This window comes from Zonotrichia leucophrys, chromosome 18 (assembly GCF_028769735.1).
Source record: "Zonotrichia leucophrys gambelii isolate GWCS_2022_RI chromosome 18, RI_Zleu_2.0, whole genome shotgun sequence".
Lineage (NCBI taxonomy): Eukaryota > Metazoa > Chordata > Aves > Passeriformes > Passerellidae > Zonotrichia > Zonotrichia leucophrys.
Window position 1 is genome coordinate 677,761 of NC_088187.1, and position 60,948 is coordinate 738,708.

Below are 60,948 nucleotides of genomic sequence, written 5' to 3' on the forward strand. Positions count from 1 at the left end.
CTGAACCTGCTGGAATCAGGTGATGGGTTTGGGACAAAGGGCTGGTCCTGGAAACCTGCACAGAGCCAACATTTGATGTGCAGGGGACAAGGAGAGAGCCTGCCCAGGCTGTGTGCCCCGTGAGCTTGGGCACACACCAAGGACTGGGTTTCACTGATCCCAGCCAGCTGGGCATGGCTGAAGTGTTCCTTACCCCGAGCTGTGACTGTCACTGGAGTTTTCCTTTCTGGTGGCTGCGGGTTTGGTTGAAGGTTGTTATATTTGGTTTTGGTTGTTATTTTTGGTTTTGGCTGGGTCTGTGCCAGCTCCAGGGTGGCACAGGGGGAGCTCTGCAGGGCAGAGCAGCCCCAGGGCTCCCCAAGGTTCCTCTGTGGAGCCTGGCTGCAGAGCAGGAGGCACTGTGGGTGTGAGATGTGCAGGAGATGCCCTACAAATAAACCTGGCACTGCCTAGAGGAGAAGCAGCCAACAACAAAGGCAGAGCAGAACACAGAACACGATGTGTGAAACCTGAAACGCTGCAGGGAAGGGGCTGCATGGGAAGGAAAGCAAAGATAAAGAAAGCTTCATACCCTTGGGAAGGGAGCTGTTTACACTGCTAAGACATTTATGGGAAGAGAAAACTTTATTTTAAGTCAAGGCAGGAATAATTGCTGGTCCATCCACTGCTGCCGGGGCGCTCTGGCTGTAGCTCAGGACCAGCAGCGGATGCTGAGTGTTTTTCTTGTCAAGGTACAAATTTATTCCTTTGCACACATTCCAGCCCAGTGCGGGGTTAAAGGGAGGGTTGGTGGCACTGGGGGACACAGTGGCCTTTCCACAGGGATAACAGGCATTAGTTCAGAGCTTGGCCTCTCCAGGGGCCATGGAAAGGACTGCCAGAGAGCTTCTCCCACGCCTGCCCAGGAGCTGAGACAGAGATCTCTCTAAAAGGTGCTGTGCCTGGGGCTCCCAAACCATCCCAGGGAGCCCTGCAGGTGAGCCAGGAGGCTGCCCAGGGCTCAGCAGCCAGGCCTGGCGCTCACAGCCATAAATACCCACAGCCAGCTCCAGTAAATCTCTCAGCAGCCCCTGCAGTCGCCGCTCAGTCTAAGAGCCGAGACTAAACAGAAAAACCCGGAGGAGCTCAGCCCAAAGTGCTCCCAAAAGGATCCATTTGCTGCCTCTGCAGGGGCAGGGCTGAGCCAGGGCTGGGCTGAGCCGGGGCTGAGCCAGAGCAGGACTGAGCTGAGCCAGGGCTGGGCCGGGGCTGGGCTGAGCCGGGGCTGAGCCGGGGCTGAGCTGGGGCTGAGCCGGGGCTGGGCTGAGCCAGGGCTGAGCCAGAGCAGGACTGAGCTGAGCTGGGGCTGGGCCGGGGCTGAGCTGGGGCTGGGCCGGGGCTGGGCTGAGCCAGGGCTGAGCCAGGGCTGAGCCGGGGCTGAGCTGGGGCTGAGCTGGGGCTGGGCTGGGGCTGAGCCGGGGCTGAGCCAGGGCTGAGCCGGGGCTGAGCTGGGGCTGAGCTGGGGCTGAGCCGGGGCTGGGCTGGGGCTGAGCCGGGGCTGGGCTGAGCCAGGGCTGGGCCGGGGCTGGGCTGAGCCGGGGCTGAGCTGGGGCTGAGCTGAGCCAGGGCTGGGCTGGGGCTGAGCCGGGGCTGGGCCGGGGCTGGGCTGAGCCAGGGCTGAGCTGGGGCTGAGCTGAGCCAGGGCTGGGCTGGGGCTGAGCCGGGGCTGAGCTGAGCCAGGGCTGGGCCGGGGCTGGGCTGAGCTGGGGCTGAGCTGAGCCAGGGCTGGGCGGGGGCTGAGCCGGGGCTGAGCCGGAGCTGAGCTGAGCCAGGGCTGAGCCGGGGCTGAGCCGGGGCTGGGCTGAGCCAGGGCTGAGCTGGGGCTGGGCTCTGCAGTGGTGTGGGCTGAGCTGGGTTTAGCAAAGCCGTGACAGGAGACACCGGTCAGCCAGTCCCTGGCTGCGGGGACATCCCTGCACATGGGACCAGAGCAGGGGTGAATACCCAGCCATGACGTGCAGCTGCTCCCCAGCCCCACGCAGGTGTTTGTTTCCACCCGGAGTCCTGATGAGGGGGTGCCCGCTGTCTGCAGGGAATGTTGGCAGCTGGCGGGGGAATTCAGGTGTTCCCCTTCTGCCCTGGCAATCAGCAGATCAAACATTTAATCCCAGCCTAGAGAGGGAACAATCCCCCAGAACACCTGGGAGAGGGGAGCTCCAGCTGTGGCTCTGTGTGCAGAGGGCACCTGGCCGCTCTGGGGACACTGACCACACCTGGGGTTACTCTGCTCCCTCCAGCACATCCCCTTCTCTTTCAGGACCTGCCTCAAGCTTCAACTCAGCTTTCAAGGCATTTTAACCCACCCTAAACTGAGCACTGCTGTGGAGACCAGTCACAAAACACAGGTCTGATGTGGGAATAAAGCCCCTCTGTCCCCCCCCAGGGACCCAATACAGTGGCTCAAGGATTCCTGTCCCCAAGAAATGTGCATCAGAAATGTGTGAAGGACTCCCTGTGCCTCGTGTCCCCTCTCATAGCCCATGAATGCAAAGCACTTTCCTTGTCCTTTGCAATTAGCTTGATTTTGAACAGGCTGAGTATGAAAGAAAACCAGACATTTCCAGTACTTTTAAGCCCCATTTAGTCTGATTAAAGAAGTCTTTAAAAAACGAGAAAGGAGGGAGAAAGCAATAACTTTTTAAAACTTGTCCTGAATGCAAAGGAAAATGAAGTGCAGTGTATGAGTAATTCAGGATTAATTGTGGAATTACGTTATTCATGCAATGCTAGTTGAGGGAAAGAACAAGCCCTTCTGAAGTCATTAAAGGAAATCCCAGTAAAATATGACTTAGCTGCTGTGTGCAGGGTCCTGGAGGGAATGTGTGCAGCAGAAATGTCCAATTTATAGCTCTGAGCTGGGGGAACACAGAGGCCACAGCCCCCTCTCTTTGTAGGTGCAGGAGGGGGAAATGTTTATCTGTAGGATATTGTGGCTGACCTAAGACAGGGAAACACGGCTACTCAGGAAAGTATGGGGCACGTCATTAATTCAGAGCCATTGGGACTGAACCCAGGCTTCAGGCCACAAGCAGTTCCTTTCTTCTGCAGGGATGGTTTATGTGCCTGCCTGACGTGTGAGTTCAGGCCCAGCTCTTTGCACAACAGTGATGTAAAGGTGTCTGGGTGTCAGAGTGAGCTCAGAGTGAGAGCAGCATCCCTACACTGCCACAGCTCCCTCCTGCACCTTCTGCCTGTGAGAACCGAGGGCTTTCCTCAGCCAGCTCACACTTGGCAGGGTGGGGAAGGGGGCTCTGACCTGAGGGAAACTGGGAAACCTTTGGCTGTGCCCAGGGTGCGTTTCAGCACAGGCAGGAAGAGCCTGGGCAGGGGGATGCAGGGAGGGAGGGAGGGAGATGCTCCTGGTGGGATCAGAGAGGGCAGAGCTGGACTCAGGGATCAGCAGCTGGGAGATGTGGGGCACGTGGGAAACTTCTGGTGCTTCCCAGTGGGGATCAGCCCATGCCCAGCTTCCATGGGGACTTGGCTCCTGCAGGCAGTTTAACAAACATGGGCATTTCTGCCAGGGTACAGACACAGATGTGAGAGCATCCAGAGAGGGAGCACAGGAACTGTGCCCAGCAGAGATGGGTACAGGGATGGGCAGAGCTGTCCTGGGTTTGGACAGGGAGGCTGGAGCAAGGCACAGAACTGAGCAGGGTTTGGAGATGGAGGCTGGAGCACCAGGCACAGAACTGAGCAGGGTTTGGAGAGGGAGGCTGGAGCACCAGGCACAGAACTGAGCAGGGTTTTCGGAGTGGGAGTGCTGCCTCCAGGCCTGCAGGGTGCTGAGTGGTTTCATCACCTGCTAAGCCCTTCCCAAAGCCTGTCCCGAGTATTTTAAGGAGCGTTCCAGTTGTGGTGCAGAAACGTCTGTAGAGCACTGGCAGCTGCCCAGGAAGGGAGTGCCTGGAACCCCCTGGCTGTGGGATAATCACTGGGATCATCACCTGCATCATCACCTGGATATCTCACCTGGATCGTCACCTGGCTATCTCACCTGCATCACTCACCTGGATCGTCACCTGGATATCTCACCAGCATCACTCACCTGGATCATCACCTGGCTATCTCACCAGCACCATCACCTGCATCACTCACCTGCATCATCACCTGGATCACTCACCTGGATCTTCACCTGCATCATCACCTGCATCACTCACCTGGACACCTCTGACTGCTCCACCGGTGTCATTCAAGGACAATTCACTCAATCACTCCCAGCAAACTCCATTAACTTCTCACAGGAGCCAAGAGGGTTCTGGAGCTCCCGGATGCCCCATGAGCCTCTCCATGACACCAGCTAATTATCTCCTCATTAACAACAACATTAGCATTCCATTTGACATATACAAGATAATTTGTTAATTGCACTTTAATTACAAAGTTATTAAGAGCTCAGAGGCATTCAACAGAATACTGCAATTACCACAAGCTGCAAAATCGCTCCCAGCAATTTGGAGATGTTATCAGAAACTGATTCCCCGAGTTCAGCTGAAGATGGAGAAGAGACAGGAGATTTATGGGCTGACAGCACAAATTCCTTCTGCTGCCCCTGAAGATGCCTTCAGTTGTGCCCTGGGAGCAGCAGGAAGGAGCTGCCATGCTGGGGCAGTGCAGACATCTCTGATTTCTGGGATTCCTGTTCCCCAGGCTCCAGCCCCGATGCAGGAGGGAGGGATGGGGGCACAGGGGGGACGCCCGGGGCTAAATGGGCTCAGGAGCTCCCAGGATGGGTTCAGATATTGGGGAGGAATTGTGCCCTGGCAGGGTGGGCAGGCCTGGCACAGGTGCCCAGAGCAGCCCCTGGATCCCTGCCCCGGGCTGGGGATGCCCCAGGGCCCCAGCCCTGTAAGGGACACGGGATGGGCTCAGGTGTGTGCCTGGGCACAGGATGGGCTCAGGTGTGCTGATGGGGCACAGAATGGGCTCAGGTGTGTGTCGGGGCTTGGGATGGGCTCAGGTGTGTGCCAGGGCACAGGATGAGCAGGGAGCAGCCCAGGCCCAGCTGATCCCGGGGCTGAAGGAGCTCTGGAGGAACTCAGGGAGCCAAGGACCTGTCAGGCTCTGTCCCAGGGCAGGTTTGCCAGGAGCTCCATGAACACCTCCTTGTCTCTCAGTGTGGCTGAGCACACCCCCCTTGCTGGGGATGTGAGGAGCAATCTCCCTTCTGCCCAGGGCTGGCAGCCCCTGGCCTTTCTCAAACAATAACCGACTAAATGGAAAGAGACAGAAGCCCTTACTGGGCTCTGTAACCAATGCCAAGGAAAATGAATAATTAAGAGCATATTACTTGCAATAAATTCCGATAGATGCTTTTAAGTTAGGACCCACTGAGATCATATTTGAAATTCATCATTTCCCCTTCATCTTTTGTACAGAGTTCATACTCCAGCCTAATATGTTAGAGCAGCTACTGTTTATATCTGATTTTAAAAGAAGGCAGGCCTTGGGTTTCTGTTGGGAGACAGAGATGAGCCTGGGTTAGAGGAATGAGGCAGTTTTTGTGTTCTGCTACCTGCAGCAGCCCAGAGGCACTGGGGATCTCCAGTGCCAGAAATGTGTGCTAGGAGGGAAAGGCTGGGAGCTCCCCTGGAAAAGTTCCTTACCCTGACACTGCTCTGCCGTGTGAAAGAGAACAGCAGACAGACTCCCCTGCAATCCCGCACTGCACTGAGCATCTTTGCTCTTCCCACCCCACAAACACCCGGCACTGCTGTGCCCAGGGAGGATGAGCACACCGGCACAGAAAGCCGAGCTCAGCAGGCAGAAGTAACCCTCTCCTCCCCAGAGACTGTGGATCCGTGGATCCTGTCCCTCCCAGGCCAGCAGGGATCCAGGGAGCTCAAACCCTTCCCTGCTCAGAGCCCCAAACCTGAGCACAGCTGGGGTTAAACCACCCTGCTCAACCCAACTGCTGCAGATGACTGTGCCTTCCTTTCCACCCCAAAGCAGCCTCATAATGAGGTTTTAAAGTGGAAAGCTCCTCAGAGGCAGGAGTTTCCAGGGGCACAGGGAGCAGCTCCAGGGCTCCATCCCAGAGGCGTCAGGCACACGCCCTGCACCAGGGCAATTTCACATTTCTGTTTGAATATCCCTGCAAGTGCCACTCCTTAGCTGATTTAACACCAGGGCTGTGGTGTCTAACAGCTCTCCAGTGATTAATAACAGCCATTTGTTCAAAGCTAACAGCCCCAGTGTGACAGTAACAGATAAATTAGCAACATTAAAAATATGCTAAAGAAAACATTTATGTACTCGCTGAGTGTAGTGTGGGATGGGAGCACACATCAGTTGTGCCAATAACAAGCTATTAACGAGGAGGGCTGGATGTCTGAGCCATTTTTGCCCTGTTCTCCCATAATCATCCTGACATGGTTCATATTTAGCCTGATGAGCTGGGCCAGTTCCTGTGGACACGAATGTTTTCATGTGCTCGGGCAGGAATATTGCAAGCAGATGGTGGGAGGAGCAAGGGGAAGGTGGAACATTGTTCCCCTCAGCTCCCTTTGTCACGGAGCAGCCAATGTGCCAAGTAATATCTGGGCATCAATTACAGGGCTGTTTCCCAAATTACATCCCCAGCTCGGATGTCATGCAAAACATTTTAATAATGCCAATTAAAATTCTTCTGCTCAACAGGTCCCGGGATGCTCGTCCTGCCCCCCAGGAGCCTCAGCAACCGTTCCTGTGCCCAGGAGGGGAGCTGAGCCCTGCTCTGGGTCCCAGCCCTGCCCCAGCACAGAGGAAAGCTGCTGGACTGGAGCTTCGGGGGAAGCTGGAGCTGAGTCACATCCCCAGAGCAATCGGACACATCTCCCCTTGTTCCATGTGGGAATCATCCCAGGGCATCACTGCGCCTCTGACAGAAAACTGCAAACCAAAGTGCAGCCCTTTGTCACAGCCAAACCCCAGACTGAGGAGTTCTGTTCAGCTGTTGGGGTGGGAAGGTCCTTTTGATGAAATTCCACGTTGCAGTACCAAGCCCCCCGAAACCTGCCTGTTCCTATGGATTGGCTTCTATTCCTTTGTTCCCAGCCCTGATATTCAGGAGCAGGCCGTGGGGCAGGGCCATGAACAACTTCATTGTACAAATGAGCCCCAGCAGGTGAGAGATGCTGGGCCTGCTGCAAGCAGGAATCCTGCAACGCTCTCAGCAAATCCTGCAAGGCAAGCGGAAAACTCCAAATTCAGGACTCGGCAGTGGAAACACTTGAACAGAGTCCAGCCCCTGTTCCCAGCTCTGCTCCAGCCCCTGTTCCCAGCTCTGCACAAACAGCCCCGGGCACTGCTGGGGGAGGCTGAGGGAAAATCCCCCCAAGCTGAGCTGCTGGGGGGCTCTGGAGAGGGGCTGGGGGCTCTGGGGATGGGGCTGGGGGCTCTGGGGGTGGGTCTGGGGGCTCTGGAGAGGGGCTGGGGGCTCTGGAGGGGCTCTGGAGAGGGGTTGGGGACTCTGGAGAGGCTCTGGGGGGCTCTGGAAAGGGGCTGGGGGCTCTGCAGAGGGGCTCTGGGGCAGACCCGCTGTCAGCCCAGCCCAGCCCGTGCAGATGGGAGGGCAGCCCCCGTGACAGATTCGGAGCTCCCTGAGCTCCCCTGACAGGGATGCTCAGCAGCTCCTCATCTCTCCTGTCAGGAGTAATGGACCAGCGTGATTGGAGCTGTTTCATTGCCCCTAAACGCCACTCCCAAGTTGTGTCTTGCTCTGAAGTGTTTGTTTAAACACTCCCGTGTTCCATTTGGAAATGTTCTTTGAAAAAACCCAAATGGTTTTCAGCCATAAGCTTCCCATTTTGCTGATAATTACTTCCTTAGTTAAAAAAAAATTAAAAGTACTACTTTAGGGGGAAATTTCCCCCTCCCCTTTCCCTGGGTGTTGTCCTCCCTGGGTCTCTGGTGGTTTTTCAAGGTGGGGGGGGGCTCAGAGCCACCTGCTCCCTCCCCTTCCCTGGGTGAGCTCATGGGCCAGGCATCCCCCAGCATGAGCTCACAGCTCAACACCCCTGGCTCCAGCCTGTGGGAAAATGTGAGCCTTTCCTTCTGCTCCTGGCTCCAAAAGCCACAGCTCTGTCCTGCCCAGGAGCCAAAACCACCATGGGACTGGCCCAGGGAGCAGTGAGGGCTGGTGGGCAGGGGATGAAGGCTCTCACCTGCCCGTGCTGGGTTTGCTCTCACTGCCCGTGCTGGGTTTGCTCTCACTGCCCGTGCTGGGTTTGCTCTCACCTGGCTCTGCTGGGTTTGCTCTCACCTGCCTGTGCTGGGTTTGCTCTCACCTGCCCCTGCTGGGGTTACAGGGAGCCCCTAACCCAGCCCTCATTCCTGTCTCTACAGAGGCTTCACCACCCAGACCTTGCAGCCTTGCCCTGCATTACACCCGAGGTGTGAGTGGTTTCAGGGCCCGACAGGGGTGTGACACGGGATTTGTCACCTGAGCGCAGTGCTGAGCTCCTGCTGCCCCACAGCACCAGCCCTGGGCAGCAATGCCAGGGAGGGGCACTGCCCACAGCCCTCTGGACACCCACACAGGAGAGTCAGGGATTAAAGGCTCTGATGTGAGGCAGGAAAAGGCCAGGACATGTAACTCCCTGAGGAGAGAGGGCAGAAGTGTCATTCCATGAGGAGAGAGGGCAGGAGCAGTGACCCCAGCCCGAGTGCCTGAGCTGTGGGGCTGAGCAGCACCAGCCCCAGCACAGCTGGGCAGTTTTCCTTCCTGGTTACAGGATCCCATTCTCTCTGAAGCCAGGGTTCTGAGCCTGCTTTCCACCTGAGGCTGCTGCCCAGCCCAGCCCTGCAGCGTGCCAGGCTTTGCCATCCTACACCAGCCCTGCCCGTGCCAGGGTGATTCAGCAGCTCTGCCCTCTGCTCCCACATTTCCCCCCAGCCCTTTGCCTGCAGGAGAAACGTGTGAAGGCTTTTGGTTGAAGGAGAAACGTGTGAAGGGTTTTGGTTGAAAGCTCCCCTGGCAGAGCAACCCTGCAGCCCGGAGCTGCTCTGACCCAGCTCCCCAAAACCTTCCATGGACTAACCAGGCAGCCAGTGTGGGATGAGGCCGTTTGTGTGCCCTGCAGATTCCTGGGAAGGGCAGCTGTGATCAGAGGGATTTGCAGGGGGTGCAGCAGACAGAGAGCCCTCTCCAGGCTGGGTGGGCAGGAGGAGCTGTGCTGAGCTTGGCTCTGTTTGGAGGCAGGAGCTGTGCTGAGCTTGGCACCCTGGCTCTGTTTGGAGGAGCTGTGCTGAACTTGGCTCTGTTTGGAGGCAGGAGCTGTGCTTGCTGCCACACAGGCAGGGCAGATGCAGCTCTGGATGCAGATGGTGCATCAATAACCCACTGCTGCTGCTGGCCACTGTTGGGAAGGAGCGAAGTTGGGGCTGGCTGTGCTGCTGCTCAAAAGAGAATTCCAGATTTCATTCCTTCAAGCCAAATCTCAACCTGGCCAAGAGAGCAGGAGCAAAGCAGATCAGACCCATCAATGGCTTGGGTTGGCTTTGACATTTCCTACAGGCAGCAAAGCCTTAATAAATATCAACTGCAGGAGCTTCCTGGCATTGCTGGAGAAGCTTTCCAGGTTTCTGGAGGAGCAGAAGTTAACTGGATCCCAGTGCAGATGCTGGAGGAATGGAGAGGGCCACGGGGACCTGAGCCACAGCCAAGTGAGCACAAACCACCCAGAGACTTGGGGTGTGCAGGAAGGACACCAAAGGGAAGAACTAAAAAGGCTGGAAAAAGCAGACCAGGGAATTGCTTGGTAGCATTGGAGGACAATAAACCCCAAACTGTGCTGTTCAGACCCAAATTAACTCCTCATTGCATAGGAGATGGAGACAAAATTCCCCTGCCTGTTCTGGAACCCAGAGCCCACCAGAGTAAGTCCCTGTGCACAGCCCATTCCAGCCCCTCTGGAACCCGAGCTCAGGCTCACAGCACATCCCTGTGCATGGGGTTAGGCTGGGCTTAGGCCAGACAGCTCAGGCTGAGGCACATTGGCCAAGACACAAGGGACCTGTGAGGGCTTGCAGAGCCAAGGACACACCTGGACAAGGCTGTGCCCCCAGAGCTGGGCTGGAGGAGCTCTGCTGCAGCATTCCCCCTCTCCTGCTCCTGCAGGAGCTGTGCTGCAGCTCTGCCCTTGTCCTGCTCCTCTCCACAGGCAGGGGTTGGACACGGCTGAGCAGCAAGTGCCCAGGTATTTCCTGGAGCATTTCTAGCAGGAAATCTGCCTCTTGAGCAGGGCTGCTCATGTTGCAGACCTTTGCCCCCACGGTGTGAGCGCTGCAGCTCCCCCTTTCCCCAGCTCCAGCCCCGTGTTCAAGGTGCTTATTCTGGCTTCTTTCAGACCACGACTCATTTGCAAGAGCCCAACAGTCATCACATTTATTTTTCTTCCTCCTGCTTCCCCTGGCCTGGGCAGGGCTGGCATTGGGGCCCCTGGGAGCCCAGATGTGCCCTGGGATGATGCAGCAGCATCAACATTTTTCCTGGGAAGGGATTTGTGTTTGTGCCATGGCCAGCTCCTCTCAGTTCAGGGTGTTCAGGGGCTTGGGGAGAAGGAGAGCCCTGATGGGAACACAGGAGGGAAGGAATGCTTGGGTGCAGTGGCCAGGGGGAGATGGGTTTGGCAGGGCTGACAGGGATGCAGAAATGGAGCTGGTGGGAACTGGCTGCCCTGGATCGCTGCTGATAAATCTCTGGGAGCACCTCGGGAGCAGATCCAGCCCAGGCACATTCCCTGAGCTGCTGCACAGGCACTGCTCCCACAGCCCTGCAGGGATGGGCTGACCCTGCCCACTCAGGGCCCTGCTGGGCTGGGAGCCCCTCACTGTCGCTGCAGGACACCAAACAACACGAGCACACACCACTGCTCTCAAGGTGAAAAAGGGAAGTTTATTATCTGACTTCAACATTTACAGTTCTCCAAAAGTGGCAGTGGGTCGGAGGGTGACAGTGCCACCTCTCCAATGACACTGCACAAACCAGCAGTCCATCACATTTCTCCTCCTCCAGAAGAGATTGTGAAACGATGAGTTATTTACAGACAGTGTGTGAGAAAGTTCATTACAAGAATGTCAACATCAGAAGGCTTAGAAAATCTTAAAAAATCAGGGTGACACCTGACCACCCCACAGGCTCTCAGGTCTGAGGCAGAGGGGACACCTTAGAGGGAGGCTCGGGGGACCTTTGGAATGCAGGCAGCCCAGTAACCACAAGCTTTACCAAGAAGGTGATTGCCTGTGCCAGGATTGGTGGATTGGCCAGAAAAAGGCAGAGAAATCCAGGCCTGGGGAGCCGCCGGGGTCACAGGCACAGCACTGCCTGGTTTGAGGTGGCAGCAGCTGGAGCAGCCTGGCACAGCTGTGCTCCTCCTGTGAGGGCACACCAGCACCCATCCTGCCATCCAGAGAGAGTCACAGGATCCTGGAATGGGCTGGGATCACTTAAAGATCACCTCATCCAAACCCCAGGCTGCCCAGAGGCACTCTTGCCTCATTTCCCCTTTGGAAAGTGGGAGCAGCAATGCCCTGCACTAGTTTCCAGCCGGTCCCACCATCACATGGGTGATGTTCCTGTGTTTTTGTGCTTGGTGCAGTGTTGTCATCTGCTGGTCCCAGCTGCAGGAAAGCAACTTTGCTGTGATTATTAAATTTGAGCAAGCTCTGAGATCAGGAGCAGCTTTGCTAGAGCTGTGTAACATGTGTGTGCTCTGGAGAAAGGAATTACACACATCTGTAACGTGTGTGTGCTCTGGAGAAAGGAATTACATCGGTAAGTTGTGTGTTCTCTGGAGAGAGGAGTTGGTGTCCATGTAACCCAGCCCTCTGGGGCTGTAAGAGGAGCTCCCCTCATTCCCAGCGCTGTCTCAACACCACAGCTCACCCACAGGAGCCCATAACACAAGATTTTAATAAACAATTTATGTTTTCTCCACCACATCATTTTGCTTAAGTCCAGCTTAACCTTCTGGACCAAAGAAATGGCAATAGAAAAACCAGAGTTTCCCCTTTGAGTGACTCATGCCTGATTCACCAAAAATGTATTGAAATCCAGGAATTTTCATCATGAAACTGCAGGGAGGGAAGTGGGAAGGACTTGGGCCCGGAGCTCCTCAAGCATTTTAACCCAGAACTTCATCTCAGTTCCATGAGAATAAAGTAAACTACTGACCATTAGAGACTCCCCTTTATAATCAATTCAGAGCTGGGCTTTGAATATTCATTTGTTGGTTCTGCTGTGCACATTTCTGTGCCTGAGTGGAAGTGCACAGAGAGGATTTCTGTGCTGGTTGGCAGAACCTTCCCCAGGCACCTCCTGGAGCCTTTCAGACAGGAGGCAGCCTGTGACGGTGCTCACAGGGGTTTGAGGATGAGGGAAGAGACGTAGGTCTGACTCCATGTTACAGAAAGCTTGATTTATTATTCTATGATATATATTACATTAAAGCTACACTAAAAGAATAGAAGACAAAGTTCTTAGAAGGTTAGCTAAGCTAAGAATAGAAAAGAAAGAATGATAACAAAGGAAGCTGTCTCAGACTCTCTGTCTGAGCCAGTTGACTCTGATTGGCCATTGATTAGAAACAACCACATGAGACCAATCACAGATGCCCCTGTTGCATTCCACAGCAGCAGATAATCATTGTTTACATTTTGTTCCTGAGGCCTCTCAGCTTCTCAGGAGGAAAAATCCTAAGGAAAGGATTTTTAATGAAAAGATGTCTGCGACAGCAGCCCTGGATGGAAATCCCTGCCCCAGGCTGCTGCCCCTGTCCCAGCCCAGGACTGACCCAGTAAAGCCCATTCCTGACCAAGGAGAATAAAACCCCAGTGCAGAGGCTTTGATCCCAGCTGCTCCTCCAAACACCTCCTTCCACAGGCTGGAACACATCCCAGCAGTTTCTTTTTTGTGTGGCAAGGAAAAAACATCGATTTTTAACTCATGCAAATGAGGAACAAGATCCTTGTATAAAACAAACAGACAACCCATTTTTCACCTGTAATTGTTTCTTTGCCACATTAATAAGAATATGGTGTGTATTATGGTTAATGAATATGTAAATGAGATATGATTAATAACTCATTTGGAGAGAAATGGGAAGATTCATTTGCCTTCTGTAATTTCTCTGTGCCTTCTATCTTCTGTTGGATGCCTGTGAGGTGAGAGGTGCCCAGAGGGGCTGGGGCTCCTCTGGGCCATCCTTGCACCCTCTCACCCTCACGGACCCTCACAGACATCCCCTCATTGCTGGGGGAGCCCAGACAGGCAGAAACTCAGCGGCAGAGCTGGCTGTGCACTCCCCTTCCAAATGGAAATTTGGCTGCAGACGTGTCACTGGAAATTACAATTTTTGCAGGGGAAAAAAAAACCCAACAAAACTATGATCAATCATTTGTTCCAATTTTCATTAAAAGCAAGAATTTTCATTAAAGTAAATGTTGGTTACAGAAAAGCAGCTGTTAGTTTTGTTTTCTGTAACCAAAACCAGAAGGTTACCCTTTAAAACATTTTTGAAAAGCAACTGCTTCGGTCAGCAAAGCAAAAACAAAGGGAAACTGTCGCAACGACTAAAATAAATGTTTTCCTCAGAACTTCCAAGAACATAAAGGGAAGACACGACTCGCTTGTGCTGCCCTGGCTCTGCTGCAGATGCTGAGTGTTTGCAGCCCTTTCCTGCTCTGGGAGCACTCAGCAGGATGGACAGTGACTCTGCAGGAACAAACCCTGCCTGTGGCTCTGCAGGAACAGAACCCCGTCTGTGGTCCTTCAGGAGCAAACCTTGCCCATGGCTCTCCTGGAGAAAACCCTGCCCGTGGTTATCCCAGAGCAAACCCTGCCCGTGGCCTCACAGCCCTTTCCTGCTCTGGGAGTGCTCAGCAGGATGGACAGCAGCCCTGCAGGAGCAGAACCCTGTCTGTGGTCCTTCAGGAGCAAACCCTGCCTCTGGCTCTCCCAGAGCAAACCCTGCCCGTGGCTCTCCAGGATCAAGCCCACACCAGGACAGTGCCTGGACAGAGCAGGGATCCATCTGGAGGTGCCTCCCAGCCCTCCCTGGAACTGCTGCTGGGCAGGAGGGAGCCGTGGGCACAGCCAGGGCAGATCCTGGCTCTGGAGCAGGGCTCTCATCTCCCCTCCCAGCACAGCTCTGCCGGCCCCAGCGTCCATCCAAGGCTGAGGGCTTGGTCAGGTCACCCTGAGAGACGCCTGGCTGTGGCTTGCTTGGGGCATTGCAGGCACTAAGAAAAGGAAAGAACAAAGAGGAAAGAGGAATGGGGATGGGAGAAAGGCAAAGGAAAAAAATGGAAAGGAAATGGAAAAAGGAGAGGAGAGGAGAGGAGAGGAGAGGAGAGGAGAGGAGAGGAGAGGAGAGGAGAGGAGAGGAGAGGAGAGGAGAGGAGAGGAGAGGAGAGGAGAGGAGAGGAGAGGAGAGGAGAGGAGAGGAGAGGAGAGGAGAGGAGAGGAGAGGAGAGGAGAGGAGAGGAGAGGAGAGGAGAGGAGAGGAGAGGAGAGGAGAGGAGAGGATCGAGATGTCTCTGTGGTTCTCAGGTTATTCATTGATTTTTCAATTTGGACAAACAAAGTGTCATTCAAAACCCAAACTCTTCCTCCTTAATGCGCCTTCACTGAATCAAGTTCTACAGCACTCAATTAACACATCAATAATTAAAACACTTCCAATGAAAAGTTCTGTCCACAAGAAGACCTCAGTGTGTGAAGTGCAGGGCATTAATTCATACCCAGCCTTCTTAACGGAGCTCGACCTTCGGCCTCGTGTCTGGCACAATGAAGTGGGAATTAATCCAGTGTATTTCATGGGCTGTCAACTCATCCCAGCCCCCTGGAGCACAGTCCCCCAGAGGTCACCTGCATCTGTGGGGACAGCAGCTGTGCATGGTGTCAGCTTTGGGAAGGGTTGGGCTCCACTGCATGGGGTGGCCCAAGGCTGCAGGGGCACCAGGCTGAGCCTGGGACCACCTTCCCTGCAGTTGGGGCTTCACCAGCTCAGCTTTGGGCACAGCTTTGGGTTTGGGATGCCCTTGCAGGGGAAGGCTGCAGGGGAAGGTTTCCAGCAGCCTCCCAGTGCTGAGGCAGGAGCTGTCCTGATGGTCCAGCCATGGGGTGCAGCCAGGCCAGCCCCAGCCACACCCCATAGGGCTGGGAGGGCAGCAGGGACCCCTCTGCTCTCCACCCAGGCCCTGGCTCCATGGCCAGGCAGGAGCAGAGCCCCTGAGCCTTCAGCCCCTCATCCCCAGCGTGCAGGACCCCGGGGCTGTGCTCCTCTCCAGGCAGCAGCTCCACCCAGCAAAGGCAAAATGCAAATTCTATCACCCGTCCCTCAAGGCCTGCTCCATTAAAAATCAGATTTGGGCTTGGAACATGTCTGTGCTCCAGCACTTTGAGATGAGCTTTAATTAAGAGGTAAAATTATTAAAGCTGCAAGTTATTATAGCCTGAGGACCCCAGCCCAGTGATATGAAGCAGATGGTCCCGGGGCAAGCAAAAGCCCTTTAATAAAGAAGCGTTTGCAATTCATGAGCATTAATTATGTCCACTTCTCTCATTTTAAAATGTTCTGCTTGTCAGCCCAGGTATTGTGTGCGGAGCAAGCAGGATGAATTAGGCAAACCCCTTCTGGTTCAAGACATGTTCTTTGTGTGGCGAAAATGAAAAGTATTATCTCCCAGAAGATGGGGTGATTGGGATATTTAAGCACTTGGGGACCCCCAGCCCTGCTCCCCAGTGCCCCAGTTCCCTGGGCAGGTGTGGAGGGCACTGCTGGGCTGCAGCCAGGGGAAGCATCACTCCGGCCCCTATGGGGGGATGCAGCAGGCAGAGGGGTCCTGCTGCCCTGGGGCTGCTGCTCTGCCTGAATTCTGCCTGGATGCACCACGGTGCTGGTCCCAGTTGGACTGGGAGGGCTCAGCCTGCCTGGTGGGATGAGGGGGCTTGGGCAGAGCAGCAGGGTGCTCATCCAGGGCACTGCCCACCCTGTGAAGCTCAAAGCCAAGGCACAAGTGGCCGGTGACCCTGGCACACCAGGAAATCCTGCAAACCCCTGGGAAGGTGCCAGTCACATTTATTCTTGTCATTTGCTTCTTCTCCTCGTGTCTCTTTGCTCTGAGCACTTGAAGAATTTGCTTCAAACCACCAATAATTCCTCCCACCAACCCCAGCAAAGGGAAATTCCTTTTGCTGCTGTGATTCACAGTTGAAAGGTCTCTCCTTTCATTCCCTAGGTACAAATCCATGTTTTCCCTGCAGGGGAGTCTCACACCATGCCTGATGATCCAAGATACCCCCATGTGACCTGGAGCCAGAGTCACCTGCCCGAAATCCCTTCACCCCCTGCACACCTTGGCTGGGGACATCCTTTGCTTTCACAGAGATTTCTTGGCTCTTCCATCTGCCCTGGATGAAACCCCACCAGGGCACTTCTGGATTAAACCCCACCATGCACTGCTGGATTAAACCCCACCATGGATCTTTCAGAGAAGTCCAGGACAGATGAAATCAGCACAAGCTCCCTACACAGTCCCAGCAAGGGCTGAGCACCAGGCTCTGGCAGGACACGAATCCACTGTAAATGAACCAGTCAGCCCAAAAACCAACCCCGCAGGCTGTGCTGGCCAGGCTGAGCACAGGCTGGGCTGCTCTGGGTTGAAGAGAATCCTCAGCCACAAAACTGCTGCTATAAAGTAAAAATGCTCCTGCCTGGGGATCCTTACGTGGGCTAAGCAAAACCAAACACCCAGGTTAGGCTTTATTCATCCAGCCCGGGGAGGAGAGGAGGAGGATGCTCTGGGTGCTGGCTCAGTGCAGGGATGACTGGATTTCTGGTTGTCCCAGAGCCTGGCTCTGCTGTTCCCTGTGTCCGGTCAGGACTGCGGGGCCAGCCTGGGCTCTGAGCGGCTCCCGGAGCTCCAGCCCGGCTCTGCGGGTCCCTACCGCCCCCTCTCGCCCAGCTCCGGGCTCGGGCCTGGCTCTGCTCCCCTCTCCGTCCGTGCTGCTCGATTTCCTTTGGCCCTGATTGACTTATATGCAGGCACGCTGACGAAACGTGCCGCCCTTGTGCAGGCTGTGCTCACAGCAGCGCCTGCAGGACCGAAATCGCTGCCTCGGGACAGCGCCAGGGGACCCTGCCAGGCTGCCGTGGCCCTGGGGACACCCTGCCCTGACCAGGGCCCTGCCAGGCTGCCCTGCAGTGTTACCAGCAGTGTTACTCCTGCAGTGTCACCAGAGAATTTTATGCTCCCATCCCATCCCTGCCCTGCCCAGCCCAGCCCTGCTGGTCCCTCGGTGCCAGGGATGCAGCTGTGCCACAGCTGAGCCCAGAGCCCTCTGCACACTCTGCCACCGCATGAAGATGTTCCAGCACCGTGACAGCTCTCCCGGGGCGTCCCCAAGGTTTGCTCTGAGACCCCTCAGGAAGAGGAGCAGGTGACCCTGCTGTGGCTTGGTGAACCCCAAATGTTGGTGGCGGCCCAGGGGGACCCAGGCAGGCCCTCGGGACAGGGCACGGAAGCATAAATAATTTCTTTCACAGGTGTAATTTGCACATGCAAACATCCCTGGGCTTCCCTTGAGCCTGCCCAACTTGCAAGGGCACCACGTGCTGCTTTCCCAGCTCCACAGGGCCAGAGGACCCTCAGATTCCCCTGGCACACCCCAAATCCCCACCACGAGCTGCCTTGACCAAATAAACCCAGCACAGCTCAGCCCCGTGGATGCCAAAGGCAGCCTGGCCCTGCAGTGCTGGATGGGGACGCCAGGGGCTGGGAGAGCCTTTGGGGACCCGGGAGGGCCTTTGGGGACCCCCAGGAGCTGCCACAGTGTCGGGGGCTGGGAACCCACATGAGGAATTGTCACAGTGCCACAGGGCTGGGAGAGCCTTTGGGAACCCCACCCGAGGAGCTGCCCACCTTACAGGGCTGTCACAGCCCGGGGACACAGGGAAATCCCCCCGGGTCTGTCACAGCCTGGGGCAGGGCTGGGATGGCTCAGGGGGGCTCTCATTAGGGGGGATAAGAGAGAAGCAGCAGCAGAATGGGACACTGAGCACAAGGAAGGGGAGGTGGGAGGTAATTCATTACCCCGGCCCATTAACCCCCCCATCCCCTCGGAGCGGGGATCCTGCCCGGGGCAGATGGGATCCCCCCGGCCACCCCCAGGTGTTTCACGGTCAATTAGGGGGGGGAGCAGGGACAGGGGTTAAAGATTGCACCGAGGGCCAGGCCAGGGACACAGCGGGGCTCCGCTGCCCATCCATATCATAGACACTAATTTGGTTTAATTCACTTCAAAGGCTTTCCTGGGGCTGTGGCGCACGCCGGGCTGGGATCTGTTCCTCCCCAAAGAGGTTTGAAAGGGGGCAGGGGCCTTTCTCTTGAAAGCAGCCCAGGGACAGAGCTTTGAGGTTTGATTTTCCTTTTTTAAAATTTCTTTTACAAGGGCTGCCTCCAAAGGCAGATAAGAGGGAGCCCTGGGAAATGAAAGCTGAAAAAGTGGATATGAAAGGAGACAGGACCGACAAAGGCTGTAACGAAGCAGTTAAAGGAGTTTAAAATAAAGCCTCTCCCCAGCCAGTGCCTGCAGAGGAGCAATAAACCCATCCTACAAAGTGCCAGCCAAAGATTCCCCCAGGAAAACCCACCCTTGGGGAAAGCTAAAAGTGTTGAATTATCCCCCAGGAAGCAAATAAACCAGGGACAACACGGAGCTTTTATCCTTTCATCAGCCTGGGGGAGTGCCTGGTAAATGCTGGGAGCTTAGGGAGGCTGGAGAGGCAGGAGCAGCCTCGGATCTGTGGGGTGGGAGCAGGGGATGGATCCAGAGCCCAGCCCGGATCTGTGGGGTGGGAGCAGGGCATGGATCCAGAGCTCAGCCTGGATCTATGGGGTGGGAGCAGGGCATGGATCCAGAGCTCAGCCCAGATCTGTGGGGTGGGAGCAGGGGATGGATCCCAGAGCTCAGCCTGGATCTGTGAGGGGAGCAGGGGATGGATCCAGAGCTCAGCCCGGATCTGTGGGGTGGGAGCTTGGGATGGATCCCAGAGCTGAGCCCGACTCTGTGTCTGGGAGCAGAGGATGGATCCCAGAGCTGAGCCCGACTCTGTGTCTGGGAGCAGAGGACAGATCCCAGAGCTGGATCGCAGGGCTGGAGCAGCTCTGCCGCTGGGGTCTCACCTGAGGGAGGCTTGGCTGCTGCAGCCCGCACTGGGGCTGAGCCGTGTCCGGCCCCATATCCCGGGTCCCGTATCGCATGTCCCGGGTCTGTCGGGGCTGGGCTCAGTCCCGCTCGGCTCTGCTCGGCTCGGCCCGGCTGCCCCGCAGCTCCCGTTCCCGGTCCAGGGCCGCCCCCGCCCGGCCGGAGCGGGGCTGGAGCCGCAGCCGTGCACGGGCTCCCACGGCTTCAATTCCCACCGTAATTTTTCAATTTACAAGGCAGTAAATGGAAGAGGGAGATGAGATCTGCTGAGCGCATTTTCCAGGAGTATTTACTGCTGAGAACGCCGCAAAAGCCATTTAAACAATTGCTTTTATGACACAACACACATTAAAGAAACTTCCCGAATTTTTTTTCGCCCCTCTGCCGGTTCCGTGACGCGCTGCTGCTGTTGTGCTCCGCTCGCTGCTTTATGGGCTGTTCGGATTTTAATTGGGCTGAAGCCCCAGGGAACGCTGAAATTCGGCTCGTTTAGCTCAGGGAGGGCTCACAGCAGATCGGGCAGCGAGGCTGGTCCTGCCCCAACCCCGCTGTCCCTCCGGGAGCTGCTCCAGTCCTGGGGAGTTGATGGAGATGAGGGGATCAGCCCAGTCCAGCCCAGCCCAGTCCGGGCTGGGGTGCCCCATCCTGGGCGGGTGCTGTGCCCAGCGCAGGCAGGGAGGGCGGGTGAGGCCGGGGGTGTTTGGGAAAGGCTTTTTCCCTCCAGGGGAGCGCTGGGGACTCTCCATACCTGGAGGTCTTCAAGGCTGGTGAAACAAAGCCCAGCCCAGCCTGGAGCTGGTGTTTGTCCCCAGTCCCGGCTCTGTTTGTCCCCAAGCCTGGCCCTGTTTGTCCCCAGCCCAGCTCTGTTTGTCCCCAAGTCCAGCTCTGTTTGTCCCCAAGCCTGGCCCTGTTTGTCCCCAGTCCCGGCTCTGTTTGTCCCCAAGCCTGGCCCTGTTTGTCCCCAGCCCAGCTCTGTTTGTCCCCAAGTCCAGCTCTGTTTGTCCCCAAGCCTGGCCCTGTTTGTCCCCAGTCCCGGCTCTGTTTGTCCCCAAGCCTGGCCCTGTTTGTCCCCAGTCCCGGCTCTGTTTGTCCCCAGCCCGGCCGTTTTTGTCCCCAAGCCCGGCGGGGCTCGCGGGTCCCGCGGCCGCCGCTCCTCCCGCAGCCACGGGAGGGCGCCCGCGCTCCGCGCTCGGCCGGGACCGACGGGTACGGGCTGGGAAATAACAGGGAATAACGGGATCAATAGCGGGGGGAATAATGGGGGAATAACGGGGGAATAACGGGATCAATAGCGGGGGGAATAATGGGGGAATAACGGGGGATAACGGGGGAATAATGTGGAGAATAATGGGTGATAACAGGGGGAATAACGGGGGAAATAAGGGGGATAACTGGGGAATGATGGGGGGAATAATGGAGGGGATAACGGGGGAATAACGGAAGTGATAACGTGGGAGATAACAGGGAAATAATGGGGGAAATTACAGGGGGAATTACGGGGGAATAACGGGGGAAATAATAGGGGAACAACGGGGGGAATACCAGGAAATAACGGGGGATAACAGGGCAGGGTAACAGGGGAAATGGGCAAAGGAGGTGCTGAAGCACCATGGCGCAGGGGTCACCCAGCAGCTCCCATCCCCACCGAGCTGTGCTATGTGTTTGCAGCCCCAGTGGAGAGTCAGGGAAGCAGGATGGGCTTCGGGGTCCCTTCCAACACAAATCACTCTGCGATTCCATGATGCCATGGGATGGCTGTGGATGACTTGTGTTGCCAAGCTGACCAGGCTTGGACTCTGCTCCAGGCCAGTGGAGCAGAGTCCAGCTCCAACCTCCCAAAACCCCAACAAGGAGAAGCACCTGAGTTATTCTGACTTTTATTTCATTGCTTCTTAGTCCACACAGTCGGTATAAAATCAGAAAAGCAAAGCAAAAAAAAAAAAAAAAAAAAAAAAAAGGTATAACCCCAAAAAACCCTAAGATTAACCAAAAAAAGCAACAGTGTCTGGAGTCCTCAGAGGCAGCCCGGGATGTGTGCTGGTGCCTGTTCCATTCATGGCCAGACTTGTTGCTGACAGACAGAGGACTCACATCTCGCTCTTGTGCCAGAGCCCCATGGGCTCCAGCCAGAGCTGCTTCTGTTCCTCTGCACCACGGAGGGGAAAAAGGAATCTTGGTTATAAATGCTTTATTAAAAATAATAGTAAAAGCAAATCTAAGTACAAAAGCAGTTATAGCTCATTTATATTACACAGAATTATTTCTCATTTCTAGCTTGGTTGTTTACCTCAAGGTCGTTAACTGAATTTCCAGTGACTAAGGTTAAATGGCGTAGCAGGGTAAGGAATGGTAAATAGATAGCACCATTTCATACATCTGGTATTGGATTTCAGGGACAGGCTGGGCTGGCTGCCTTCTCAGGACACCTCAGCTCCATGGCAGGGGCTGGGAGCAGCAGTTCCCAGCTCAGCTCAGCTCCATGGCAGGGGCAGAGCACGTTCCAGGCTGAGAGCAGCAGTTCCCAGCGCTCGGCACAGCCCAGCCCCAGCAGCCATGCAAGGGAGAAGGGCCCAGGCTGGGCTGCAGCTTGGCCTAAGTGATTTAAAAGCCCCAATTCCCAGCGGGTGTGGCGGCAAGGCAGTGGGACTTAGGCACATAAGTCATTTAGGCACTTGGGGCAATCAAAGCCTTTGCTCCGAAATCCTTCAAACCTTTTGGAAGCGTCTCCCGTCAGATCTGGACGTGCCCTGTGGATCACAGCATGTGGCAGGAGCAGGGCCCAGCCCTGGCTGTGGAACCAGGCGTGGATGATCCACGCCAGCCTAAAACCAGAGCTGGGGGCTCTGACGGGCCGGGACAGGGCAGGAGAGGTCAGCTCAAAGAGGATTTTGCATGAGAGAGAAATCACCACGCTCTGTTACACTGTTAGGAGTGAGAGTTCCTTAGGCACTTGCTTTAGGCTTTAAAACAGCGCATGGTCAAACAGAAGCAAACAAGACTATGTACATATATGTAAAAAGTGTTATAAATAGGTTTTTAAACCATAGATACTATATACATCTTCAATTAACAAGGAACCCTTTGAGTGTTTCCTCTGGGGGGTCGGTCGGGTTTGGTTTGGATGGGAGGGTCGATTCCTTTTTTGGTTTTTTTTGGGTTTTTTTGGTTAATTTTCTTTTCCGTTTTCTCGTCTATTCTGCCCCGTCCCTGGTGAGGAGGTCACGGTGCCGCGGCCATGTCCCACGGCGTCACTCGCGCTTCCGCAGGATGACGTAGACGATGCCGCTGGCCAGGGCCAGGGGGAAGGCCAGCCACGCCAGGATGTAGGCGAAGCCGTAGGAGGTGCTTTCCGAGGCTTGGTGCCAGTCCGTGTGCCTCACGGTGTAGATGGCAGCGCCGCTCATTACGCACAGCCCTGCGGGGCAGCACGGGACAGTCAGCGACAGCATGGGACAGTCCCTGCTGGGACCTGAGTCACACGGGGCAGCAGCCAGGGGCAGCATGGGACAGTCAGTGAGGGCACAGAGGGACAGTCCCTGCTGGGAGCCCCAGTCACACAGGGATAGTCAGTGAGGGCACAGAGGGACAGTCCCTGCTGGGAGCCCAGTCACACAGAACACCAGCCTGCACCACCACGGGAGCTGGCTCTGCTCTGCCCCCTCAGGTCCTGTCCCCTGGGATGTTTGAGAGGGGATGCTGTGGGCTCTGGCCTGGCTGGAGGTGAGCAGGGATGTCTCTGCCACGCTTAGCAAGCAAAGCCAGAGGCTCTGGAGCTGACCCATCCCTCAGGCAGACCAGGGATGCTGCTCCAGACCAGTTCCACTCCCCTGGTGCCCCATGTAAAGCCCTGGCCTGAGGCACCTCCCTGCAGTGCTGCAGGAGAGCAGACAGAGCTGGGCATTCAAAGCAAGGCATCTGTGTCACTTCTCTAGGTGATAAAAACCACAACAAACCCAGCTGGGCCTCAGGATGCTCTGGCTGTGATCCCCCATCCTTCACAGCTGTACCAGAAGCTCAACTACAAACCTCATTCCCAGCAAACACTGTTCCTTGAAAACCCTGCTCTTTGAAAACTCTGTTCCCTGAAAACCCAGTTCCTGGAAAACCCTGTTCCTCATAAACCCTGTTCCTTGAAAACCCTACTCCCCACAAACCCCATTCCCAGCAAACCCTGTTCCCAGCAAGCCCTGTTCCCTGAAACCCTAGCTCCCTGCAAACCCCTCCATGCCCAGGGCTCATCCCTCATGGCCCCCCTGCCCAGCCAGGCCTGTAGGGGTCCCAGGGGTGCCCAGCCCTGGTGGGCAGTGTTTAAGGGTTTGTTGTTGCAAACCGCCCCATCAGGGGTGGGCACCGCCCCGAGCTCACACAAAGCCACCTCTATTCCTGCCCCAAACAAGCTCTTTGAGTCCATCCCAGCAGTTCTATTATCCAGCTGTGGGGCTGTTGTTGGAGCCGAGTTCCACATCCCCTGCCCGGCCCTCAGGACCACCTACATTTCAGCACGGTGATATTTGAGCTGCAATTCCACTCAACACTGCTCCTTTTGTTCAGGGAAAGTGCACAAGTGGGAATTCACTTCATTAAGGAGCAGTTTCCATTCTCCGAGCACGGGAGCCAACTCCCACTGCCCGGCCCAGGCACAGAGAGCACAGCCATTGTCTGGGGACAGGGGACGGGCGTGTGGCCACCAGTCACCTCCAGAGGCCAGATACAGCAGTGATTGTCCTCAGCAGGAGCCTGGCCATGGCTGCACGGCACTGCCGGGGCACCTGCCCTGCTCTGGGCCCAGCTGCAAGCAATAATGCACCCAGCATCCCTGCAGAGCCTGGCTTTGGGAGCATGCTGCTCTGGCAGGTCAGGAGGGCAAACGCTTCCCAACATTTGTTCCCAGGGTTTGTTCCTGCCAGAGCAGCCCCGGCCTGCAGAGGAACCAGGGCAGCTCTCCAGGACAGGTGTTTGCAAACAGCTGTGGGATGAGGGCAGGCACAGCCCTGCAGGCTGAGCCCCCCTCTGCAGGGCAGCAGCTCTGGGCTGAGTGGGGTGGGAGGGAGGAGATGAAAGGGATGATGAGAAGGATGCAGGACTTGGGTCAGACCCCGAGGGGCCCAAACCCACATCTGTGCCATGCACGAAGATCTACCCATGGATATGCTGGACCCACCAAGGATGCAGGGGAGCCTTTGAGGGCCTTTTGAAGCCCTTGAGCCCATCAGGACAAATCCAGCCGGGCTTTGGGGGTGATTCCAAGCTGCGTGAAGGTGCTGGGGATGATTCTGCCTGGCTGCTGCACCACAGACCAAAGTGGCCTCACCCTTCTCTTTCTGCCCTACCCTTCCCTCAAGGGTGGGTACAAGCCCCTGCCCTCCTCCCTGGTGTCCCTGCAGTGGGTGCCAGCCCCTGCTTTCCCCTCACTGGTGTCCCTGCAGTGAGTACCATCCCCTGCCCTCCCTGGTGTCCCTGCAGTGGGTACCAGCCCCTGCCCTCCTCCCTGGTGTCCCTGCAGTGGGTACCAGCCCCTGCCCTCCTCCCTGGGGTCCCTGCAGTGGGTGCCAGCCCCTGCCCTCCCTGGTGTCCCTGCAGTGGGTGCCAGCCCCTGCCCTCCTCCCTGGCTCCCAGGGCAGCTCTGCCCAGCTCTGGCACCCAGCAGAGCCCAGTGCTCCTGCCCTGGCTCCCACAGCAGCAGGGAGACCAGAGCTCAGGAGAGAAGCCTTCTGCTCCCAGGTCTACTAGAGAAGCTCTAACAGAGGTGATTGCATTATTAATGCCCATTTCCCCTCCTTGGCTCGAAGGGGTTTCCATACAGCTCTTTTTCCAGAGATGGTGAACTGATCTGAACTCCACCTGCACTGTGGCCAAGCAGATCCACTCATCATGGAATTCATGCCAACAAAGCTTAGCTCTGGATTTCACCAGGGTTTGGGAAGGCCAGTTGCTTAGAGGATGCCCAGAAAGTTTAATGTCTAAGCTCAGTGAATGAGTTTTTCCACTGATAAAATAGCAGGACCTTGGGTGGCTTCTAGTCTAACATCTAAAGCTCTAGGAAAGAATCAATCTCCTCCCCAGACACTCTGTCCTAATGCAGCCAGGACCTCAAAGCACAATTACATTTTTTAGCCTGAACGCTTGAAAATCCTCTCCACTGGTTTCATGCATGGAAACATAAACAGAGCCAGTGGCTTTACAGCATCGTTACTTGGGGAGCTGCAGCCTAGGATGTGAGCTGTGGCTCCTTTCCAGCACTGAGTTCTCAAAGAGTTAAAAATAGCAGCTGACAGTCCAAGTCAGAGCTCACACTGCAGCTCCAGGGCTCTGTGCTCATGGGGAAAGCACCAGGTCCCCTCATGGCAAGGTCATAAATAATCACCGAGCCCTCTTTTGCCAAAACAGGATTGTCACGACTTTCCCCACCCCGCCAAGCTGTGGAAGCCTCACCCAGCCTGGTGAAGGGTCCTAGAGCCAGCACAGCCACCCCGGCCACCCAACATCCCATCCTGGGGCACAGGCACAGCTCTCCTTCCAGCATCCGTGTCATCTACTGCCCCCAACTCTGCCCCAGTGCTCTGGCACCCTGTCCTTCCAGAGCCTCCCTGGCTGGGGCAGAAACCCTCTGGCACCTCCCCTGTGCAAGGGCAAAAGAGCCTGGATGCACAACGGCCCAAGAGCTGGATCCCATCCTCAACACCCCCGAATTGTTCATCCCCTTCCCTCCTTCCCTCCCCGTGGCACCGGGTGCCCATGACAGTGCCACCCTCAGCCCCACTCACCTGCCAGGATCTGGAAGACTCCGGTGATGTAGAAGCGGCCGCCCTTGGTGAGTGTGAAGAGCTGGCAGAAGAAGAGGAACAACGACAGCACGCTGAAGATGACGGAGAGGATCATCATGGCTTGGACAGCCTGAAGCCATTCTGGGGACAGACAGACACACGGGCACCTCAGCGTGGGCACATGGAGCCCCTGCTGTGCCCAGGGCCGTGCCACCAGCCCAGCCTGGCTCCCATGTGTTTGGGAGCACCTGGGGACTGTGCCCAGCCCGGGCACAGTGCTGCAGCATTTCGGGTGCCAGGGGATGCAATGAATCAGCTGCTGGAACGCAACAGATCACAGGCCTGGCACTGCCTCGGGAGTGTTTGCCACAAAACAGAGTAGAGACAAAACCCTGACACCAGGCTCTGTTCAGCTGTGCCTCAAACACCAAACCATGGGCACTGAGCTCTGTTCAGCTGTGCTGCAAACACCAAACCATGGGCACTGAGCTCTGTTCAGCTGTGCTGCAAACACCAAAGCCATGAGCTCTGATACACCACGCTGGCCGAGCTCTGAGGGTAAGTAAACACACAGGAGGGAAAACACCCTGTGCCCCTGTGGAGCTGGACCTTTTGGAAGTCCTCCCCAGCCGCCAAACGCAGCTGTGTCCCAGAGCAGGCCAGCTAAACCAGCCTGTGTGAGTCACTGCTCAGCTATTTCCAGCCTTAGTGGGTGTGTAAACCCCACGTAAAAAAAAATATAAATAAACAAGCAAAATGCAACTCCATGCCGAGGGCTGCTGCAGCTTGACAGAAAGAGGCAGTGCTCCCTCTGCCTTCCCCTTCCCTTTTAAGGTTTGAAATCAAAATGCAGGACTCAGTGCAGGTAAACTGAGGCACAAACCACCCAGTGAAAGGCAGAAAAATCCTGCTTGGGGCTGGATCCTTCATGAGGCAGCCCTGAAGCCTCAGACTCAGCCCCATGTCCCTGCCCAAATCCTTGCTCAGATCAGACCTCCAAGTGCTTGGAGGATGTGCAGTGCTGAACTGCACTTGCCTCCATTCCTCAGCACAGACAGCGCTCCCACCCCAGCTCAGAGGGGAAGCTGAGCTCAGCTCTGGGCACAGTCAGGGCTCCCATCCCAGCTCAGAGGGGAAGCTGAGCCCTCCTCTCACCCTCTCCCGACTCTGGGCACCGGCTGAGCCGCAGCCAAGCCCTGCAGGACCAGAAATCCGAGTCCTTTGTGATGCAAAGGCCACAGGATCCGGCCCAGAGGAGCCTTTCTGCTCGAGGTGGATGCTCCCACTGCTGGTTATTTTAGGAGAGGGCTGTCTAGACAGAAAGCCGAGCTGAGCTGAGCTGCCCTTTAATTGCATCCGCCTCCCCTGCCCGGTTTTTGCTTCTGAATGCAAATGATTTACGGGGGCTTTGCAGAATCCCATTGTAATAAAGAGCCCTGTCAGAGGCACAGAAAGGCAGCGTGAGGGGGGAGCCCACCGTGGCCAGAGGGTTTGGGCAGCCAGCCTGGGAGCAGGGAAAGCAGGAGATGATCCCACAGCCCGGAGCTCTGAGCTCACATCCAGCCCTTTGCTGACTTGTGCTGGCCTCCTCTGCGAAAACAAAGGGCAGGATCCCAGCCCAGGGCTGAGACCCACGAGCTCCAGAGCTCCATTAACTCCAGCTGTCCACAGACTCCAGCTGGATTAGGACAGCTAATTGCCTTTAATACGTTTAAAACCACCCCTATAACTGCAGGTGGGGTTTCTGTGGGCTCAGCCCCACGTGCCTTTAACCCTTTGCTGTCGGTGCCGTGTCCAGCCCTGGAATCCCAAACACAGCAAGTTTCCCAGAGCTGCAGCTGGGCTGTCAGCACTGTTTACTCCCAGGCTGTTATTTGTGGTTTCCCCTGGGCAGTGAGCTGGTTATCCCGTTTTTCCCCTGCATCTCTTCAGCTCTGTGTTTACATCTGTGTCCTTCAGGAGGAAGGAGGAAAGGAAGCAGCGTGGAAAGGGCAGATAACACTCTGCACCCGCTTCCGGAGCAGAGCCAGTGGGAGGGGGCACAGCCCTGTCACAAAGGCAGCCAGACACAAGACAAGGAGTTCTTACAGAGCAAATTTGAATTTTCCTTTAGGTTCTGCAGGCCCTAATGTGCTCACAGCACTGCTTACAGCAGCAGGGAGAAGACTTCAGCCCTGGGAAGATAAAGACCATGTTTCACTGCCCTAAAATCCAGCAGGAAAGAAAGAAAGAAACCCAGAGCAGGAATTGGAGCCCAGAGCAGGAATTGCAGCTGAATCTCCCAGAGAGACAGCAGCCAGCCCAGCCCCGGGCAGCAGAGCCCCAGCCCTGCTTGCAGGGAGCTTTTATGCCCTGACACGACTGACAGGGCAGTGAATACGTGCCCTTGGCCAGGAGCAGAGGCCTTGAAGGACAGGCATTGCCTCCCCAGGGCTTCATTCACACCCCCCACGCCCTCTTTGGCCCTGGCCAAGGAGGAAAACCAAAGTGCTCACTGAAGACACTCACTAGAGCTCAGCTTATCCTCTGCTGTAAGAGCTCCCTAAATGAGTGCTGGGCATTAAAACCCCTCCGTGCTGGGATCTGCAGCTGATGGGAACGTTCTGCAGATGGAGTTTTCCCTCTGCCAAGTGTGTACACTGTGCGTTTAAAAAGCAACCACTTCTGAGGAAGAAAACATCCATTAAGGAGGCAACTGCAGCACATAACACAGCCAAAGCTGGAGGGAAGGAGGGCAATTCATGGCCCAGCTGTAAAAGCTGCTGCTTCCCTGCTGCAAGTTGAGTCTCAGCAGGGTCAGGAACAGTGCGGGTACAAAGGCACCAGCCCAGACTGCCAGGAAAAGCCAGGCTTTCTGAGCAGAGGTTTTCCAGAGCAACTCTCAGGTGTCACGGCAGGACCAAGACCCTGAGTCCAGCTCACATCCTCCCCGCTGAAGTGGCAGGTTGCAGCAAAAGGCTGGGACTTGCAGGGGTTTTGGTACTCAAACATCCCCAAGAGGCTGGGAAAGGGGTGAATTGGAGGTGCAGAAGCACCAGCTCAGCTGCAGCTCTCTGGGCTGCCCTTCATACAGAGCCCCTCAGGACCCCCAGGGCCAGAGAAACTCCAGTGCCTGTGGGGCTGCAGGGAGGCAGAGACTGAACACAGAGCTCTGAGTCCTCCAGGGCCTCCTGCTCCTCTCCCGAGCTCCTGCAGATGGACATGAATCCCTCAAATCTCTGTCTTTTCCTCTCCTCCTCTCTTTCCTTCTCCTTGAAGCTCCATCCAAGCAGCCCACGAAGGCAGGAGATCCAGAGCTCTCCAGAGCTGCCACATCCCACGGAGCTCACATCCTGCAGAGGCACTCCTGATGCAGCCGAGGCAGCAGAAAGCTGCTGGCACCACAAAAACTCCTTCCAGCAGCTCCACAAAGCCCAAGGCAGCTCCTCTCCCTCATGGTGGTGGCTCTGACCTCCTGCTGGCCTGTGCTGAGGTGGCAGATCCATCACTCCATGCCCAGATCCTCCCAGGGCTCCAGGGATGGCCATTCCAGCAGGAGAGTGGGCAGCACTGGTGCCTTGTACCACAGACCTCGGGCAGGGTCACTCAGCCTGAGCCCATAGGGACATCCAGGGGGCTCACCAAGGCCATAAAAAAGCAGTTGAAGGTTTTTCCAGCACCACACTCTGCAGGGGACACCCCCACCCCTTCTTCTGGCTTGGCAGTCATCCTTTGGCCACATGCTGCCCTCTTCCTCCTGTTCCTCTGTGGGCCACAGCACAAATATGGCAGGTAAGGCTGTCTGAGCCCTCCTCTCAAAGAAGAAATGGGAGCCAAAGACATCTGGGGCAGCTGAGAAAAAACCAGCACAGCCCCCAACCTCTCCTTAGCAGATGCTCTTCGTAAGAAAAACAAGCAACAATAAAAATTTGGCTTTAAGCAGAGGAAATCCCTTTCCTTCTGAAGGCAAGAAAGTTATAGGACAAACTGACCCGAAATAGAAAATATTCTCTTGGAATGGGAGATTTTTAGATTTTAGGAGCAAATTCTTTACCCAGAGGGAGGTGAGGACCTAGCACGGAATGCCAGAGCAGCTGTGGCTGCCCCTGGATCCCTGGCAGTGCCCAAGGCCCGGCTGGACACTGAGGTTGGGAGCACTTGGGACAGGGGAAGGTGTCCCTGGGACAGTGGGAGGTGTCCCTGCCATGGCAGGAGTGGCACTGGATGGGCTTTGAGGTTCCTTCCAACCCAAACCATCTGGAATCCTGTGAATGCCCCTCAGGTGATTTCAGAACACCAAGGGATGAGTTTCAGTCCCCCAGGGCTGGAGAGGGTTCAGCCCTGAATGGGTTGAGCTGGTGTCACCCATTATTAAAAACGTTAATAAAATCTGCTCTGGGCAAGCACCTGTGCTTTTCTTGTGGCCTCCACATCAGCAAAACAGTGCAGGCATCACAGGGCCCCAGCACCCAGTGATGGGGCACTTCCCAAGGTTTAGGGGCTCCTTTTCCCTTTAACACAGCCCCAAACCCCCAGCCTGCCTGTGGACAGGTCAGCCACAGGAGAAGCTGCCCTGGAATATGACCTGAAACAACAAAGCTACCCCCTACACCCAACTAAAACATTTACTGGTGCCAGCGTAGGCAATAGAAAAGACACCACTGGCATGACAGAGACTACATACCATAAGGGAAAATGAAATCATAATGAATAAACTAAGGTATAAACAGCAAAGATCAACCCTTGTGCCTTTTGCATCATGGTCTAGCAAGAAAAACCAAGCAAACTGAAATTAAGTTTTGATAAAGTGAATTCAAGGGGGAAGACAACAGGAAGGAGAAACATCTCCTGGCCCTGCAGGAGGGTGGGGGATCCCATGGACGGCCCCATGGCCTCCCCACTTCCACACTCCCGCCACAACCAGAGAGAACACAGCAGAAAAGAGATCTCCCTTCCTGCACAGAGCATCCAGCTGAGGAAAGCAAAGGCCATTTTTGGAGGAGAGGCCATGGCAGCCTGAGACTCTGGGCTGGAATCTCCTGGAGAGCCCTGCTGGGCCGGGCTGGCATGGGGCCCTGCGGCCCACAGGCCGCGCTCCGCTGGATTCCTCAGATAAGGCTCCTCCAGGAATGTCTGACGGCGCAAACCAAGCTAAGATTGCTACATTTTTTCCATAGTTCTCGGCCTCTTGAAGAAAAAAAAGTATTATCTAACAGCAGATGCAGAAATCAAAGTGACAAGGAGGCGTTGTATGAAGAGAGGGAGTGGGAATGTGCCCGGGGCTCCTGCGGGGATGGATCAGCCCTCACACACCGAGGGCCATGGGGAAGTGGGGAGGTGGGAGCACTGCTCCATCCTCACAGGAGGGTCTGCATGGTGAGGAGCACAGCCCAGAGCCTGCCCAGGGCTGCTGAGAGTGCTGAGTGCTCAGCTGGCATCACTGTGCCCAGCCCTGGCACTGCTCCATCCTCACAGGAGGGTCTGCATGGTGAGGAGCACAGCCCAGAGCCTGCCCAGGGCTGCTGAAGTGCTGAGTGCTCAGCTGGCATCACTGTGCCCAGCCCTGACACTGCTCCATCCACACAGGAGGGTCTGCAGGGTGGGGAGCACAGCCCAGCCTGTGCCCAGGGGGAAACCAGAGCAAATCCTGCTGGCACCTAGATTTAAAAGTTCTGCTTCTCATTGGGCATCCACACCAAAGCCACTAAAGAAAGGGCCCCTGTGTGACAGGACAGGGGAGGAGGCTCAGCTGAGACCAAGGGGGCACTATAGCATCACCAGCCCCCAAAATCCCCATCCATTATGAGCATAGGTGGCCCAGCACCATCTAAGTCCCAAATTCCACCCACTGAGTCCCACTGCCTTCTGAAAAGGGAAAAAACAAATAACCATGCCGTAGAGGCCACTGTGATGGCTGCAGCAAAACCTGTCCCCATGTGAAGACTGGAATTCTGCCAGAATTCACAACGAGGATTCCTTGCTGCTCCCCAACGCACCTTGGCATACCAGGATTAACCATTCAGTGCCATCCCAGGCACAGGGAAATGAATTCTTATCACTCTTTGGAGCCCAATGCTCACAGCCTCTGTTCTGAGAGCTGTGACGTAGGATGGTGTGTGGTATTTGTATGGGATTGTTTCTGATTTTGAAAATAAGCATATTGCTAGGAAGAAGGTGAGGATGAGGCAGGAGACAAGCCTGAGCCTCGGAGGTGGCTCTGCCACAGTGTCCTTGCCCTGTGACCTCAGTGCTGCTCCAGAGAGTGGCTGACAGCAGCTCCTGCAGCAGTGACAGGGGAGGGAGGACCTGCTGGAAAGGAAACCATGTGGCATTTTTGTTGTTTTTACAAACAGACCTGAAAAGCCCTCCATAAGCCCAGGAAATATCCTTTGATTTATGCTCCTACAGCAGGGTGGGCTCTGAACCTGCATCCAGGGTCCCACAAGATGAAGGCAGGTGCTCAGCAGCACTGCTCCCACTCCCTGGCTGCAGGATGAATGGGGCACAAGCTTTTGTCCAAGCAAAACCCCCTTGTCCTGATGCCAGAGCAGAGCCTTTGGATGAGTGAGAGCTGCCTGAGAGCATAGTGAGCTCCTGCTCACAGGGCAGCTCACAGGGGCACTTTATCCTGGAATCCCAGACTGGTTTGGGTTGGAAGGGACGTCATTCCACCCCACCTGCCATGGACCTTCCACTGCATCAGGGCTGTCACCCCAACTCAGCTGCCCGGCTGCATTTCCAACAGGATCATCTTGGCCATTGTCCCTTTAACGATGAAACATCAGCGCTGGAAAGGCTCCAAAGGCTCTGGGAACGGGCAGAGGACACTCCCAGCCCGGCAGGACCGTGGGGTGTGCGGAAACCACCCAAGCACATCTGGGACAGGGCTCTCTCAGCACTGACAGCCCGTCCTGTAAACATCCAGAAAGAGCGGGGCGGGCGTGAAAAGCCAAAAGGATCTGGGGCGGCTTTAGAGCTCCGGGGCTCTAAAGGGGCAGGCGCTGCCTTTCATCACAATCAGGGGCTCAGCACAACCCGGGGCTCAGCACTTTCGCAGCCCGCATGACTGCCCTGCAGCGGGGCTGCCGACGCTGCAATAGTCGGCCCGGCCGGCTGCTGATGCGGGCCCGGCTCCAGGGGCTCGGGATGCGATCCAGCCGCTCCCGGCTGGCCCGGACACCAGCAGGCGTCAGCAGAGACCTGTGCAGGGCCTGGACTGCCGGAGGAACCAGAGCGGGGACAGCGGGGACAGCCCGGACAGCGTGGGGACAGCAGGGCATCGCCTCCCCGCGAGCGGTGGGTGCACTCCCAAAGGATGGGGGTTCTGATGGGAACCTCCAAAAACCCTCGCACAGCCTCCCTTCACTGAGAGACCCTCCGGGGGTATGGAATGCTCCCCGTGTGACTGTGACCCTTGCCAGGGCCACATGGCATCGCTGTGCCTGTGTCCCAGTGATGGCACTGGGATTCTGGCACTGGAGCTTGCCCTGGGACAATCTATTCTCCCAGCAAAGCAAAACCAGGCTAACAAAACAAATGGTGGCCCCAGCACCACTGGCATTAGCTCTGTCTTCCAGGGAAACTGAGGCACGGGCTCTCCCAACTCTCTGACGCGGATTTTGTGTTCCTGGTGCCACCCTGGGAAGTGCGTGTCACGGTGTGTCAGCACACTGTCCTCCCTTGCTGACCTCAGCAAACAGCTCAGGGGTGATGTCACCCGGTGTGACACCAGTCTTCACCAGCGGGGTCCCGAGGCAGCCCCAGCTGTGCAGGTGCAGGGGATGAAGGGTCGGGGTGCTCAGCTCAGCCCCCACAGCAAACCCTGGGGCCAGGGCTGCGCCCAAAGCTCAGCCCGTGCCAGCACAAAAGCAGGACAGATTCCCAGGTAGGGGACAGGTGTCCTCTGGATCAGGTGTCCTCAGGGCCCGTGTGCATCCCTCAAACCCCTCACAAGCAGAGCAAGAGGGAGCTGTGCCAAAAGGAGCCCCACAGCCTCCAGCAGGGCAGCAGGGCCCAGTGGCCTGGCGCACCAAGGAACACCTCGTGTTTGTGCCATCAAGAAGAAAGATGTGCTAATTACAGGAGACCCCCCAAAAGGGCTCTAGCCATCACTGCCAGTGTAGCTGAGCGTGTCACCCTGCCCTGGTGCGGCCAGGAGCTGCTCCTCGGCCCGAGGGCAGCCGGGCAGAACCATGGCCAGCAGGTCCAGTCCTCGTCCTAGAGGGGATGGGGAGCAATCCGCCACTGCCGGGCCAGCCCCGTGTCCCCACACCGGGACACAGCAGAGCCAGTGGGGCACAGAGCAGGGCAGGCAACGGGATGGGGAAGGGAAAATCCAAGGAGGAATCTCAAACAAACCGTATGGGAAATTCCTCGTGAGTCCATAGGCACCGTGGGGAGGAGAACAAACACGGTGGGAGGGAACAGCCCTGATCCCGGAGGGCAGCCGTGATCTATAGGTGCACAGCCCCGATCCATGGGGGGGCACAGCCCCGATCCCGGGGGGTAAAGCCCCGATCCATGGGGGTACAGCCATGACCCATGGGGGGCACAGTCCCGATCCATGGGGGGCACAGCCCCGATCCATGGGGGGCACAGAGATGATCTCAAGACACGGCCCCGATCCCGGAGCACTCACCGTTGGAGGAGGATGCCATGCACTGGAAGGGGTCGCCGGTGGTGCAGTTCTGCCACAGATCTGCCGCACGCTCGCCGTTCACCAGCCATTGCTGCGGGACAGACACAGCCCGTGAGCGGCTCCCGCACCCCCGGCCGTGTCCCCCCAGCGCCACCGCGTCCCCCCGGCACCGAGCAGCCGCAGCCCCGGCGTGCCTGCCCCTCCCAGGGCCGCGCTTTTCCGACCAGAGGGGTTTGGAAAGGCAGCCCCGGTATTTGCTTTTAACCGCTTCTGCCCCGCGGCGCAAGAACAGAAGCTCTTTATGCTCCTTAGCACGGAGAGAGTCCCGCGGGGCCGCGCTTCCCTCCCCGGGCCGGCCTCGCCCGCTGCCTGGCCGGGATATTTGAATGATTCCACGTGATTCCTAACGGCTCGGAAGATTTTTGTAACGTTTTCCGTGACTGTTACCACAAAAAGAAAAAAAAAAAAGAGAGAAAAAAAAGAGAAAAAAATCCGGGAAAGAAGCCCCTGGTGAAGCAAGCTTGGAAGCCACCAGCTCCTCAGAGCAGCTGCCTCGAAGCCAACTCCAGCCTCTCCCCAGCAGCTGACGTGTTCACTGGGCTGCAGCCCCGGGACAGGGCTTGGAAGCCTCGGGGTTGCATCCAGCCCTCGCTCCTGCCGCTGCTCACAGAGTCAGCCTTAGAAGCTGGGCTAGGAGAAGAGGCTGTGCCTTATTCCCAGCCCCGAGGAGGAGAGCCGGGCAGCAGGAGGGCTCTGCTGAGGAGTCAGTCGCCAGCCAGCCCCGTCCTTGGGCTCCTGGCTGTTCTGGTCCTGTGCCTGGAGCTCAATAGCAGGTGGAGCTCCTTTATGAAAGGGGAGAGCAGCATCACCCCAAATGGGGGATTTGGAGTGCTCCGAGACTGCTCCTCGATGTGAACCAGTCTGGGGAGGATGAGGAGATGGTTTCCAGCAGCCCTTGTGTCTCTGTACCAAGGTGGATGCCCTGAACACCACCAGAGAGCGCAGCCAAGCGTCCCAGCAGCTTCCCCTGACAGCACAAACTCCCAGGCACCCAAATCCCATCGTTACTGAGACCAGCACCCAGCCCGTACAGGCTTCCTGCTGACAGCCAGGCTGTAAACGCAGCCATAACCAAGAATAACTCCTCCTGCCATTGCCCCGCCACGGCCGTGCCCGGTGCTCGCCCGGGACAGGGAAATCCCAACTCACACTGACGATGGTGGAGACGAAGAGCAGCACCAGCACGGTGACGTGCAGCACGATGATCCCCAGCAGCAGCAGCAGCATCTTGGCGGTGCTGGAGGCAGAGCTGCGGCGGGACAGGGATGATGCTGAGTGCGTGTGTCTGTCTGTCTGTCTGTCCGTCCCGGGGGCAAGGGATGCTGCTGGGGCAGTGCCCGGCGCTCGGGCTCCCTCCGCGGGCCCCACCGACGGAGAGGGGTCCGAGCCCTCTGCCAGCTCCCCGATATCCCCTGGGGTCCCCGAAACCTTCCCCCGAGCCTGCTCTCCCCGTCCCGCCGAGGGCTCCTCCCAGTCCCCTCCCCGGAGACCTTCAAAGCGCGGATGTCCCTAAGGGCTCTCCCAGCCCCTCTCCCCGAGAGGGTCCGGTCCGCCTCTACTCCCAAGGGAATGTTCGCTCCCCTGCCCGCCGGGCGGGAGATCTCGGAGCTCATCGTCCCCGAGGGGCTGCCCGGGATCGGGCAGCGGGGAAAGGAGGCCGGGGGGTGCCTCGCCCACCCACCCATGGGAGCAGTGTGGGTAATTCCGCCGGCCCCACCCCTGGGGGAATTTTACCGGGCTCATCTGCCCTGGCGACCCCCGGGGACAGGGCAGGGGCGGGGAGCAGGGGGCGTCTGCCCCGGCCCCTTCCAGCCCACCGGGCTGCCTCGGCCCCTCTTCTCCTGGGGCGCTCTCAGCCCATCTCCCCTCGGCTCTCCCGGCAGAGCCTCTCCGGGACCCTGTCCCGAGCGGGGGGGACCTTCCCCAGCCCGCCTGTCCTCGGTGAACAGGGGACGGGGCTGCCCTGACCGCTCTGCTTGGAGAGCCCCAGAGCGGGGGTGCTGCTAGGGGTGCTGCTGCCCTCCCTCTCGGCTGCGGGCCCCCGACTGCTCTCCCCAGCCCTGTTCCCGCTGTGCCCGTTCCCCAAGGGTCTCTCCGGCCCCGTTCCCGCTGTGCCCGTTCCCCAGCCCTGTTCCCGTTCCCCGTGGGGACGGGCGCTCCGTACTCACATCGCGGCGGAGCGGAGCGCGCTGGCGGCGGCGGAGCGGGCGCGGAGCGGAGCGGGCGGCGGCGCTGTCAAGTTTCTCCTTTAACCGGGGCCACCGCCCCGCTTGCGTCTGCGGCACGGGGAGGGCTCAGCCTCCGCCCGCCGCCCTCCTATAAACGGGACAGGACCCGGCCCCGCCGCCTCCCCCTGGGAACCGCTCCCGGAGCCCTCGCCTTCCCCGGACACGGCTCCCGAGCCGCTCCCGCCCCACAGCGAGGAGATTTGGGGGGGACAAGAGACGAGCAGCCCGCTGTCGTGAGCCCGCCTGCCCGGGCAGCCGTGGAGGAAGGCGGGGGAGCGGTGGCCGTGCCCTGCTGTCCGAGCAGCCCCGAGGGTGCGGCTGTCCCTGTCCCGCCGCAGCCCCGGGCGGTGTGAGCAGCACCGGCCGTGCCGGGGAGGACAGAGCTCGGGTTATGCAGCCTCAGACGGGATCCGTGGCACAGGATTTGGGGAACGAGCGTCTGGCTGAGCTGAAGGGATTCTAGCTCTTGGAGTCGACCTTTCTTAGCACTCGAGAGGCAAATTAAGTAGAACTGAGCAACTTTTCACTAAACAGAGGGTACGATTTTCCACAGCTCTGGAGAACACTCAGAGTTAGGGCTGTTCTGCCTGGAGAAGGCTCTGGGGAGAGCTCAGAGCCCTTCCAGTACCTAAAGGGGCTCCAGGAGAGCTGGAGGGGGACCTGAGACAAGGGCTGGAGGGACAGGACACTGTCCTGTGGCTTCCCACTGCCAGAGGGCAGGGATGGATGGGATATTGGGAATTAGGAATTGTCCCCTGTGAGGGTGGGCAGGCCCTGGCACAGTGTGCCCAGAGCAGCTGTGGCTGCCCCTGGATCCCTGGCAGTGCCCAAGGCCAGGCTGGACAGGACTGGGAGCAGCCTGGGACAGTGGGAGGTGTCCCTGCCATGGCAGGGGTGGCACTGGATGGGCTCTGAGGTCCCTTCCAGCCCAAACCACTCTGGGATTCCATGACTCAGGCGCTCGGGAGAGAAGGGGTGGCTGCACTGCTGCCCTCGCTCATTCCTCGAGCACAGCCAATGTGTTCAAACAACCCCCCCACACACACACAGAGTTCACCCCCAGCTCCCAGACAATCCCGCCAGGATCCTGCACTCTCCTGAGCATTCCCACCGACCCCCATCGCTCCCCACTCCTGCACCAGCTCCAGACTCGTCCCGCATTGTTGCACAAACGAGGGATTCGGCATCCAGCCACCGGGACTGTAAATGCTGGGAGAAGGGAGCTGGGGAAGCGTGCTTGGCTCCACTCTCCTGGCAAGCAGAGGCGTGTTCCCCAGCACGGGCTCCTCGCTCACGGAAGGGGTCCCGGCACAGGCATCGGCCAGACAGCGGGAGCGGAGCTCTGAGCGGCTGAAACGAGATTCCAAAGGGTGCAATTCCCTTCCCGTCCAAAAAATCCCGCCGATTCCTCTGCTGCTGCCGTCCCTGTGCAGCTTGTGACGCCTGTCAGTGCCGTGCACAGGGCTGGAACCTCTGCGCTACCATCAGAACATTCCTGGCTAACGACACTGATGGGAGCTGTCCTGCCCCTCTGGGCCGGGTGCCTGGAGGAGCCCCCGCGCTCGGGGCTGAGAGAAAGGTCTCAGAAAGGTATTGGAAAGATCTTGGAAAGGTCTTGTCCGCAGGGCTGCCATGCAGGCTCTGGTACAGACCATTCTCTGAAGGTCTGAAGACCATTTGTGGCTCTGAAGGCACAGGGAGTCTGGGGGTCACAGACAGCTCCCGAGCCCCTCCGTGAGCCTGGCACAGCAAACCACCCCCGCTCTGCTTCTGAAAAAGGTGCCAAAGCAGCTTCTTAGGCGTGGGGAGAAATATCTGACAGTCAGACCAGGGAAAAGAGCAGTCTGTGGATAACAAAGCCAGTTTTGGCTGAGAGCAGTGGGTTGGAAACGGTGGAGAAAGCCCTGAGAGAAGAGCACAGGACTCCCCTGCTCCTTGAACACTTCTTTTGGGAAGGTGAACTGTTCAAACCGAGCAGGGCTTTGGACAAACATCAGCTACTGCTGGGAGTGCTGTGACAGAGCTCTGGGGCTGGGGCAGAGCTCCTCTCTACACTTGCTATCAGCCCGAGGTGCTGGAGGGAGCCTGTCCAGGGAGAGGAGGAGAGGAGGGAGTGAGGATGGTCAGTGGAGCCCTCCGGGCAGTGAGGATGGTCACAGGGCAGTGAGGATGATCTCAGAGCAGTGAGGGGCAATGAGGGTGGTAACGGGGCAGTGAGGAAAATTGAATTGGAAAAATGTTTTGTGTACAGCCAGGATTCACCACTGGTTGCGCTGGGAATACTGGAAGATTGACAAGTTGTATAAACTCAGATTCTCACTTGGAATCTCTTCCATGGGACTACTTTCATTGTGATGCTTCAGCTTGAAATTCCAGGATAAAACTATGAGAACCCAGGAGGAAAAGTGGGGTTTCTATCCCTTTATGGGGCTCAGATGCTGATCTGACCAGGCATGGATGGGCCGAAAGGGATCTAATCCTCATTTAGCTGTGACATCCAGTGACCCAGCACTTCAGGGCTCTGCTCATCCCTTTCCTCGGGCCAGGTGAAGGAAACTCCTCTTAAGACAAACTGAAACCCCTCTTAAGACAAACCGTTTCCAGCTACACAAAAAGGCAACATTTCCTCTGCATGTCCTTGTGAGGATGAACTCGTTTAACCCTGCATTTTGCTCTCTCATCACAATTTTAGGGACTCGCTTCCTGTTCCCTACCCTGGTGACTACGGCCATTCCCGAGGAGGGTTTGAAATGCAAAGGGCAGGGGCCAAATCTGCGCTGCCATCAGCAATCCCCTCCTGGGGGCTGGGGAGGGAACGGGGCGGGGAAAATCCTGTTTTCAAAGGACTGGGCCACCAGGAAAAGGAGGAGAGCAAGACTTGGTTTGGCCGCACTTTGGGCAAGATCTATGGTGCTCCCTCAAAGAACACACATGCAGACGTGTATATGTATATATACATATATATACACATATATGTATGTGTGTATAATATACATATATTGTGTATAATATACATATATTGTGTATAATATATGAATAATGTATATATAAGCATATATAAATATATGCATATTTACATATACATATATGTAAATATAAATACATTTACACAGGTGGAATGGATATTGTAAAATATATTTCAAGCAGGAAAAAACCATGAAGAGAGACTTTATATTCAGCAAACTTCAATTACAAAGGGGCTAATGTATCTTGGAAGCTTATGGACTTATTTTTTTTGATTTTTTTTTCTACCAATTCAAGAAGAATTTGTGAAATACTTTAGACCTGTCTACATTCATGCCCCCAAACCAACTTCATCCAACTTTTTGCTTTCCACTCCTGGGCCATGTCAGCACTGATAGAGCCAGGCTGAAATCACAGGAGAAAGTCCCACTGACTTCAAGTATACCAACATTCACCCATTGACCCCCAAACCCTCAAAAAATCACCTGAGCTTCCCAGCTGGGACTGGAAACATCCTCAGGTACTTTCTGAGCTGCTGCCTCGTGCTCCTCTCCTGCATATTTATAAAATAGAAAGTATTTTACAAATAGCACAGAGCAGACCCTACAGAGGGCCCAGGTCTAACCCAGCTTCGAGCCTCACCTTTGCCCAGAGCACTGAGTTTCACACCTTTGGCCCCAGCAGTGCCAGGGGTGGCCCCTTCTCTGTGCCCTGCAGGGTCCCCAGAGGGGCCAGGGCTGCCCTGGGCATCCCTGCTGAGGGACACAGCAGCAGCTGCATGAGCTCCCAGAGAACTGGGCCCAGAGCATGTGAAACAAATCCATGGGGGGATATTAAACCCAAGGACAGCCCTGGCGGCTCAGGAAGTCCTTGGGATTGCTGGAAGCTGGGAAAGTGGGCTGGGAGAATCTCACAGCATTCTTGCTGCCTTCTGCTGCTTTTATCTCAGCATCTCCTGTTGGCTCTGGCAGGGGCTGCACCAGAGGCTGCGCTGTGCTCTGAGCCAGCACAAGCATTTCTGTGATCCTACACTGCCCAAATTTTCCTTTAGCATTTGGCCAAAGTTTTCTCCCTTTTTTTCCATAATAGCAATGAGTTTAGGGTTGGTTTTTTTTCTGACTGCTGATGCTGTTTGGGGAATTCTCTCTCCCTTGAGCTCAATAATCTGCACTAGTTATGCAATACATTGTTAACATGGTTTTTGGCAAGATTTGATTTCACCCAAATTCATATCAGACCTTTCCAGGACATTCAATGATTTTTGTTTTCTTAAACAACAAAATCTCCTTTCTGAGAAGTTTCTTGCTAGCCATGCCTGGAGTGTTCACCTGGATCCTGGACTGACACAAAGCAACGGTGTCCTGGGTTTATTAATTTATTGTCTCTCCTCCAGTCAGTAAACAATTAATTTACACACCCAGCTCTGCAGCAGTGATGCAAATGGAATGATGCAGAAGGGTGGGAATATGGCTGTAAGATGCAAAGGAATTTCCACAGAGTAACTTTCTCAGCACTTGGCTGATAGAGGCAGCAATAAACCAGCAATAAATAGCAATAAAAGCAGACACGTCGTTCTGGTGGAGAAAGGAGCCATCCCCTCAGTACAGAAAGGCAGATGACGGGCCTGGGCTGTGATTTAGAAATGATCTCTGAAAGGAAATCATTTAATGGCATTGCAGCAAACGCAGCTCAGCCATCAGCAGGAGGAGGCAGGGCTGTTGTTTCATCTCCCCAGCACATCAAAGGCTGCTCAAATCCCAAAGCCAGCCCTGCAGGGATTACATGGAGCAGCTTCCCTCAGCAGCAGCTCTGTCATGGAAAGCAAATCCTCCCTGTGCAGGAGAGCCTGGTGTTCACTGGAACTGCACCCAGACCCATCCCTGGGACCCCTCTGGCAGGGCTGTGTGCCAGGGCAGGCTCCCTCGGGGCAAGGAGAGGGTTCACACTGAAACTCACACTGAAGCACACGTAGAATGCTCTGACCAACGTGTCAGGGGGGCTGGGGGATATCAGCTGCCAGAAAAAGTAACATCAGTTCTGTCAACTTATGGAAAACTGGCGTGGAGAGAACACAACCCCAGAGGGACCTGGGAATTCTCTAACGTCTGGGAAACTGCTGCAGGAAAGTGGAAAGTATTTGTGAAAGAAATTAGACGAGCTGAAGCTGAAATTCCTCTGGTCATGGCTTGAACAGAGGAAAGAAACTCTTTGGCAGTGCTGTGGAAAGGAGCATCAAGAGGCCAGGACAGCAAGAGAAAATGGAGTTGAGTAATTGCAGCACCACATAATTGCTGGCAGTTAGGAGAGAGCCCTAAAGGAGCTGGCCATGGGAAAGATCAGTGTTTGGGGAGCTCTGAGAGCAAACTTGGGGAAAAGTGGAGACTGATCCTGGTGTGCCCTCACTGTAAAACGGAGCCCAGATATTTCTGACATGACTCAAACCAGAGGTGGAAGTGAAGTGAAGGCAAAGCTGTTGCTGGTGCCAGGACTTGGCTCCAGGTGCTCCAAGGCTGGAGCCTTCCAGGAAAGGGCTGTGGGTGCCTCTGCTGCCCCACACTCAGCTGGGACACACTCCTGGGGCCCAAAGCCTGGCAGCTCTGCCTGGGAACATCTGGAGTGGGTCTGCAGACGAGGGGAGCAGCCAAGGTCAACGGGGCTGGGGACAGGAGCACAGGCAGGGAACAGCACGGGGCAGCCCGAGGCCACTGAGGGTGCTGACAAAACCCGAGCTCAGCTGGCCCTGGCTCCTTTGAGACCCAGGGGAGTGCAGACAGGGAGGGTGAGGTCAGCTGGGCAGTCTCTCCTGCTCAGGCTGTCTCTTTCCTTTGGAAGGGTGGCTGCTGCCTCCGACGGACTCCAGCCCCAGGACACACACAAAGTAGAGGAAATCTATTTTTAGTCTCGACAAAAGTGCTAGTAAAGAAAAAAAAGGTTGGAAAGACAATTGCTTCCTGTTTAGGGCTGGTGCTGGGAGGGAGATCCTGCCAGGGTGGGGAGGCTGGGCAGGGCAGAGGGTCCGTGGGGTGAGGAGGAGCCATCGGGGTGGCACACAGGGAAAGGGCTCCCATCCCCTGTGAGCCCACGCTGGGCTGGGGGTCCCTGCCCTGGATTCCCGAGGGAGGGAGGGACTCGAGACTTGGCCCCTTTGGGATTCCTGGTGCCCACGGGCTTTAGGCTGAGCTCAACAGCTGAGGTTAAAAGACTCAAGAGCTGTGATAGCCTAAGGAGACAAACGCAACGTGACTTTTACACTCAGCCTCAGACTGATTGAAGACTTATCCCTCTGGAGATTCCAGTACTTGGTAAATCAGGATTTACAGCAGGAGAAAAGGCTCCGTGCAGCCAGAGGGGCTTAAACATCGATTAATCTCTTTATCTTCAAAGTGCTTTGGTGCTCCCGCCAAAGAACTACAAGTGAGAGGTTAAACCAGGAAACCAAAATTAAACCCACAGCATTTTCTTCAATGAACTTTCTCTAAGTCGAATCTACTTCCTCTTTTTAAAACCCCAACACTGACATATTTTATGGCATTTAACATTTTTCAAAAGCAAAGCAATTATCATTAGAAATCAGCTTAAAATGCACATTTTTCTATTTTAGGAACAGCACAAACTGCAACTCTTTCCGGGACAGTTTGTGTTTCTTCTGCTGCACCATTAAAAATCCATCCTGGATGTCAGCAGCTCGTTATTCTGACAAGTGGCTTTACTTCCCCTTGTGCCTTCTCCACATCACACACACTCAAAAGGAGGAAGACACGACAGTTTTTCTCCTGAAAGCACAGCCTGGAAGGGTAGGGATGGATCCCCGTGGGTGGGTTTGGTGACATACAGGATATTTTCAGCTCCTTCCTGGCACGCGGTGAAAGAGAAAACACAAAGGAAAAAAGAATCATCCTGGTAACCCAACAAACAAAACACCCGTTTAATTTCCATGCGGAGTTTACAGCAGGAAATGAAACGCTACCAAAGTTGTGAAATTGCAACAATATATTTGCAAAGCAGCGGGGGGAAAGGGGGGACGCGTCGTGCCGTGGGTGCCGGGCGCTCAGGTGAGCCCGGCCGAGACGTAGCCCAGGATCTGCACGGTGCTGGGGTAGCTCTTGCGCATGCCCATGCAGCGCTCCTGGTCGATGAACAGAGAGTTGTTCTTGACCACCAGGTCGTGCTCCAGAACGCCCTTGGAGCGCACCAGCATCTGCAGCATGTCCTCGGAGGCACGCAGGCACTGGTGCAGGTTCCGCAGCGTCTCGTTGATCTCGTTCACCTCCTGGACAAGGCTGGAGAACAGCGGGACAATCAGAGACCCCGTGGGGTGGTGCCCACCCAGATGGGCCCTCTGGGCATGGGGTTCCCCATCAGCACACTCAGGTGATTCTCACCCTCGTGCCCTGCTATGGGAGAGCTCCTCCCAACCTCCATGGGGAGGAGTGGAGAAGTTTATTCCAAAGCTCTGGATATGCTCAGCCACGTGTGCCAGAGCAGCTTGTGCCACCAGAACAGGGACGAGCAGCTCTGGTTTCCTATTTCTCTGGGCTTGTGGCTTTGTTTGTTCACTCTCCTGGATTTCCCTGTGCAGGGGTTCTACACAGGACACACACTCAGCAGGACAGGGCACTGGGAGAGGTAAAAGGGAACTTGGAACACGTGGAGGATGGGAAAACCAGCAGTGTGTGAGATGCTGAACCAATTCCGCGGCTGCGTTTAAACCACTTTGAAAAGGGAACTGTGCTCAGAGGGCTCCCAGGAGGAGCTGTGAGCTTTGGGTGCCTCCCAGAGCTGCTACTAGGCACTCCCTGAGGCACAATCCCAAAGTCCTTGCAAGGATTTCCAGTGTGCCCACTGAGGGGAGGACAGCTCCGCATGTGCATCCATCCTTGGAGCTACCCAAAAGGAAGGGGCTCTGTGCCCTCAATCTCAGCCTGTCAGAGAGCGGAATCACAGAATCATAGACCAGAATCCCAGATGGTTTGGGTTGGAAGGGACATTAAAGCCCATCCAGTGCCACCCCTGCCATGGCAGGGACACCTCCCACTGTCCCAGGCTGCTCCAGCCCCAGTGTCCAGCCTGGCCTTGGGCACTGCCAGGGATCCAGGGGCAGCCCCAGCTGTTCTGAGAACCCTGTGCCAGGGCCTGCCCACCCTCCCAGAGAGAAATGCTTTCCCAATATCCCATCTGTCCCTGCCATCTCTGCATTTAAAGCCACTGCCCCTTGCCCTGTCACTCTGCCTGTATAAAAGCCCCTCTTCCCTCCTTCTCCTAAGCCCCCTTAGGGTGCTGGGGGGACAAGGGAGAGCAAGAGGTTTATCCTCCAAAACTGAGCACAAGCAGCCAACTGGGTGAGGCAGGAGAGAAGATGAACCCGAGGGTTGGGACACCTGCTCAGTGCTTTAGGTTGGAGCAGGGCACTTATGGAAGGAATATTCAGGGAAAACAGCCATTTTGCCATGCAGAGATGCTCCTGAGTGCCCCTGGGCCCTGGCACCCGGCCTCACCGAATCTGGGCGGCGTCCCGGCACAGCTCCACGTTGGGTCTCCTCGAGCGCTCATCCAGCCGGGTCTGGGCCACCTTCAGCTGGACCTCTTTGTCCCTTATGGTCTTCTGGATGACTTGGATCTTGGTCTCGAGCTGGAAGATTTCCTGCCGTGTCTGGGGTGAAACAAACACAGGAATCAGTGAAAAGATATCTTCTCAAGAGATCACATCATTCCCTTCTCTCCTGCTGGTGCAGGAGAGTTCAATAGTTCACAAGTTCAATAAACAGCCCCTGGGCTCAGGCCTCTGTTGCTCTGCCACATCAAGGCCCAGATCCAGCAGAGTTTTCAGGGAAAATCTCTCTGCTCTCACTGCCACATCAGAGGATAGTTAGGAGCAGAAGAAGTTTAGGAGTGGTGATGGATCTACTGAATTACCAGCTTCCCAAATTTGCTGCTCATAAGAATGGATCATCCATCAGGGAAAGGTTTTAATGGCTCCTCATTTAAGGACATGCCATCAGCCCCTAGTGCTGGAACTTCACGGGTCTGAGCCCTTCCCAGGAAGCTTTCCACAATTCCCACAGCTCTGAGCCAGAGCCCATCACTGCTGTCCCTCTGGCAGTGGCAGAGCAGGGCAGGGAGCGCAGGGACAGCCGCCGTCCCTGGGGCGGGCGGGGCCGGTACCTTGGCCAGGTGTGTCTGGATCTTGCTCTTGGCGTTGGCGATCTCGGTGATGCGGCTGGTGAAGGCGTCGTTGACCTTGCTGAACTGGCGCCACATCTCGTCGGCCGTGCCCATCAGGAGGCTCTCGGTGCTGGCGCGCAGCTTGGCCGAGGCCGCGCGTGCGCTCTGCGAGCGGAAGATGTTGTTGTCCGTGAACCTGGCCCACGTCTCGGGCACCGAGACCCTGCGGGGAGAGCACTGCCCTTGGAACACACTGCACACTGAGGGAGGGAAACCTGTGCTCTGAACTAAATTATGGGGAACTGAAACATCTGGACCCCATCCATTCGATGACATTTATCAAATGAGGGCTGGACTCCGTTCATTTGATTATATTTATCAAATGAGGGCTGGACCCGGTTTGTTTGATGATATTTATCAAATGAGGGCTGGACCCAGTTCATTTGGTGATATTTATCAATTGAGATCTAAAGCCCACTTGTTTGATGATATTTATCAAATCATGGCTGGACCCCACTTGTTTGATGATATTTATGAAATGCTCACAAAGATAACTTGTAAAAGTTCGGACAAACAAGAGATTCTCCCATAAAAACCAGAGATTCCAATCGGAGCTCTGTTTGCACCTTCGAGGCATTGAGTGCCAAGGAATTCCCAGCCTCACAAGGACACACAGATCACAGTTCAGACAATTCCTTTTGCTCACAGCCCATCTCAGTCTCCCACTAAACCAAACGAGCTTTAGATCCCACTCCATTCCCTCTCTGTGCATTTGGGATGAAGTTCCTGCCTGTGCAGTAGTCCAGAACAAGATCAACAAAAGACTTAAATACCACATAAGCTCCATTTGAAACCTGCTGATTCTCGGCACATTTTACCCCGCTCTGAATTTCAGCCTCAATCCTCTGCAATCCATTTGCCTGTCTAAATATGTCTGAGCTCCACTGTGAATAATTATTCAAACTACTAGAAAAATTGTCTCAATCTGTGCCTCTCCATAAACTTCATGGGTTTGTGTGAGCAGATTTATTCTCTCAGCCCTTTGCCACTTGGGCATCTCTCTGTGAGTGCTGGGTTAGGTCACTGTTCATTTACTGCAAAGCCAAAGCTGAATTCCTGGCACCCAAAAGCAGCAGAACCCTGTCCCAGGACCATGTTCTCATTTCTGGATTTTCTGGGTCATTTCAGCTCCCTGCCAGGCCCTCTCCATACAGGGCTGAGCCCCCAGACTTCCCATCAGTGAGGAGCACTCAGGCAAGCACTGAGACATCTCTGAAAATATGCACGAACTTAATGAGCTGTGCAGAGGTGCTGGGCTGAATTCGTTTGCAGGCTGAGCTCTGGGCCCTGATCTAATGTTTAATTAGGTTGGGCTCGCTTTTGCCCGACGGGTGTTGGGTGTCCAGCTGAGAGCAGAGGGTTCCTCTCCCATGGAGAGCCCAGGGGTAAAGCTCCCCTCGAGTGGTGTCTCTAGGAGGGATGGATGTGCCCCCAGAGAGGGCTGGGCAGCCCCAGCTCCTGCTCTGCCCCTGCCGGGCCCCAGAGCTCACGTGGCATCCATCCTCTCCACGCCCTTGAAGAAGTGGATGCCTCTGGAGGTGTTCTTCAGCTGGTAGCACTTGTTGTCGATGTGGTGGCCCAGCTGCTTGTCAGCCAGGTCCTTCTCCAGCTCCTGCCGGGCCTCCTTGTTGCACCTGGAGCACGCCAACAGCAGCCTCAGTGGGGATGGAGCCGTGGGATGGTTCTGTGCCCATCCTGTGCCGTCAGCCCCTCTGTGCTCCCAAAGCATCCCAGAGCCTCCCCCAGAGCCTGCAGGGACTGAACCCGCAGGGCTCAGCTGGGGCACAACTGCAAACACACACCAGCCCCGCAGCAAGGGCCCAGCCCTTCTTACATGATCTGGGCATTCACCGTGTCCAGGCACTTCTGCAGCCTCTCCCGGCAGGACCTGATGATCTTGATTTCCTGGGCAAAGGCAGAACAGCCCCATCAGCATCGTGCTCAGACATCCTGGGCACTCCTGCCCCGGGGGCACACAGCAGGAATTCCGCTTCCCGCACAGCAAGCACGGGCCAGTGCCCTGGGCCAGTGGTGCCGCACATCCCCATCCCCATCCCGGGGCATTTTCCTCCCCACAAGAAATCCCATCCATATGGGACAAGAGGACTTTGGTGTAAACCCAGTTTAGGGTTTTTCAGTTTCAGGGGTTTTCAGTTCTAGGCAGGGTTCAGCTCCCCCGGGGGAAGGCTGGTGCTGCTCTCAGCTCCCTTGGTCCAGCACAAGCCTGTTGCACCCATAAGGGTTTCCAGACAGGTTATCAGTGCTCCAAACCCAGGGGTTTTCAATCCCTCCTGGATGCAGAAGCCAGCTGAAAGCACAGCCTAAATGCATCCCAAACATTAAAAAACCCAAATGGCATTATGGAGATACCAGCTCTGATAATTTTCCTAAACCCTCATGACCTTCAAACTAATCTTTTAATTTTTCAGGGCCTGACTCATAACAAAATATCTTCTAAGAGAGCAGTGGCTTCACAGGCCCAGGGGCTACAATTTCCTTCCCAGTTCCGTGAGGTTTTGCAGTGATTATATTTCACTGTACCCTGCATTAGGATCCCATTTGCTGTGCCATGCTTGCTTTTAATTCATAATTTAAAGCAGCTTAGATAAAGGCAGGCAGGAGTGCAGGTTTTTGTTATTTCTATTAAATCCATTGCCTGAGCACGCAGTGACAGTCCTGCTGCAGCCACTCTGCCCTGAGCAAAGCAGAGCTGGGCAAGTGCAGTTAATATCTTTTATTAGCCCAACGAATATAGCTGGGGAAAGTAGACATGCTGTCGGGCACACCCTGCCCTCTCCGTGTGTGTGTGTAATATACAGAATGTGCTGCAGACACAGATCACACAAAAAAAGCGATATCTGTGCAGGCAGGACTCAGAAAGGCAGAGCCATCTCACGGGCTCCCCAAGGAGGGTCAAAGGACCCTGATGAGCCACCCAAACCCGGCTCCTTTCCAGCTCTTCCTTCCTGTCCCGGGGCCACGCTGCTGGGTGGGAGCACCAGCCCCTGCCCAGCAGGTTTGGGGGTTGAAGAACGTTGGGTTCTCTCAGCAGCACTGAAGAGTCAGTGAGGGAACAGGGCTGCCAGACTTGTTCAGGGGAGTTTGGGTAGAACCAGCTGTGTCACAGGCTGGGTGTGCCACACTCACTGTGACAAGCTGTTTCTCCACGTCGTCATTCACCAGGTCGATGCCCATCCTCTTCTCCCGATTGAGCAAACACTTGTGAGCGACCTGGTGGGGACAAGGGGTGACATCAGCGCTGGCTGAAGGCACAGGGCTCCCTGCAGAGACTGTGCCCATGGCAGGGGATGCAGGAAGGGAAAGTGCAGGTGGGCACAGGATGGCAGCATGCAGAAAGCTGCTGAGGCAGCAGGGTTAGCTGACAGCAGCAGCCGAGTGCCACATCAGCAGGGAACCAAAGGGACGGAGCCCTCATGTCCCCAGCCACCACAGCAAGTTCAGGGACCCCTGTCAGGCCCGGTAAGGACCTCCCCAGAGCCTTGTAGTACGACAGGCTTTTGTGTCCCAAGCCAGGATTTGGGATACAGAAATATCTGCTAAAACAAACACTGCAGTGATGTGCTCAGCATGTGCTGGAGGAGGATGCAGCAGATGCAGGGGATTTGTTTATCACTGACTCAGCTAATGGGCTCTTCTTGAAACCTTTCCAATGTTACAGGGCTTTATGAGAGGTTTGAGTGGCTGCAGATGTGTGGGCTGGGGATGCAGGGTCCCTACCTGGAAGGGGCCCTCGGTGTCGGCCAGGGCTCTCTCCAGCCGTTTCTGCATGTCCATCAGGGAGTTGGTCTCCCTGATCATGGCGTCCAGCTCGATGCAGAGCTCAGACTTCCAGTACTCGATGTCATTGATGCGCTCGCCCAGGTTCTTGGTGCTCTCCCCCTGTGTCCTCTTGGCCTGCTGGTACACGTCCTTGATGGTGCGCGTGAGGTCGGCGCGCAGGCGCTCCGCGTTGTGCCGCGTCGTCTCCGACTCCTTGTAGTTGGTCATGTTGGACCTGTGCCAGTCGTCCAGCGTGTGCCGGGTGAAGACCCCGCTGGGTCTCTCAGAAATGAAAGGAATCATCTTGGTGGGGGGCAGCCCCGGGAAGCTCTCGGTGAGGGGAGACAGGGTGGGGTTGAGGGCAGCTGCTTTGTAGTAGGAGTTGGGCATCCATGGCATGTTGAAGCTCTCGGAGGGGTTGAAGGGAATGCGGTTCTTGTAGCCAGCGGCCGTGTGGGTCGCTGGCAGGACCTTGGGAGGGGGTGGCCGTGGCTGGTTAAACTTGGCTTTCAAGGGATAGCCGTAGAGTTCCATCCTGGAATGCTGCTGGTGCGGGTCCTGCACAAAGGGGGCAGAGGAAAATCTTGCTCAGAAAGTTCCTGTGCTCATGGTACCTCTTACAGTAACACCCAATGGGTGATGGGACCAGCCCTGCCCAGGGCACCCACACAGCCCCTAAATCTCCTGAATGCAAATCCCCTCTGACATCATCCCAGGCATCTGGATAGGGAGGGATTTGAGACCAACTTTGCTGTTGGTATCTTGTGTCAGGTCTTGAAATGAGGAGAGAGACAAATCATGGCTGCTTTGCCATGGAGGATGACAGATTTATACCTTCATTTCCTTATTCCTTGTTTCCCATTGTTCCTTCATTTTCCCTGTCAATCTAATGACCTCCCCTGGCAGGATGGGCAGGCCTTGGCACAGGGTGCCCAGAGCAGCTGTGGCTGCCCCTGGATCCCTGGCAGTGCCCAAGGCCAGGATGGACACTGGGGCTGGGAGCACCTGGGACAGTGGAAGGTGTCCCTGCCATGGCAGGGATGGTCCTTTCCAACCCAGGCCAGCGAGTCTGATCCCAGGACCCAGCCTGGCCAAAGGCTCTGGGATGGGCAGTGGGACACTCATACCCCCAAATTCAGCACAAAATCTTTCCCCGGTGTGACTGGCTCCGAGTCACCTTGGCAGAACCGAGGAGGAGAGGTCTGTGCTGAGCTCCACCAAAGCCCCTGCATGTGCTGCTCCCACAGACCAGTCCCTGCAGCCCTTTGTCCCTGCTGGGGACAGGCCACTGCCATTCCCTACCTTATTTACCCGGGGAGCAGGACAGTGGGGGATGCTTTCCCTGGCTCTCACCCTGCCACCAAATCCTTCCCCTTCAGACACCGACAGACAAGTGTTTGAGAGGGGAAAAGCTTTGGGAATGGGCTGGATTGCTTTTCCACCATTTCCAGCTGGAATGATCACCCTTACACGCCCCTGGGGATGAGCCAGGCTGGGATGGGAGCTGCCAGCACCCCTGGGCACAGGCACACGGGGCTGGGTTTGGGGCTGGGGTCAGTACCGGCCGTGCGGGCCTCCCTCGGCGAGCACAGCTCCCCCTCAGGCCTGGGGGCGCCCAGGGGGGCTGCTGCTCATCTCTGGCTCTGGGGTGGCGCTGGCACTGCCCACCTCTGTGTGCCCGTTGCCATGGATGGGGTTCCGTGCCCAGGCTGGGTTCTGGGTGGCTCTGTGACGCTGGCTGGGCTCTGTGACCCGTCCTGGCCATTGACCCGCCCTGCAATGGCCTGGAGCAGGGACAAGAGGGGCTGGGATGGGTGCTGGGTGAGCCCAGGCACCCCAGCTCACCCAGGGGTCTCTGCCCAGCCTCTGGGAACACCAGCTCTGCTGTGGCAGCTTCCACATCTCACCTTCTCCACAGGGGCATCTTCATCTTCTTCATTGCCCAGCTGTGTCCACGGCTCATCGAGGACCCAGGCTGGTGTTTCTGCCCTCTTACAGCCTCAGTTTCTCCTGATTGCCCCAACTCCTGCAGCTGCAGACTGGTACTGCATCGAGGGCTTTCCCAGGTCCTGGTGACCCCAGGCCACCCTCCTGAGCTGGCTTCCTGTGGCAGCTCTGCCTCTGGCCAAAGAGTGACAGAAAATGGAACACAGAGTGCTTGGTGTACACAAAGTGCAGCACATCTTCATTTCACCCCAAACACACGTCCTGCCTCAGCCGGGGCAGCAATCAGCTCCATCAACCTGAAACAAACCATTCAGCCCATCAGCTGGCTTTTCTGCAGCCTGAGCAGATAAACGATGGCAGTGAAGGCCTGCCAAGCCTGTCCCCAGCAGGACACCCACCCTGAATTAGCCCAGCTCTGCTCCCTGCACGCTCGCAACTCAGCCCGGCTCTCATGCCCTGCCCGTGCTAATTCTGTTCAGATGAATCACTGCCCGGCCAGGGACACCACTGATGTGGGAGGCAACCCCAGGGCTCTGGAAGCATTTGCTAAATTAGGTAATAATCATTTGATAACGTTGTAAATGGCCCAGGGGTGCTCTGTGCAGCCGGGCAGGACCGTCTGGGGCAGCACAGGGGGCCAAGATTGGTCCCACAGAATCACAGAATGCCCCGAGCTGGGAGGGACCCACAAGGATCCCTGGGGACCCCTGGCCCTGCCCAGACCCCCAACAATCCCCCCTGGGCATCCCAGCCTGTCCAAGCCTGAGCTCTGGCAGCCTCAGGGCTGTGCCCATTCCCTGGAGAGTGCCAGCATCTCTGGGGAGGAACCTGTTCCTAGAATCCAACCTAGAGCTCCTCTCACACGTCCTAAAAGCTGCAAAGAGAGGAATTGGCACAGGTAACACAGACAAATACCACAATGACTCTCAAACAGCTGCCAAGTGCACAGTCTGTGATCCCAGAATCCCAGATCTCTGAGTACCCCAGGGAATTGGACAGGCTGTTTACACCACTGCCATTTATTTGAGTAATTAAACCTTGTTCCTTGATTCTGACTACAGCTCCAACAGCTGCAACATCTAACATAATATAACTAAAATTACACACTGTCCCCACCCAGTTGTGCTGGGGCACATCCAGTCTGGGTGGACACGTGAGGACACAGCTTGTGCTGAAGCCTCCACCAGTTTAGCACAGAATGAAAGAACAAAACCAGGCTGAGCCCAGGAAGCTGATGGGAAGCAGAGGTGCCAGTTCTCAGCACGGCAGCCCAGGCTGGCCAAACTGGAGTTTCAAGGGACACATTTAGATACCTGAGTACAAAATCTGCTGCCAAGAGCTGTCAATCCTTGTGTCACAGCTCTGCATTCTGCTGTCTATTAATACAGCATTGCACTGGGTCAGAAGCCGCCCTGCTGAAAATACCCAGCTGCAGATGCTTTGTACAGCCCTGTGAGCCTGCACGTACCCAGCAGAGCCCAGGCACTCCTTCACTCACTGGAATATTCCCCTGGCCCCCTTCACTCACTGGAATACTCCCCTGGCGCCCTTCACTCACTGAAATATTCCCCTGGCTCCCTTCACTCACACTGGAATATTCCCCTGGCTCCCAGGAGTGCTGCACCTGCCTGAAAGGGATCAGCTGCTCATTCACAGAACCCCAGAACCCAGTGTGGCCTGGGATGGATGGGGCTGGAGCAGCCTGGGACTGGGGGGTGTCCCTGCCCATGGCAGGGTGGGGTGAAATGGGCCTTAGGTCTCCTCCCAGCCCAAACGATTCCATGATTCCCTGCGATGATTTTCACCTCTGAACACGAGGCTCTTAGAGAGAAAGCAATAAAGAGATCTAAACTAAACCTAGAGTAGACTGGCAGCTGAATTATTCAGTCTAACCAAAGCAGCATTTGAGTGAGCTTTCCAAACAATAAAAGTGGCATGAATAAATCATCACAAATCCCTCCCCGAGCTCTCGTGGTGTGTCACAACCACCAAACCACAGATGCTCAGGGCAGGCTCTGCTCATCCCCAAGGTTAAGCCTGGGATCACTCCTGTAATTACAGCAGTGGTGGCCTCAGAAAATGTCATCGTTTACTGGTGATGCTCTCAGCAGTGCCCAGGAACCACCAGAAATCAAACACTGGGCTCAGGGAGATCCTCCCTGCACCCTTTCAGTGCCTCTGAGCTGGGGGAGCTCGGGCTTTGCTGCCTGCCCTGGGGCAGCATCCCCAAGGCCAGGGCAGTGGGGATGGTGTGCCCTGCACTGCACCAGCAGGGCACGGGGCTCTCAGAGCCCAGAACCCCCCAGCTGCCCCATCCAGCAGGTCTGGGGGCAGGAGGAGCCCCCTGAGGCACACAAGGGGCAGTCCTGGCCTGAGAGGGGAAAGGAGCCCGAGCAGGGGGTGCAGGGATCCCCCACAGCTCTGTCCCTATCCCACAGGAGCTCTCCAATCACAGCCTGGGGACACCCCCTTGGCACTCAGAAACCATCCTGAAACCATCCCCAGCTCCGTCCTTGGTGCTCCCCACCTCGCTGCAGCCCTGGGCTGTCACTCCCTGCTCCTACCCTGGGGCTGACTCCTGCCCAAGAGGGGCAGGCACAAACTGCTCCAAAAACTGATGGAGGGAGAAAGGGAAATGAACCCAGTCTCTCTCCATTTACCTTGAAATATCCCACCTGTGAAAGTGCTTAGCCACGTGCTGTTTATTAACATCAGCCCCATTATTTCAGGGCAGTTTAAACACAGAATTTAAATGTGAGCCCCACATCTGAGGGCTCTGTAGAAGTGGATGGCTCTGGTGATTGATGCTCCACACATGCTTTAGTGCTCAGCTGCAGTGAGTTATTGGTGGCCTCTCCTTGCCTTACACACTCCTCAATTCAGAGCCAGATGTGAAAGCAATTAACACACTGAGAGGACTCTCTCTAGGTCTGTGGGGCTTTTTATAGGTTACTGTTTATTTCTGGCCCTCTTTTCTTGAGGTGAATTTTGGCAGACAGCTCTAGGGCTGGTTTATGTCATGACTGGCCATTGTTTAAAGTTTTTTATTGCTCTGGCAAAGGGCTTGCATTGGAAAGGGGAGGCAGAGTCACTGTATTTTTTTTTGCCTCTCATCGTACTCGGGCTGTGACTCCACAGACAGCAAAAGGATCAAAATGTCTGCAGAGCTGACAGGAGCAGCCTCAGCTCCTGCACTCAGGAAACAGTGAGGGATGAACACAGCCCTGGTGTGGAAGGGCCCAGAAAGCTCAGCTGGGAAGAAAACAAACCAGCATTCATGGAAATTGCTTTAAAAAATTAAATAAATAAAAATCACAGAATGGTTTGGGTTGAAAGGGGAAAATCCTCTAGTCCCAACCCCAAATGTCTCTCCTCACTTTTCAGCTCCCCCTGAGCACTGCCAAGGTGCTGCCCCCATCCCAACACCCTTCCCCAGGCAGGGAGGGAGAGGGGGCTGTGCCCTGCGCTGTCCCCTGGCACAAACGGGGGTGTCCCCAGGCTGGGGCTGTCCCCAGGCTGGGGCTGTCCCATGTCCTTTTGGTGCCACTCAGGACGTGAGCAGAGAGGAGCCTTTGCTGCAGGAGTGCCCCTGACTCCTGGCCTGTAGGATCAGGATACAGGAGCTGTGACAATCCCAAATTAACCCCAGCAGCTCCAGATAGCCCTGAGAGCACTGCAGCCCAGGATGGTCCATGCAGCTCAGAATGGTCCCTGCAGCCCAGGATGGTCCCTGCAGCCCTTCCCAGGGCTGGATCCTCCATGGAGTGGGGAAACGGGGCTGGCTCTGCTGCCCCGCCCAGCCCTGAGCTCCAGCACGGATGTTTATCCTCCAAACAAAGGGAACCATTCCATGCCCAGCTGAAAAGTAATTCAGACAGCTGCCCTCAGATGAGATCCTGCAGATGCCTTGGTGTCCTCTGTCAGGTTTTGCTAGAAAGGCAGATCACATTTCCCAATAAAGGCCCCTTCCTGCCCCTGCCAGGGCTGTTCTGTGCCCTGTCCCTCCCTGTGGCACTGCACAGGAGCAGAGCTCCTCTCTGCCCTGCCCTGCCCTGCCCCAGCAGGGATCGTTCACATTTCATTACATAAATATTCTGCTGATGCTTTCTCTCATGTTACACGACATTTCTATCCCTGGAGCCCGTGTCCACTCGGCCAGGCTGAGCACACAGTGCTGCCCATGGAATGGCAAGCAGGGTGAGGCCATGGGCTCCTTCCTCTGGAAGTGACAATTATTGTCAAGGAGTTTCAGCAAATGGTGTTTTGTGGTTGCATCCCGAGCTGCCTGCAGGAGAAGGTGAATTCTGGCTTGTTCTGGAGAGATGGATGTCACTCAGAGTGGCAGGAAAGGATGGAAATCACTCAGGGCTTTCCTTCACAGAGCTTTGCTCCAATTCTCACCTGCATCCCCACCAGCCAGGCTCTCAGTTCTCCTCTATCTCCCATGGCTCCTTCCCAAGTTTTGCCTCACACATTGGTAATCCAGGCACAGACACCTGCTCCAGGCTGTGACACGGGGAGTGAGGAGCCCCAGGCTGGGCAAGGAGGGTCCTGCACACCAAAATTCCTCACCCAGAGGAGCCAGGGTGGGCAGGGGGCCTGGAGAATGGTGTGCACCTTCAGCCATGAGCTGGACAGAGCAAAACAACCACCCTGGCTGCACCTTGGAACAATGAGAGCAGATAAAAGCAGATAAAGGCAGCGCAGCAAATAATGACCAGAAGACATTTGCAATATATCACAAAAGCAGGAAAAACACTCCAGGAAATCTGCATTTCCCCACACTTCTCAGAGAAATCATTTCATGATCTGCCTGTCCTGCTCATCTGCAATCACCAACAATTCTGGAATCACAGAATGGTTTTGAAGGGACCTGAAAGCCCATCCAGTGCCACCCCTGCCATGGCAGGGACACCTTCCCCTGTCCCAGGGACACCTCCCACTGTCCCAGGTGCTCCCAGCCCATCCAGCCTGGCCTTGGGCACTGCCAGGGATCCAGCGGCAGCCCCAGCTGTGCCAGGGTTGCCCACGCTGCCAGGGAACAATTCCCAATTCCCAATATCCCATCCAGCCCTGCCCTGGGTCATTCTGAAGCCATTCCCTGGGTCCTGTCCCTCCCTCCTTGTCCCCCGTCCCTCTGCAGCTCTCCTGGAGCCCCTTTGGGCCCTGGAAGGGCTCAGCACTCACAGAGCTATGTTTGAGTCCTTATCCCATGGGAAAGGTTTTTTCTCTTGTCTCTGAGGAGGGTTCATCCCTAAGAAAGGGCCAGAGGCAGAAGGAGCCAGCCCTTCCCGCAGCCCTCCCTGCCACAAACAAACAAACCCCAGAAGGTTTCGGGTTTGCAGCCTGGTGGAGCTCACATTTTCCCACCTGATTGTTTCCCCTCTTTCCAGAGTGTGAGATTCAGCTGCACAGGGGTTGGTTGAGGCCTCTTTCAGATTTGGGGGTTGTGGTTTCATTACACCCATCTGGAGATTTATTTGAGAGGCCCCAAAGAACCAAGTGAGTAATTGGCCAAACCCAGTGGGTTTTGCCTGGTTTTACACCAACATTTTTCATCCCACCTGATATATAAATCACCTCAGCTGTAAAGCTGGGCTATAAAACAGAGCCCGCTCATTTGCTTTCTTATACATTTAATATCAGCATGGCAGGGAGTGATTCTGCCCCAAAATTTCCTCTTTCTGCCCCCTGAGAGCTGAGGGAATCATCACAAGCAGTTCCCATGGGGAAACTTTCCCTGCAGACATGAACTGGGACAAATGCCACCCTCAAAATGCTGCTCTCAACCTAAAGCTGCAATCTGGTAAAGCCAAAGTCAGGATATTTGAGGTCTGGCACACGCTCATGCAAACCTTGGGTTGGTGTTACTGAGTGTTGAGCACCACCAGAGCGCAGGGAGGGATTTGTGGGGAAGCTCAATGCAGTGGGACACTGAGGCTGCACAGAAAAGCCCCCAAAGGCTCTGGGAGGGACGTCCCAGGAGCAGGTACAAGCTGCAGGAGCTGGGGAGGTGCAGTGGAACCTGCAGGAGATGCTGGGCTTGGCTTCTGAGGGTGTTTATAACTTGGGAAATTGCAGTTGCACTGCCAGGCAGGAAATGGGGTGAAGGAGCTGCCTGGGCTGTCAGGTTTTATTGTTCCATTGCACTGCCATGGAAATTCGGGGTTTTATTAAAGCCACAACTTGGAGGCTATGAAGCTGTTTGAGAAACTCATCTCTCAAAGCAGGACTCCTCTCTGAAGCTCCCACCTGCACAGAAAAGTGACCCCTGAAGGGGAACATGTAAGTGAAAATGTTCAAATGGTGCAAAACTGCACTTTGTAGGGAATGGGGGTGGGAATGCAGACCCCATCCCTCTGGTATCCTGTGGAACACTGTGGAGCCTGGGCTGCTCCAGCACTGGGCCTTTCAGGCTGCAAGAGATGGGAATGAGAGTGGCAATGAGAGTGGCAGTGAGAGCCTTCCTTGGCCAGCGCAATCCCTCCGGCAGCTCCTGATCTGGGATAACTCCCCCTGCAAGCAGGGCCACGTGTCCCAGCCCCACCACGCCCAGGGGTGCCTTTGCCTCTCTCCATGGGCACAGGGAGCCTGGCTGGGGCATCCCCTTCCTGCCTGGAGCACGGCCCCACTGCCCCTGCCCAGCAGCCCCCAGCCCAAGGAGCAGCTCTGAGCTGTCCCTGTGGGTCTGGGTGCTCCAACCCCCTGAGCCAAAGCTGAACCCCATCCCCTCCCAGTGCCAGAACCCCATCCCTTCCCAGTCCCAGCCTGCTCAGGGACAGCACCCCTGGTTTTCCCTGACCCAAGGAGCAGCTCTGAGCCACCTCCAGTCCCCCAAATGAACCCCATCCCTTCCCAGCCCCAGCCAGTCCAGGGACAGCACCCGTGGTTCCCCCCAGCCTAGGGAGCAGCTCTGAGCTGTCCCCATGGGGCTGGGTGCTCCAATTCCTCCAACAAACCCCATTCCTTCCCTATCCCAGCACCCCATCCCTTCCCAGTCCCAGCCAGTCCAGGGACAGCACCCCTGGTTTCCCCCGACCCCTTTTCCTGCTGGCAGCATCCTGCCCTGCCATGGGGAAGGGCTAGGACGTCTATTTTGGGTTGGAATGCTGGAATTAAGATCCTTCCTTCCTTTAAAGAAAATACTCCTGATGATTTTTAAAAGCTTCGCCCCAGCTCGAGGCTCAGCCCTGGCTGCTGAGCCAAGCACATTTATTTGTTGGTTTAACATTTACCCGGGGCTGGGATGAGCCCAGCCCCTCCAGGACCACCCAAACACCCTCCAGGGGCCCTGGGAGCCTGGGATATTCCCTTTAATGTGCCCAGGAGCAGCTTCAGGGGCTTCACTCCTTCCCTCTGTCTTGGCACAGCTCTGAATCAGTTGCAAACAGATTTAGTGAAATATTTTCCATCAAAACCCTTTCTGACAGAAAATGGCTTCTGGACACAATGGAAACTTTTGTGGAGAAGAAAAATGAAAATAAAGCCTGCTCAGCTGATGCTGGAGGCCCTTATTAGAAACAGAAAGTTGTTTTCCTTCTTGAAAGCTTTTTGGGAAGGTGCTGCTTCTGCTGCTGTTTTTATCAAGGTGAACACAAGTTTGTCATGGAATGATCAGAGCAGTTCTCATGGCGGTGTCATGGAATGATCAGAGCGGTTCTCGTGGTGGTGTCATGGAATGACCAAAGAAATTCTCATGGCGCTCCTGGAGCAGGGATCACAACCACCCCAGCCCTGGGAGGAGCTCAGGGTGTGAATGGCTCAGGGCAGGGGCGTTTTCCAGCTTCCCTCAGTTATCTCCTGCTCCATCAGACTCCAGGGAATGATTAACACCGACAGCATCCCGGCTGGGAGCCGCTTCCACTGCCGAGGAAATCCTGCCTCGAAGGGAGACATTGACTCTGACTCTGCGCTCAGGGCTGGGATGCTTGTGCTTGCCAAGGCAGAGCATTTCCTGCAGCAGCAGCAGCAGCTCAGGGCCGTGCCAGGGTGTCACTGCACTCTGTCCATGATCCTGTCCCTGCTGAGCTTTCCTGAATCACTGCATGGGCAGGGGTGACCCCATCTAGAAAGACAATAACATGAAAATGCACACTCTACATGACGTGAAATTAACTTAATGACAGAACAGAAACATTCTGCCTCTGCTGGAGCTTCTATACTGTCCAAACAAAATATTTCCACTTTTTTTCTTTTTTCTTCTGCTGTAAAATGTTGTTGGACTCAGCACATTTCTACTGCATGGCTCAGGTTCAATTAACCTGCTAGTTCATACGGAAAGTTATCCTGAGAATAACTTTTTAGTGGCTTTAATATCTGAGATACTCCCATCTACTCATTCCCACAACACCCCCACCCATCTTTTATGTGCTGAGCTAAAATGCTGTGCCACAGGTAAGCAGCAATGACAGAAACTGAGGCCATGTTTTTCCAACTTCTTATTCCTGAAATTTGCACAAAAAACCGTTCAGACTAATTCCTTCCCCTTTTGCTTCTCCTCATGATTAAATAAGCCTGGACTTGGGATTTCAGCTGCTGGCACTCGGGTGTTCTGGTGGGGCCTTTATGCAACACTCTGGAAACACCTTTAAAAAAGCCCACAGGTAAATGAGCAGGGAGAAAGAACCCTACAGAGATAAAGTAAAAATTGTGAGCTTTCTTTTGACTTGACTGTGCTTCACCTGCCTCCAAACAATTTTCATTAAAACACTTTCTAATGGAATAATAGCCACATTTAACTAGCTCTGATTTTTCTGCAATTAACAATGTTATTCTGAATGGCTGAATCAAACTGTGGCAGTGTCACCCTCCCAGCACACACCACCCATGGGATCAGTTCACCAAAGCCAGGAGAACTCTCCCAGACAGAACGGGGAGCAGCAATTGCAGTCTTATCTGTTGTTATCAGCCTTGCACAAGTGATTGAGAGGGATAATTGCAGCCAGAGTCTGGGCACGAGTCCCAGCCCCTCCTGTGTCATCAGGACAGTGCTGCTGGATGGTGACACTCCCTGCGTGGTGACACTCCCAGTGCGGTGACATTCTGGGTGTAGTGACACCCCCGGTGCAGTGACAGTGACATTCCCAGCGCAGTGACAATCTGGGTGCAGTGATACTCCTGGTTCAGTGACACTCCTGG

The 60,948-nt window shown here is 55.8% G+C and overlaps 2 protein-coding genes across 2 annotated transcripts; both read right to left on the reverse strand.

Moving 5' to 3' along the window:
• Positions 1 to 21,400: 21,400 nt before the first annotated feature.
• On the reverse strand, positions 21,401 to 36,963 carry PMP22 (peripheral myelin protein 22). The gene is made up of 5 exons (XM_064728443.1): positions 36,838 to 36,963; positions 35,819 to 35,918; positions 34,610 to 34,700; positions 25,993 to 26,133; positions 21,401 to 22,643 (listed from the first exon to the last, which is right to left on the reverse strand). The coding sequence occupies exons 2-5, from the start codon at positions 35,894 to 35,896 to the stop codon at positions 22,477 to 22,479; spliced, it is 477 nt and encodes a 158-aa protein (XP_064584513.1). The 5' UTR covers positions 35,897 to 35,918; positions 36,838 to 36,963; the 3' UTR covers positions 21,401 to 22,476.
• A 6,929-nt stretch (positions 36,964 to 43,892) lies between these two features.
• On the reverse strand, positions 43,893 to 51,511 carry TEKT3 (tektin 3). Its single transcript, XM_064728554.1, has 8 exons — positions 51,425 to 51,511; positions 49,822 to 50,421; positions 49,231 to 49,314; positions 47,918 to 47,988; positions 47,574 to 47,717; positions 46,024 to 46,246; positions 45,357 to 45,511; positions 43,893 to 44,141 (listed from the first exon to the last, which is right to left on the reverse strand). Exons 2-8 carry the CDS (start codon positions 50,395 to 50,397, stop codon positions 43,910 to 43,912), a joined length of 1,485 nt encoding a protein of 494 aa, XP_064584624.1. The 5' UTR covers positions 50,398 to 50,421; positions 51,425 to 51,511; the 3' UTR covers positions 43,893 to 43,909.
• Positions 51,512 to 60,948: the final 9,437 nt, after the last annotated feature.

Bases quoted from the DNA above. Each gene is read 5' to 3' on its own strand.
- TEKT3 (XM_064728554.1), bottom strand. From the start codon at position 50,397: ATGGAACTCTACGGCTATCCCTTGAAAGCCAAGTTTAACCAGCCACGG. The intron at 47,989-49,230 runs GTGAGTGTGGCA...GCCTTTGCCCAG, and splicing joins TGGAGAAACAGCTTGTCACA to GAAATCAAGATCATCAGGTC. The intron at 44,142-45,356 runs GTGAGGCCGGGT...GCTGTTCTCCAG, and splicing joins CGGGACGCCGCCCAGATTCG to CCTTGTCCAGGAGGTGAACG.
- PMP22 (XM_064728443.1), bottom strand. From the start codon at position 35,896: ATGCTGCTGCTGCTGCTGGGGATCATCGTGCTGCACGTCACCGTGCTG. The intron at 34,701-35,818 runs GTGAGTTGGGAT...TCTGTCCCGCAG, and splicing joins TCGTCTCCACCATCGTCAGT to CAATGGCTGGTGAACGGCGA. The intron at 26,134-34,609 runs GTGAGTGCTCCG...GTCTGTCCCCAG, and splicing joins CATGGCATCCTCCTCCAACG to AATGGCTTCAGGCTGTCCAA.